Below are 72,089 nucleotides of genomic sequence, written 5' to 3'. Positions count from 1 at the left end.
TATTAACTAAGTTTATAATTAATTATTAATTTTAACATTTTAATGTTTAAGTGAAATGCTTAATTATAATGATATGATGTCAAATTATAAACATGTAATTATAACATTGTAACCTTAATTATAAACATTGAATCATAATGTTAAATATAATGCTTATTAGTATTAGTTAGGCATTTATAATGTAATTAATAAGTTTATTAGTTTATTAAATAATTATTATAACGTGTTATATTTAATTAAATAGTTAATAATTTGTTAATCAATTACTTACTTAACTATTTAATAATTAGTTAGATGTTAATCAGTTCAGAAATGTTCATTTTGGTAAGTGGTTGATTAGTTAATGTTAATTTGTTAATATCAAATATAATTAGTTAATGTAAATATTAAATTTATTATAATTAATTTTTTAATATACTAATAATAAATGTATCACTATTAGTCTTAAGGTGTATAATACTGATTAATAACGTGTGTGTGTGTGTGTGTGTGTGTGTGTGTGCGCGCGCGCGCGCATACGTGCATGCGTACGTGCGTGTGCGTGTGCGTGTGCATGTGCGTGTGCGTGTGCGCAATAATAATAATAGTGTACTTATTATAATGTAATTATGCTATGATGTAAATGTCATAATAATATGTAATATTATAAAGCTATATCATTAATAAGTAAAATGTTAGAGGGAGGTAGAGAGAGGGGGTTGTTGAAATTTTTTTCACTAAAAGGGGGTCGTTGAGAACCCCCTTTCATTTTTTTAAAAAATCAACACCCCTCTCAATGGAGAGAGAGAGAGAGAGAGAGAGAGAGAGAGAGAGAGATGATCCTGCAGAGAGTGCAATCTCTCTCTCTTTCTCTCTCTTTTAGGGGGCTTTGGAAAAAAAAGTCAAAAAGACCCAAAACATTTTTCAAACCCCCCTAATTGATCCTCTCTCTTGTATTGATAGAACTTGAGAAGATAAACAAAATCCTTGTCTAGGTCTCGAAAGCAATCTCCAAGCATTAGATCTCTCTCTCTCTCTCTCTCTCTCTCTCTCTCTCTCTCTCTCTCTCTCTCTCTCTCTCTCTCTCTATTAGAAGGCTTTCAAATCTTTTTCATGCAGAAATTTTTTTTACAAAAAACATTTTGAAAGTCCCCCCCATTGAGAGAGAGAGAGAGGGGAGAAAATGTGCTTAGTGGGGAGCTTTAAACAAATCTTCTTTACTAAAATGTGGGTTGGTGACAACCTCTTTCGGTAAAGAAAATTTTATAAAGCCCTCAAGGGATCCTATCCTCTCCATTTCTCTCTCAATTAGGGGGACTCTCAAAAAAAAATCGCCAAAAATGAGGTTGATAGCAATCCCTTTGTTGGCAAAAAAAAAAAATTGAAGCCTCTGCCCCCATTAGAGAGAGAGAGAGAGAGAGAGAGAGCGCATCTATGGAAAATTCATGTACAAATAGCTAAAAAAGGGAATGCTATAATTTGCCAATGGAATACAAGGACCAAGCAGAATTGGAAGGGGGTAGTGCATGTATGAGGATTAATGGATTGAGCAACAATGGGATGAGGAGGTGTACAAAAGATGCCATAACTTCCTCAACTACCCATATGGAGAATTTCCATCCAATGAGAAAGCATTATCTATAGTTACTTCTAGGCATTTCTCAAACATATATAGCCAAAGGACCTTGCATTGCTTTAGTGCATCGAAAGAAAAGCCAATTGTTGGTGCATACTAGTGATTCTTGCTCTTGGTTGGTATGAATGCAAGGGAATACATACTACGCTCTCATCTCATGAGCTCCACCAAGTACAATGGCAATGAAAGTTAAGAGCCATGTGTTCTCTAGTAAACAATACAATGCATTACATCAAGTCTCAGTGTGACAATCCCACAATGGAAATCTAATCACCCACTGCATGCACTGCATTGTCACTAGGCAAACGAACCACCATGATGTCACATGCAATTTTTGTGCTTTCTTGATCAACCTCAACCAATTTGGTATTGGTTGACATCCTCCAATATCTCCACCAATCTAGAGAAAGATTCACTTGACTGATCACTTTTTAATGCATTTTCGTGTTTCAAAAGTGTCACAAAGGATATTGTGCCACTCCACCTTTGTCATCAATGTTGTTGGGAGGCACGAACCTATGAGCGTGCCCTCACATCAATAGTGGTATGATCCTCCACATACAAAGCTAAATATTAGCCTTTAGATATTGCTATCATGCTCCTCATTCCTTTCCTCTTTGCAACCCTCAAAATATAATTGTTGATTAGATAAGAAAAAAAATTGTGAACTCACACATCATTCGATTGTGGTACATTGAACCTTACGAGCCACATGCTCATGTTCTTGCATTTGAATGAATTGTATGGTTTGTTGCTAGTCTCAATGGCCCTATGTTCCTCCACATCCTAGAGAATATTGCATGAGAGAAAGAGATAGTATGGGAATTTGAATCCCCAACATATGAGAGAGAGAGAGAGAGAGAGAGAGAGAGAGAGAGAGAGAGAGAGAGAGAGAGAGAGAGAGAGAGAGAGAGAGAGAGAGAGAGAGAGAGAGAGAGAGAGAGAGAGAGAGAGAGAGAGAGAGAGAGAGAGAGAGAGAGAGATAGAATTGGGAATATTGGAGCATTAAGACAAGAATTTGAGAGCAAATATTAGAGAAGAGAAAGAGATAGTATGGGAATTTGAATCCCAAACATGAGAGAGAGAGAGATAGTATGTGAGCTTGAATCATTGACATGATAGAGATAAAGAGAGAGAAAGAGAGAGAGAGAGAGAGAGAGAGAGAGAGAGAGAGAGAGAGAGAGAGAGAGAGAGAGAGAGTGTGTGTGTGTGTGTGTGTGTGTGTGTGTGTGCAGGTTGAGGAAAAGAAAAGTATAAGATGAGTGCATATCCCCAATATGAGAGAGAGTGAGTGAGTGAGAGAGAGAGAGGAGGGCCACAAGAATTAGAGAGAGAAACTAGTGAGAAAGAAAGAGAGTAAATGAGAATGTGGATAACCAACATGAGAGAGAAAGAGCAAGTGGAGAGGAGGAAGGAAAATTTGGTGAATGAGAGAGTTGGAGGTAGAAAGAGACAAATAGGTATTAGTATTGTTGGTGGTTTTGGTATTGAGGAGGAAGAGGAGATGCTGGTGGCGATGGTGGTGGTGGAGAAGATGGTGGTGCTAGTAGTAGTGCAAGTGAAGGTTTTCCTTAAAGGGGTGGTTGCAACAAAAAATGGAACAAGTGAACTATGGGAAACAAAAATTGGGAGTTGCCAAGAATAGCTCACTCAAAAACTCACTCCAAAAGCTTGGTTCTTGCATGCATTTGACATTAAGCGATTTTTTCAAGCTATCATATCCAAAGAGATTATGGCTTCTTCAGTGGAATATGGACCCATCACATACCAAGAATAACACTTTTTTCTCTGCAAGGAATTGAGAATCAACTTAATTAATCCTCAATCTATATCATGTGGCATAGAACCAATGTTTTGACAAATAATGAGCATTTTTGCAAACTTCCCAAAGAGATTGGGAAAACTTGGCTAGTCGTTAGTCAATGCCAGGTGACTTCCCACACTTCATGTTAGCATTAATGCAAAGTGAATCTCCTCCTTCAAGAGTGGCCTACCTAGGACAATAGCCACATTATTTGGGATGATTGCTTCATATTCTTCAAAGAAGAAGGACACTTAGTTATTGTAGTCACGGGGCTTATTGAATTTCACGCCCACTATGCTAGCTAGATGGTTTTGGAAAGCTTCTAAAATGGTCATGATCCTTTATGGATTGTACCATCCACATCTTCTACGTAGGCTATAATCTCCCTTTATTTTAACCTTCAAGACATTGCTTTAGAAGGATGATAGAGCATCCCCATTGATCTCCCATTAACTTTTTATTTGAACCTAAGTGGCTTGTAACTCTAGCTGCCTCCTGAACTTTAAGATAAGCTTCAATTTCTTGCAAGAATGGACACAAAATCGAGTCATGAGAAGAAAATCCTACAAAGTAGAGAGAAAAGAACCTCAATTTTGGGCATAGAGATCCACAAATTTTTCGTATTAATGAGCACAAGGTTTGTGAAGTGGGAGGTCATGCCACTCGACCACCAAGACCCATGGAGAACTGCTTATTGTTTCAAGCATTTCAAGTGAGCTCTAATGGCTATCTCTCACCTAGTCAACGCGCTTCCAATCCTACAAGTGTAATAAGCTTACCTTGATGCCCGAACAAGTAGCCTCCTCCCTCAAGCACTCTGGTAGCTCCACGATCCATGATGCGAGCTCAAGTAGACTCAACCCTCTACCTTCAAGCTCCATCCACCATAGCCGCGTGCGCGAGACGAGAAAGAAGAGAATATGTAATGTCCCCATTGCTTAGTTTATTTTAACGTGCATATACATGGTATTGCATGTCCACACATGGAAAAAAATTGCAGAATCTCTATAAGATTTACATGAAGCATGGCTAGTTTACTAGAATAGTCTGAAATCTCTAGTATCATGTTTAGATGGCTTAATTCCCACTTTAGATGGATCCAAATATATACATTGATTTATTTTGAAGGGAATAAGTCGTCCAAGACAAAAGATGGATAAAAATAATGTGATTTACAAAAATCATCATTTTCACCTAATTTTTTATATATTTTCGCAATTCTGTCTGTGTTGGCTTGTCGACCAAATGCGTTCCAATTGTTTTGAGTATGCGAACAACTATATTTGGAGTTCATATGACGAAAGTATGATGCAAACAAGTTGCAAGGCAATAAAAATAAAAATAGTGAAAAAAAGCATAAGCTTTAAAGCTAAGCACTAGAAGAAAGTATTCTCTCTTTGTCATCAATGATGTCATCGAAAATCGCTGAAAAAGTAAGTGTCCTCTCTTCTATCCCCCCCCTTGGAAAAAATATAAATTGAGGGCTTGGAGATGACCAGAAGGAGCGACAAGAGCAATCCTGAGACGGGGCAAGACGCTGATCGAGAAGGAGGAGACTCTATTCCATGAGACAAAGAGATATCATTCCGTTCAACCCAAGGAAGGAGATACATCGAAGGTCTCTCATCCTCTTCTACTCTGATCCGACAAGAGAAGACACGAAAGAACTCTATCATATTCTATCATACCTCTACCCTCATCTCTATTCCATCTTCTAGAGAGAGTGAATTATTGCTCTCCACGAGGTAAGAAGAATCATCCGCGAGGCCTACATCATCCCGCAATATCCATCATCATCATTGAGAGTCTTGCACCCTTGCCAACTGGTATTATTGCCAAGTTCTTCTTCTTCTTCTACGAATCATATTTTTGTTCTGGCCCCTAAGAAAAAGAATTCAAAAGCAAAAATCGTGAATGATCCTACTAACGTGGAAGCAACAGTTGGACTTGCGAGCACGGGAGTCGTTAACAGAGTCATAGGTGCGGATAACAACCCTTTATCGACCGCAATACCATAGGTTTTTCTAAAAAAGTTCTATCCAAATTCAATAGAAATAAGATAAGTCTCTTGAGAAATACTGACTTAGGCCAAGAAACTTGGTTACAAGAACTGGGAAGTTAGAGACCCCAAAATCTAGATGCCCCTAGTTAAATTCCAAGGGGAAGATTTCATTATGTGAAACTCAAGTGTCGATTGCTACTAGATTAATCATCACTTGAAAGTTGCATGATTGATTGAAGTCATAACTACTTGAAGGCATCAATCTTGTTTGTGATTTTCTAGATTAAATCCTGATTGAATTAAGTATTGGAACATATAAAAATTGAGGAGCCCTATATCTCCCCCAAGGATAGGTGTTGAATCCCCATACCAAGAGGGGATGTTTTTACTACTGCGGAAGCATGGACAGGCTCCGATGGCAAGAGGTGTCCCAGCAGGGATCGTATTAAGTAGGAGGTGGATAGGGTGCCAGGGGGGACTCTAGCTAGTAAATCCCTTTTTGCACCTAGAAACTATTTGGTCCCCTGTATGGCCCGAGTTCTACTTGGGACACTTATGAATGCTAGTTATATAGGTGGATTTGATCTTGGTAACGTATAGATGTGTCGAATGAGACAGCACGTGAAATTGTAATTTTTCTCCTGTATGGGTGGGAGAACACACATTATGGAATATAATCAATGAACTTGTTTTATTCTGATTATATGTATGTGAGTAAATTACATAAACGAACAACTATGCATAAAGGGATTTTAATTAATGAAGCTATTTTTATATGTTTCATGTAATGTGGTAGGTAATTAGATAACTAAGAACTTCCATAGAGGGAAGCGAGTGGATGGATTCCCGATGAATCCAGTCCTATGGTAGGGTGGTCTCGGTTAGTCGAGAGGTTTCCCAAAAAAAAAACACTAGAAAAAAACTCTAGGAAGGACCGATTCGCTGACTTACTTAGGGTTTGTCTCAAAACCCGAACTATAAATTATCTTAGGGGGTATGTACGGTGATTGTGCTAGAGCACTGCGAGGGATTTCATAGATACTTAGTGTGCTACTGGAAAAAAGTGTTGTACTCTATGAACCAAGGGTAATGGCAATCACTCCTTCCGAACAAGAAGCCTCTCGAAGGACACCTCCGGATGTGAGTTAGTTGTTGATAGGTGACTGTTAGGTCAATTAGAAACCTTCAAGTCAGTCTTCCATGGGTAACGGCAGGACGCTTCCCTTGTGGGGTAGACCTAGGATTAACTAGCCGGACAAAATCCAATCATTCTAATTAGAGTACGGATAGCGACGGCTAGAAGGTAAACTCTGGGCAACTACTAAAACATTATCCATCAAGAAATCAAGGCGGATACGTTACAGAAGAGAATATAAGAAGAGAGGAGAAGATGGAAAGCTTCTCCACCACAGTCCCTCACCCTCTCACACTCACTCCCTCGCACTCTCACACTCCCTCTCTCAAACATAAGCACAAGCACAAGCAAATGGAAGAGAAGAGAAGAAGAATGGAGTTATTTTTGCCACACACCAAGAATAAGCTTCTCATTCACTTTTTGAGTTTATATACAAGCCCTAAATCATTTAGTCACCCATCCCCTTTTTTTACATGACCGGGCATCTTGCCAAGATCCTCTTTTTCTATTCCCTTCTATTTACCTTGTCCCTTCACCTATGCCTGTCTAGACTTTACAATTTGTATAAGAGGGAGCCTAGCACTCTTTTACAAAATTTAAGGAGGTGTCTTTCATTTAAAAATACATCTTTCGTCTTTTGCATTTTTCTGAGGCTGTGTTGGGGGTAAAGGCACCTCCGCCTAGCCGCCCGTGTATTACTACATTGACAACCACCACCAGTATATACTGCAGGTGGTGGGCGCCCGTCACCGTCACTTTATTCTTTATTCTTTTAGTGACAGTTTGAATAAAGGAAGGCCGGGTCACACATTGTGACTGTTGGAGTTCCCATTTCTTGTCTCTCTCTTTCTTTCTCTTGCTCTCCCGCCATAGCTCTCGAGTGTAAGCTTCAATCCTTCTCTCCTTTCAACTGGTATCAGAGCACGGCTTCCCGACTCTTGAGCTTGGCTCATTGCATTCTCAGCTTCCCATCGACTCCCCACTCGCATTGGGTCTCCTTCTATGCAGCCAAAGCTCATTCTCTTGAGCTCCCGTCACTCCCCGACTTCCCGAACTTCTTCCCGGCCTATTGAGGCACCATCAGGGCATTGACATTGAGGTATTTCTTCATTATTTCAGAGATTTATCTCAGTCCAGAGGTCTAGGTAAATAGGGTTTTCACAGTTTGTGGGCAGCCATAGCTCATACCTCTTAGAGCTTCCTTCACCTGGATCTTACTTCCAACCTATCAAGGCTTGCTAAGGCTTGGTAAAGGCCTTCTTTGGCCCCCATTTGTGCCCCCTTTGGGCCCCATTGTTGACACGTGGGACAACAGACCCCCCCTAGCCAGCTCACGTTTTTTTTTGCGCATCTTTCAAAATCTGGCCCAAAAATCACTCTTTTTGTCATATCTCAGGAATTCGGAACCCGATTCAGCAAGGTAAGAGTCTAAATTGGGGTTTTGGCACGCTCCCGATGCAATGGTGATATCGGATTTGCCAAATTTTGATGAAGAATATTTTGCAACAGATTTCAAGTCTGAGACAGCATGTATTTGTATGCCTATGGCTTATGTGATGCTTCTACTGATGTCTATTGATACCGGATCACTTGTGGATGTTATGCCTCTTATGTAAGACACATTTGGAGCTGATTTAGCTCAGCCATTGACTGTTTTGAACAATCCTATATCTGTCCAAAACAGGGTAGCCACGTGTTACTTCAATTTTATGCTTATAGGTCTTGGCATTTGATGCCCGATTATGCCCGGTTGGTGCCTATACATACGGGAATGTATGCCTGTGATTTGCCTATGGATTTGAGCTTGAATTGAGAACTGCTTTGCTCAATTTACAGAGGTTATATGTTGCTAGAAGCTTCAGGGCTGAAGCTATTTATGCTACAGTTGGATTGTGCCTATTGGTCACTGGGTGCTCCCGACTACTCGGTATGATGTCATGATGTATTTGGACTATGCCAAATATCTTATTTATGCTCCGAAATGCTTTTGAGATGAGATTAGAGCTCGATTTGGGTTTGACTGTCACTTCTTTGTAGCTGGCATTTCATCTATGACATGGTTTATGCCTAGGCTACCCAGTACGGGTTATGATGTCTTAGTGAATGCTTTATGCTTTGGCTGTGGATGGCAGTTGTTTCAGCTCGTCTCGACATTCATTTGAGTATTCCCTTGAGCAATTAGACATTGACTTGGATTTTTACGTTACGACTTGGCTTTTTCCATTAGACCTTGGATGCTATTAAGGCATTGTCTTGGTTACCTGTCTTTGGTACTTTGACTTGGTCTGCTTGAGCTGTTGAGCTTGTTTATCCGCCTTTTGAGCCAGTGGGAGCATCTTGTATGCTTGACCGATATTGAGCACGAGGTTTATGCTATTTGAGCATTTTGCAGATACTTGAGACTTTGGGATCCCTTACACTTACATGTTGCATGGTTCATGCACTGATATCTTGGAATTGCTTTTGACTTGAGCTTGGGCTTTGCACTCTAGTGAGCATACACCTATTGGTGTCAGGTCTTGCAAGTGTTATGTATACTTTGCCCTGTTGTCCAGGGGGTATGCCTACTCACCACTGATGGATGCTTTGTTGACATGTTTGGGTGTTTTCTCAGGGTCTTGATGACTATTTGGTGTTGATTTATGCCCGTTTATGGCTAGTTATATCTTGGCTGTCATTTATTGACTTGGTGCAGTGATTTGGTCAGCAATTGACTCTCACAGTACCCTGCTGTCATTTATTACAGCAAGCATATAACTCCAAACTGACATGGATTTTTCATGCTGAAATATTTTGAAATGCTGTACTTTCACTAGTACTTGTTGGGCAGCAGCTTTGGTTACACTTTTCTTGCCATTTTTTCTCTCGATTTTGGTGATTTTCTTGTCATTTTCTGCAGTAAACAGCAAGCAATTTTAAACTGTCTGCAATCTTCCAACCTGCATTATGGTGAGTTCGTCCACTGATCATGCTATTTTCAACATCACTAAGCTTGATGGTACAAATTAGTCTTATTGGAAGAGCCAGATTTGACAGATGTTGGTGTAAAAATTGCAGATCAAACCTTTGAGGTTGAGCGGGCATCCGCCTGCAACTATGCATGATGATTGGCTTGAGCTTGATGAGTTATGCAAGTCCACTATTTTATTACAGAGTGCATGGCAGTTGTGGAATAAAATCAAGAATCTCTATGACAAGAAAAGTCTAGTGAGTCAGGTGTATTGGCTGAAGCAGCTTATGGATCTACGCATGAAGAAGAATGTAACTTGTTTGCTCACTTGAGCCAGTTCCATGCTATACTCAAGAACTTGACTTCGCAGGACATCACTTTTGTAGAGGATGTCACTCCTCTTTTCTTACTTGGTACTCTTAATGAGTCATGGGATGCATTCCACACTACATTATGTGCCTCTACTGCTACCTTGAAATTATATGATGTTGAGAGTGCTCTTCTGCAGGAAGAGATTAACCGTAAGAATTTGGATATCTCTCGTGTGTCGCATGCTATGATAGTTAGAGGCAAGAATGATGGATATGGAAAGCATGGCAATGGCAGTGGCCATGGACGGGATTCTCGGAAATCTCGGTCCAAGTCTCGTGGGAAGTCATGTAGCAAATCCCGTGGTAGGAATGCAGATGTTACTTGTCACCATTGTGGGAAAAAGGGCCATATTAGGCCACAATGCCATGAATTGTGCAATGAAAGGCGTAAAGATAAGGGGAAAGACAAAGTACAGGATAAGTCTTCTGATCGCAACATAGTGCCTGCAAAGTCTAGTGTTAAAATTGAAGAGATCAATGTTATGCAGCCTGAGGATGTTGATGATGATTATATCCTTGCAGCTTCTTCTAGTGCTTCTCAGATGACAGAGATACACTCTATGTATGCATAGTGTTGGCTCTTGGACTCAAGTGCATCCTTTCATGTGACACCTTGTCGAGAGTGGTTTCATTCATACCGTACTGTTTTGGGTTCTGTGCGCTTGGGTGATGACAGCTCTCTTGATATTGTGGGCATTGGTGATGTTAGACTGCAGTTTCCTTCTAGCAGTAATTTTGTTATGCAGGATGTACGTCATGTACCTGCTTTGACACGCAATCTCATGTCAACTGGACAGCTTGATGATGCAGGTTATCATGTATCTTTTGGAGACTCTGCATGGAAGATCACTCGTGGCAAACTTGTGATTGCGAGAGGTGCCAAGGCTGGCAGCCTCTATCCCTTGATTGTATCTACTTCTTCCCTTGATCATGTTTTGTCTGTGGGTTCTATCCCACGTGTATCTCTTTGGCATGCCCATTTGGGCCATATGTCTTTGAAGGGAATGAAAATGCTTTCTGGTTTGCAGTACTTACCACCCCTTGATTATACATGTTTTGATTCATGTGAGCATTGTCTTTATGGCTGGCAGACTAGGTCTACGCATAAGAAGTCTTGTAGGCCATGCATGAGTGAGCCCTTGGCATTGGTACATTTGGATGTCTGTGAGCCCATGCCTTGTCAGTCTATGGGTGGTGCCAGTATTTTGTTACTTTTATAGATGATTTTTCACAAAAAGTTTGGGCTTATCCCATTAACTTGAAATCCGTCTTGGCTGTGTTTCAGAGATGGCTTGCATTAGTTGAGAACCAGTCTGGGTATAGGCTAAAATGCCTAAGGACAGATAATGGGGGTGAGTATGTCTCATGTGCTTTTGAGCAATTATGTGATGAGAGGAGTATTAAGCATCAGTTGACCGCTCCCTACACCCCCCTAGAATGGTTTGGTTAAGCGGATGAATAGAACCATCCAGGAGCGTGTACGTAGTATGCTTAGCTACGCAGGCCTACCACAGATCTTTTGGGCTGAGGCAGTTAGTATAGTTGTGCATATCATAAATAGATCACCTTCTAGTGGTTTGGATTTCCAAGTTGCGGAGGAGGTATGGACTGGAAAACCTCCCTCTTATGCACATCTCCATGTCTTTGGATGTGAGGCATTTTGCCATGTGCCCAGGGAGGACAAGAGGAGTAATTTGGATCCTAAGAGTGTCAAATGCATTTTCCTTGGTTATGGGGATGCAGACGAGATGGGTTACCGTCTCTGGGATCCGCAGGTGCAGAAAGTCATCCATAGTCATGATGTAGTCTTCCATGAAGACAAGATGCATAGGCAGTCTGAGAGAGTTATTGAGATCCGCACTGTCATATTTCAAGAGGAGCTGAGAGCTCCCGCACAGCCAGTTGGATAACCTACAGCTACAGCAGATGCTCATGGTCAGGGTGTTGGACAGGCAGCTGGGCAGGCAGCAGAGCCTGCTGTGAGATGGTCTACTAGAGATAGACGTCCACCTGATAGATTTCATCCCATGCTTCATATTCTTCAAAGAAGAAGGACACTTAGTTATTGTAGTCACGGGGCTTATTGAATTTCACGCCCACTATGCTAGCTAGATGGTTTTGGAAAGCTTCTAAAATGGCTTCATGATCCTTTATGGATTGTACCATCCACATCTTCTACGTAGGCTATAATCTCCCTTTATTTTAACCTTCAAGACATTGCTTTAGAAGGATGATAGAGCATCCCCATTGATCTCCCATTAACTTTTTATTTGAACCTAAGTGGCTTGTAACTCTAGCTGCCTCCTGAACTTTAAGATAAGCTTCAATTTCTTGCAAGAGTGGACACAAAATCGAGTCATGAGAAGAAAATCCTACAAAGTAGAGAGAAAAGAACCTCAATTTTGGGCATAGAGATCCACAAATTTTTCGTATTACTGAGCACAAGGTTTGTGAAGTGGGAGGTCATGCCACTCGACCACCAAGACCCATGGAGAACCGCTTATTGTTTCAAGCATTTCAAGCGAGCTCTAATGGCTATCTCTCACCTAGTCAACGCGCTTCCAATCCTACAAGTGTAATAAGCTTACCTTGATGCCCAAATAAGTAGCCTCCTCCCTCAAGCACTCTGGTAGCTCCACGATCCATGATGTGAGCTCAAGTAGACTCAACCCTCTACCTTCAAGCTCCATCCACCATAGCCGCATGCGCGAGACGAGAAAGAAGAGAAGATGTAATGTCCCCATTACTTAGTTTATTTTAACGTGCGTATACATGGTGTTGCATGTCCACACATGGAAAAAAATTGCAGAATCTCTACAAGATTTACATGAAGCATGGCTCGTTTACTAGAATAGTCTGAAATCTCTAGTATCATGTTTAGATGGCTTAATTCCCACTTTAGATGGATCCAAATATATACATTGATTTATTTTGAAGGGAATAAGTCGTCCAAGACAAAAGATGGATAAAAATAATGTGATTTACAAAAATCATCATTTTCATCTAATTTTTTATATATTTTCGCAATTCTACTTGTGTTGGCTTGTCGACCAAATGCGTTCCAATTGTTTTGGGTATGCGAACAACTGTATTTGGAGTTCATATGACGAAGTTATGATCCAAACAAGTTGCAAGGCAAAAAAAATAAAAATAGTGAAAAAAAAGCATAAGCTTTAAAGCTAAGCACTAGAAAAAAGTGTTCTCTCTTTGTCATCAATGATGTCATCGAAAATCGCTAAAAAAGTAAGTGTCCTCTCTTCTATCCCCCCTTGGAAAAAATATAAATTGAGGGCTTGGGGATGACCAGAAGGAGCGACAAGAGGACAGGACGAGACGCTGATCGACAAAGAGGAGACTCTATTCCACGAGACAAAGAGATATCATCCCGTTCAACCCAAGGAAGGAGATACATCGAAGGTCTCTCATCCTCTTCTACTCTGATCCGACAAGAGAAGACACCAAAGAACTCTATCATATTCTATCATACCTCTACCCTCATCTCTATTCCATCTTCTAGAGAGAGTGAAGTATTGCTCTCCACGAGGTAAGAAGAATCATCTGCGAGGCCTACACCATCCCGCAATATCCATCATCATCATTGAGAGTCTTGCACCCTTGCCAACTGGTATTATTGCCAAGTTCTTCTTCTTCTTCTACGAATCATATTTTTGTTATGGCCCTAAGAAAAAGAATTCAAAAGCAGAAATCGTGAATGACCCTACTAACATGGAAGCAACAATTGTAGTTGCGAGTACGGGAGTCGTTAACGGAATCCTTCTCTCCTTTCAGGTTGCCATTGTGTCTTTTGCCTTTTCTCCTTCTTGTTGACTTCATTGGGTCTGCATTTCGAATTTTCTTGGATTCAATTTTGCTTTTTTTTTCTTGTCGTGCACTGGGGTTAACATTACCCCCCTCCTAGTCGAAGTGACAATCCCATGGCACTTGCGGTTCTTTGTTGATGAGGGCTCGGTGAGTTGAAGGGTGGTCATGTGGATCAATGATGGGGCCTTATGGGGATTGGTCATGGAAGAGAAGCTTATCGAATGATTGAGGTGGTAGAGGCCAAGGATATGTTGAGTGGACGATGGGGCCTATGAGGTCGATGGTTGGTCACCTTTGTCTTTACCTGAAAGAAAAAAAAAAGTCTGATGCCTAAGGGGTGTGTCTACCTTACCGTGCAATGTAATCTGCTCATACTAGTGGAACTGGGAGCTGGGTCGTAAACCATGGGCAAGCCTAGATGTTGTCCCATACTTGAGGACCCAGTTTGTGCATAAGGAAGGTGTGATGGGTGAAGCTTAGGGAGACAAGTCTAACTGTAGGCACGAGGGTGACCGCCCTAGGTATGTCTTGTCCTTGAGGTGCCCTAAGTGTGAAGTGGGGGAATCAAATAGGGGCTAGGGGGTTAGGAACGGAGCCGGTTGATCGAGGCCATCGGACACACCTAACTTGAGGACCCTCATGTGCAATGACTATGGCACTCATAGAGAGTTTCTTGCTTTTTCTTGTGATTTTCTTCTCCATTTCCTTACTCTTTTCTTTTCCTCTCTTTTTTTTTCTTTTTTTCTTTTTCCTTTATCTTTTCTTTTTTTTTTTGAAAGTAAAGAGGAACTAATCTTCATCATCGTGGTCATGAGAAGAAGTTGGGTGCTTAATGGACTTGCTAAGGAAGCATTGCATATATCCGTTTAGGTTCATCCTAACTTGGAGAGGAGTTGTGGACAAAAATGAGTGGTTGCACCTAGTGAAGCGGTTGTCATTCATGTCCTCTAAGAGAGCCATGCAAAAGAATGGTAAGAGGGCAGCTTGCATCATCAACCTAGCCATGGCACAACTATCTATGCTGGCATTAAGATCAAAAAATAGGGGCGGGAGGCGGTATTCTTGTGGTGTAGGATCATATTTAAGTAGTACCCTAAGTAATCTAAGATATTTACAAATAGTGAGAAAGGCGGGATCTAGGCTATAAGTGAATTCATTAAGAAAATGGACAACCGAGTCTCTAAGTTGTTCTTAGAGAAGGTCAGGGCATCCTCTAGCTTGGTGGCATTTACATTGTACATTTTCAAGAAATCATATCTGCCATGGATGTCAATGTCAAGAATCATGTGGTGGGGAGACTTGCGTGAGATGTTGCACCAAACACACACTGTATACACAAGAGTTCACTCAAGAACACAAGAATAGGGATGGATGCCAAAACGTTTTCTTGCTGATTTTTCTTCTTTTTCCACACACTATACAATGTACACAAAGTATAGATAAGATACAACATAAAGGAAAGTGGCCTACTAAGTCAAACAGTGCATAACCGACTACACTAATCGACTGGCACTATGCCTTTGCCAGCTATAGGTAGGTGTAACAAACTAAATATAATAAGTGATAATTCAATGGCCATGTGAGTATCATAATGACCACCAACGTGCTAAGTGTAGACGTGCGGATCCATCTAGCCAGGCGGTCCATCATCAATGTCCACACGTGTTGAGCTTGCCATCTCAACACTCCCCCTCAAGCTCAATTCTATCTCTGCAACTCCAAGTAAGCTTCAGAACTTTCGAAGCTTCTCTGCACCCAATGCCTTTGTGAAAATGTCAGCTATCTGACCCTGTGTGTTGACATATATCAAGTCAATCTCTACTGCAAGTACCTTCTCTCTCACAAAGTGGTAGTGCACCTCAATGTGTTTTGTTCTAGCATGGAACACTAGATTCCTAGCTAGCTATATGCTGCTCATGTTGTCACAATGAATAACAACTGGACCATCTCCTTGCACGTCCAAATCACCTAATAACTTTTGCAGCCATACCACCTCACATGCTACCATAGCAGCACCTCTATACTTAGCCTTTGTACTCGATAAAGCAACTGTAGGTTGCTTTTTGCTGCTCTATGTAACTGCTGCACTACCAAGGGAAAACATGAATCCACTTGTAGATCTTCTGTCTGATATGCTACCAGCCCAATCTGCATCTCTGTATTCAAAGACTTGTACATCCTTACCTGCCTCATAAAAATTTCCATAATGTAAAGTTGACTTCACATACCTCAATATACGTCTAACTGCATCAAAATGAGGCTTTCTAGGCATCTGCATAAATTTACTGACAAGACCAACAGCATAGCTCAAGTCTGGCCTTGTGATAGTCATGTAAATCAAACTCCCTACTATCCTCCTGAACATAGTAGGGTCTTCTATCTCATCCCAACATTAGCACTCAACTTCACATTTTTCTCCAATGGTACTGAAAGAGGCTTACATGCTGTCATACCATACTTGGATAACATATCCAAGCCATACTACCTTTGGGACAGCCATATACCATCATCACATCTTATCACCTCAATACCAAGAAAGTATCTCGGCTCACCCAAATCTTTCATCTCAAACTTCTTCTTTAAGAAGTCCTTAACTTCAACAATTCCATTGTCACTGTCACTTATAATAATCAAGTCACCCACATAGATGACTATGATGACCAAACCTGCATCTCCCTTTCTCATATAAAGTGAGTGATCAGCATCAAAAATACAAAATCCAATATTGACAAGATACTCTCCAATCTTGTCAGACCATGCTCTAGGTGCTTGCTTCAGCCCATAGAGCGCTCTTTTTAACATGCACACATATGTGGGATGCTCTAGATCCTCATAACTTGCTGGCTGCTCCATATACACTTCTTCTTGCAATTCACTATGCAAGAAGGCATTCTTAACATCCATTTGCTGCAAACTCCAACCTTTGGCTGTTGCCAAGGCAATCACACACCTAACAATTGCCATCCTAGCAACTGAACTGAATGTCTCTTCATAATCTATGCCATATGTTTGAGCATAGCCTTTTGCAACCAGCCTAGCGTTATACATGCTAACTGAACCATTTGCATTATGCTTGACTTTGTAAACCCACTTATAGCCAATAGCTTTATTACCTTTAGGTAAAGGTACCAAATCCCAAGTCTTATTGGCTTCTAATGCAGCCATCTCCTCATCCATTGCTGCATCCCAATGAGCATGACCAATAGCATCCTCAAAACAAGTGGGCTTAACATCCTCAACTAGTTTCACTATATAAGCATAATGGTGAGCTGCATAACCTTCAAAACCAAATCTTGTAACAAGTTATCTAACCCTGCTAGATTTGCGTACCACCGGATCACTCAATGGAGCCTTTACATTACTATGAGCTCTCTGTACATGTGGTGCCCTAACTGAAGGAATGCCAAGCTTATCATCCAAACTCTTTGAACCACTAGAATCTCCATCAAATCCCAAATGACTGGTAAATGCATCATTACCATCCAGCACTTTCTTCTTTCCTTTGTCCTTCCCCTGTAACACTTATAGATCCACCTAAAGGTGTGGGGCTACTTCTTAGTCTCCCAGACCAAGGGCTCACTGTAGGTGGTAGGACCAAATGATGTTTCTGGTCCACTAAGACTCCGTGATTCTTGTTTATCTTTCTGCACATAGCTGTCCTGATCATTACCATCATCCAAAGCATCACTAATAGGTGTATACCAACTTCTCATCTCATCAAAGATAACATCCCTGCTCACTCTAAACTCACCTGTGAGACAGGGTTATAACATCAATACTCTTTCTGCTCTAAAGAGTATCCAATAAAAACACATTTTTCTACCTTTGGATCAAGCTTCTTCCGTAGCTCATCTGGCACATGAACATATGCAACACAGCCAAATACCTTCAAGTGCGATACATCAGGCCTCTTGCCAATAAAGCATTCTTCAGGAGTCATCCCATGAACTGTAGTTGTGGGAGTTCTGTTCATAATGTAGACAGCAGTATGGACAGCCTCAGACCAAAAATATTTGGGTATATTCTTTTCAGCCATTAATGCCCGTGCAATTTTTACAATATGCTTGTTTTTTCTTTTTGCAACACCATTTTGCTGTGGGATATACCTGCAACAAGTAAATTGCCTATTTATCCCATGAGTCCTCAAGAAACCACTGAACTCATTAGAGAGGTACTCTCCCCCTCCATCAGATCTCAAGCACTTTACTTTTAAGCATGTTTCCGTTTCAACAGATACCTTAAAAGATTTGAAGTGCTCAAACACATCACTTTTTTCCTTCATAAAGTATACCCATAACTTCCTTGAACAGTCATCAATAAATGTGACAAAGTATTTGTTGCCACCAAGAGATACATTCTGTGTAGGCCCCCAAACATCTGTATACACTACATCAAGTATTTTTCTACTCACTTCTCTATCATGCGAGAAGGGTTGTCTTGTCTGCTTACCAAACTGGAATGCTTCACAGACTTTATGCAATTCTGCAACTCTAATCCTCTGGATTGTATTAATTTCAGCCTTTGCACATTTGCATGTCCAATACATTTATGCCATATTTCAATATCTGCAACTACTCCTTTTTCTTTAGCATACATAGCAGCATCCATTGCAAGAATTCCAGCATCTAAAGTGAACATTCGGCCAACTCTACTTCCTTTTGTGACCAACCTGCACTTATCATTAAAGTCTTCTACAAAATAACCTTTTGCATTGAATCAGACTTGCAACCCCTCCTCTACCATTTGGCCAACAGATACTAGATTCTTTGGCACATGTAATACATCTGTCAAACTCTTTGTCTGGCCATCATACAAGGACAAGGGAACCTTTCCAATGTGTGAAATTAGGTGGCATGAATCATCACCCGTCTACACATAACTTGGATTTTATAACTCCTGCATATCTCCAAACCATTCAACATGACTGGTCATATGATTAGATGTACCTGAATCGACATACCATACATCATCATATGTCCCCTTTCCTATAATTGCATTCATCATATGCTACATAATAAACAAATGCTCATTTTTGTCTTCATTCTGTCGTGAAGACGATGCATAGTTTCCTTGCTGCAATTTACCACTACGAATATCATCCTTCTTTGCATAACAATGGGCTAGAATATGGCCTATTTTGCCACAATAGTGGCAAACAATAGCAGAATTTCCAAAACCTTTATTCTGCCATCCACCTCTTCTTCTAGAGCTTCCCCTGCCTCTAAAGTTTCCCCTGCCTCCAAAAACTTGCATTTCACCAAACTGTTGATTGAACTTGTTTTGCTGGTTATCGCCAGCGCATCCCATACCACAGCCTCTCAAAGAGAATCTACCACCGTCCCCTTCCTGAACTTCTTTCTTCAGTCGAGCTACCTTTTTTCTGCCTTTGCCCTGTGTCTTTTTTATTTTCTTTTGCTTTCTTCGTGTTGGGGTTAACACAAGAAGACAGGGCATATCACTAGTAAATGCCCCAACACTCCTGATGTACCCAAAGAATTGGTGGCCAACTATGCCTCCAATCCATCTGAAGATCGACTATTTTGACTCTTTAAATCATCTACCTAAAACACTCTTGTAAGCCTGATTTATAAAGCTGCATGTGAAGTTTGTGCATTCCTGATATGTCCCAACATCGTATTATCAATGACTGCAGATAACGAGTACATCACCTTTTTGTCTTTCGCATTCCATTCTTTCCATGCTTTTAATTCGTCTGCAATCGGAGGGATATCCAGCTCTGGCTCCTTTTCTTCACCTGAAACAAATTCATAAAGGCCCTTTCCAATGAGAAAGTTCGTCACACAGAACTTCCATGAAGGGTAGTTATTCTTATCGAGCTTCTCAATAATGGGATTTCCACTATTCTCTGCCATTATCACAAACAAGGATACAACACAACAAGCTAGTCTTGTGCAATCTTTCACAACACATGCACAGCAATACACCAAGCAACCCTTTTCAATAGTACATGTAATCTGCAACTTGTTTCCAGATAAACCTTATGTTTGCTTCCTGCAAACACTTAAAAAATTACAGATTCGCAATCTATAACCTGTGCATCCACTTTCGGTCAATTTAGCAGAAATCACAGCGTACCCTAAAATTGTTGTCCGCAACCTTGCGGCTCTAAAACGAGGCTTGAAACGGCCTCAGATGTCCAAAAAAACTGTGGCAATCCCTAAGGGGCTTATATGCAAAATATATAGTGATTTGCTCGCACACCAAATCTCACAGCAATTTGAGATTTTTGCTCGGCCCTGCTTCCAGTGCCTCCACAGGCACTATCCACCAAGAGAGAGAGTGGAAGAATGGGAGAGCTTCTTACCCGTTGCTTGCTTACTCAAACCTTGCTTCTTCTCCTTCACTTCAGCCTTCAAAATCATCCTCTCTCAATGGCGCAGCTCTGATACCATGTCAAGAATCGTGTGGTGGGGAGACTTGCTTGAGCTGCTGTACTAAACACAAACTGTATACACAAGAGGAAGCTCACTCAAGAACATAAGAAGAGGGATGGATGCCAAAACGTTTTCTTGCTGATTTTTATTCTTATTCCACACACTATACAATGTACACGAAGTATAGATAAGACACAACATAAAGGAAAGTAGCCTACTAAGTCAAACGGTGCATAACCGACTACACTAATCGACTGGTGCTATGTCTTTGCCAGTTGTAGATAGGTGTAACAAACTAAATATAATAAGTGATAAGTCAGTGGCCATGTGAGTATCATAATGTGCACCAACGTGCTAAGTGTAGACGTGCGGACCCATCTAGCTAGGTGGTCCATCATCAATGTCCGCACGTGTTGAGCTTGCCATCTCAACAGTCAGGGTTGAAGTATACCCCTATCATTCTTGAATATGGCATATATGTGGGGTTGTTTCTCTCAAACGATAGTCTGTTGTAAAATGATATCCAGGCATCCATGTTGCCATCCCAGATTCACCTCCTCCACTTTGGTTGGGACTCGTATCCTTTCACTATCCTAGGCATCTCCATGACTTTGTTTTCCCAATAATTAGGTGCTTCCATTCCCCATTGTGTTGGATTCTTCTCCCTCTCTTATTTCCACCTATCGCTGAGCCTTCCTCCCATGCTTATCATATCCTCCACCACTTTGGTTAATAGTACTCTGTATAGTGTAGAGTGGAATTTGAAGTGAAGTCAAAGGGTTGGTGGCCATTCTCTTTCTGTTCCCACACTCCGCATTACAATTCACTGGTAAACAATCTTCTCGTGGTGGCAGAAGGGGCACTTCTGGGGCTACTATGGGTTGGGCTTTTAATCTCCTCCTTGCCTACTCCAACATCCTCATTTTCTTCTTCTTGATTTTTGTTTTTCTCTTGGTAGTGGCATCCACCTCTTGCTGTGTTTCTAGTCGAGAAGAGGGAGGTTGCCAAACTAGCTCCTCCTATGGCTGCCCCATTTCCAATTCTAGCCTTGCTTCTAGAAAAGTGGCCTCTGCATTTCATCTTCTCTCCTGGTCTCTTGTGGTTCTCCTTTCTTGAAGCCTAGCAAGTCCACATCTTAGACCGTTAGCCCTACCCTTTTTAGCAAATAATTTCTTTGATCTTTTTGGCTTAGGCTGGTCTCTTCTCCTTGCGGCTAAGCACACAGCCCATGCCTTATGGCTCTGCGGGAAATCTTCAACTTTTTCTTTAGTGTCTCAATGTCCTCCTCCTCTTCTGATTGTGTGACATCCAAGATAGTGCTGAGGAAGGCATGTTGTTAGGCATCCAATCTTGTCTATGTGGCCTCTGTTAGCCTTGCTTTTTGCTAACATTCTGTTCCCTTCTGCAAGGGCTAGGTGCCTCGCCATGTCTTTCACTCTTTGTTACCCATTCTTTGACTCTCTGTTTCATTTCCTCTAAACTTTCATTTTTTCTTTGAGCTAAGGCCACTATTGTAGGTTCTTGCTCTTTCCACCTTTCGGTTGTTTCATCCTGCTTCTTCAAGGATTCAATCTCTCTCTCTAATCTCCCTTGCTCTTTCATCTCCATCAACAGCCTACCTATCATTTCATATATCTATCTTTGATGCTTTTCTCCTTCTGGAGCTTTCTCTACTTCTTCTGTTGCAAGCTGATCCATGGCTTCTTGGATTCTACCCATCCACCTTGTCAGCTCTTCATTCTACACAATAAGGAGTTTGTAACTTTATTGACCAATCGATTCCTAATGCTCTTCTTCAAGTCCTTTTCGCCACTTATCTTCTTCTCCTTCTTTTTCCTTGAGATCTGCCTTCATCTCACTTATCTCTTTTTGATAGCCCGCCACTTGGCATGTTCTCTTGAGTTGGTAGGTTGCTAGTGTCTCCTTCTCAACCTCCAACTTGGCTACTGCTATCTTCTTATCCTCCTTTATTTTTTATAACCATGAGAGAAGCTCTTTGATGTATTCAGTGTAGCCTATGGAAGGCGGCATGGCGGTGGGGATGGAAGTGATAGAGGCCTTTATCTTTTGCCTTTTGGGGTATTGTCTTGACTCGGCATCTATAGTTGCTAGTCTCTTAAGTCCAATCACTTGGGTTCTTGCACTCACATCTAGGGATGTCTCCTATGCCCTATCCACCAAGAACTACACCTAGGCCATGAGATTGCTAGTATCTATCTTGGGTGTAGTGCTCTAGGTAGTTGTGGTAGCTAGGGTAGTCGGCACAAGAGTGGGTGAGATTGGATGAAGCAAGCCCTTGCCCTTGCCTTCTGTCATCATTGGGGGTGGTATGACGTCTGGCACTTGGGCACTAGTTCCTGGGCCTTCTTCTCTAAAAGGGCTCATGGTAGCCAACTCCTCCTCCCTGGAGCGCTACTCTACCGACATGTGGATGGCCTTAGCCATGTCCTCATCTTCTTTCCTTCTAAGCTCTTCAACCTCTTCATCTACCTTTCTTTTTCTCTCCTCTTCAGCCTTCTTGGACTCCTTTTGCATGTTGAGCAAGTTGGCTTTTTCTTTCTTCCTTCTCTCTTCTTCAGCCTTCTTTTGGGGAGTCTTTTTCTTCTACTTCTTAGCCCCTCATTGGCTAGACTATGTCTCCTACTCTCCTTCCTCACTCACTGTTCTCTTGCTAGATTGTTCCTGCTCATGGAAAGGTGACCTGTCAGGTGTCTCTCCAACTTATTCTTTGCCTTGCACCTCTCCTACTGCCTCTTGGATGATATCTATCAATACCCCACCAAATCCTATGGTTGAGGCCTTGGAGGATGACTTCTTTCTTGCCTTGGAGGCCGAGGACTCTCACGTGCTGGTCTTCCACCTGTGGCCAGTGCTTGTGTTGAGGTTTTGATCATTTTTCACACAAATCCATTCAGGTTCACTTCATCTAAGGATTTGGCTGCAATGCTTTCCAGCATTGGTATGTTGATCTGGCTCATTAGCGCGTTATACCTATGATTGGAGAACAAGGCATGCACCATCTTCACTTGCAACTGGACTTCTAGATCTAGGATGTTGGCAAGGCTAATGCCATCATTGGTATGGACCAAAATCTTGTCCATTGCTAGCATATTATACATATCCCTTTTGGGCCTTCTCTCAACTTTGTTGGCCAAGCCCAATGCTCTCTCCACCAAGTGGGGGCTCAGCTCAACCTTCACCAACTTGGGGCTCAGCTCAACCTCCACCTAGCAGGTTTGCTCTTCTTACCACACAGTTACAGTACTATGGTTCTTGTTAAAGGTTCAAAGGAATTCTGCGCACTTTTCGTAGTCCACCGACTTTCTCCACATACTTCCGCTGATTAAATTGTTCCACAATCTATTCACGGCATGTTCTTCCATGGCTACATCTTCCAAGGACGTGCCTGAGCTGGTCAAAGGCCCTTGTCTCTACTGATAGCATGTACTTTGCTTGTTCCTCTTCCAATAACATAAGTTTGTTGCTTTTCTCTTGACCTACCATTGTGGGTCCTTGTCATAATACCATAGCTCACCATTAGTTTTCTTAAGATAATTCCTTGCAGGAAGATGAGTAGAGAATGATTGTGTGCTTATAAAAACATGAAATGCTTAAGTACAGAAATAGAATTTTTCTTCAAGCACTCCGCACAATCCAATAAAAATCCATAAAAATGTTCTTAAAGTATGTTTTTTTCACCTTACCCCCTCCTCCATGGAAATGAGAAGAATCCTTCCTAGGATTAGAGGGTGAAGGGTTAAGGGCAGTTAGCATGCATTCACAGTGCTTTACTTCTGCATAAGCCAAGTGTAGAATTGTAGGTTGTATTCCAAGTAGGAGTGGTAGTCCATGTTAAAAGGTCGAATGCCGATGCGTGTTGTGTATGTCAGGACATCCATTAGAAAGTCACCAGAGGCAATCCCACTAGCAATATGTAGTTTCTCCTTAGTTAGGACGCGGTCTAGGTAGGGATGGGCAAGTTCATGACCTGGTTGCAAGTGATGTCTAAGACTCTGAATGAGGTAGGAGCCATGTAAGTTGAATCATACTTTGAGGTTTTGATTCATGTCTTTGCTTGGTGTTGGTCATGATGCAGTAGCCCTCTTGTGCCCATTTGGAGTCGGAGAGCATACCATTTAGGCAAGAGTGTAGACTCAGTGTTGGTTAGGGCCTTTAACGCTTCAATTTCCTGAGTCATGGCAGAGATCATGCGCATGTCATAAGATGTGATGATTCATCGTTTACGTGCTTGCTCGCGAGAGATTTCGTTGTCGATTAACTCTTCAGCTCTCATAGGAGCCTTAATGAATATGAATTCAGATTCCTCCCAAGACTAAGGTAGCATACGCACTTCAGCTGCAAAAGGCTCTTCTAAAAGACCTAAGTCTAATTGGTCATAGCTTTAGGAAGCATGGAGAATGTAGTATCTAAGTATCAAATGCAAGTGACCAAGTCATTCCCCGTATTCTTAGCTAAGTCTGAGGCCAAGGTATAGACCGTCGCTCGTAAGAGGGTTTAAGGCCTACAACATAGGAGGTTGGGGTTTGACTGGTGGGCTAGATAGCTCAGCAACTAATGCGTGCAACTTCTGTGGGTTTGGAGGGGTTGGTTTAGATTTTAGTGCAATAGGCATGGTTTGTGATTTTGTTCTTGTGTTGTTAGATGCTTCTGAGGCTCTTAGAATGCTAGCAGTGCTAGGATAAGGTGGTTTGGGAGTAGCGGCTGCGTGTTCAGTTGGTAGACTTGTTGAGGCTCTGCAAGCTTAATGGGTTGGGGCTCTATGGGCTTCACAGCTTGAGTCTTATGTGGTTTCGGCTCCTTAAGTGTTGTGTTGTCCTATTTAGGCAAGTTTGAGGGTTGCACTTGAGTAATGCCTTTGGTAGTCTTGGCATTAGTCCCCCATATCCAAGTATTGTCCTCATAATAGCCTTGTGCTTGCAATAGGGTTTTGGGAACCCACTGTGGCTTAACTATGTATTGATGCCTATAGTGCCTTTTTTGCCTCCTAGATCTTGAGTATGAGTATTTAGCATTGTGAGATCATGTTTCTTATTTCTAGGTGGCGGTCCTCGGTGTTTGGGTACCCATTTGAACTTGGGCTCACTGGCTTTAGGTGCACTCTCGATTGCATACTGGTGTTGAGGCTTGGTGAGTTATGACAAGTCACAACCCCCCTCCTTAGACTCGATTGTAGGTTTCTCTATCGATGGCTTTGCAGCCTTTGGTGTGGCTGTGCTACCCTTGCTAAAAGCTGTCACTATGCATGCATTGCCAATGGCAAGGTGAATATGATGTGACTCATAATCGACATTGCAATGTGTTTGCTTCTTAAATGCACATCCTAACAACGATTCCTTACCATCATCCTTTGTGTTTGGCAACACATAAAAGACCATGGGTATGCTCTCAGACTCAATAGAGACTACAACTTTGTACTTTCCCAAAAGGGCTTATGATTGACCCCAAATGGGCTGAGTTTAGCTTTTGTGGGTTGTAGTTGGAGTTGACCAATTCGATTCCAATGATCGTGAGTTAAGATATTAAGATTGGCTCCCTCATCGATCAAGGCATCGAAGGTATGCATCTATTGGGCAGTGATTGTTATGCATACGTAAGCAGGTGCTACCCCTTCTTCATCTTCGTCCTCAATCTTTGTGATTGTGGTAACTCATATGTTCACAAGGGACTCTAGAATCGGAGGCTCGTGTGATGGATGTGTGGGAGGGTAGTGCTTCTTTATGTGGGAGGATAGTACTATTTATCCTAACCTATAGAGTTGACTGGCTATCAACTAATATATCTTGAGGATAAGTTGCCTAAGCTGGGCCTTCTCAATAGGTCTTTTGAGTAGTCCATGCTCTAGTACTTGGACTATGTCATCTGCCCTGTATGGTGTCAAGTCGGCTCTAAACATGTCCTTTTTGCTGGACAAGTTGAAAATATGTACATCTAGTAAGTCATCTACTATACCTTGTCCAGCGACTTCTCCTGTGGGTATGCGAGACATGTGATTAGCCATGTAGTGCTGCTTATGTTTGCGTACAACCACGGAGAGGTCAAATTTTAATAGCAAAAGTAACCATCGAGCAATGAGTCCTATAGCGCAAGGTTTTCTCACAAGATAAAGCAAGGCTTAATAGTCAACAAAAAATGTAAAAGGCGTTGCCAGAAGATAATGTCAAAATTTCTTTATGGCAAACACCATGGCCAAACCCTCTCTCTCAGTCATGGAATAGTTCACCTCGGTATCCATGAGGTGTTTGCTAGCAAAACTCGTAGGATAGTCTAAGTTGTGTTCTCCAAGTTGACACAAAACAGTCCCCACAGCAAACTTTGAGGCGTCAATGTGTCCGTGGAAGGTGATGGTATAGTCTGGGGCTTGTAAGATGGGTGCAGTTGTCAAAGCCTTTTTCAACTCTTTATATGCGCATTGACATTCCTTGATACATTCGAATATTATTAACAGTTTGTAGAGTGGCCTAGCAATTAATGCATAGTTCAACACAAATCGCCAATAGGATCATGTATGTCCTAGGAAGCACTAAAGTCCCTTGTAGCTGGTTGGTGATGGAAGGTTGACAATAACCTTGACTTTCGAGAAGTTAGTGACCAATGCCATTCTTGGACACCACATGGCCTAGGATGTATCCATGTTTCACCCAGAATTGGCACTTAAGGGTGTTCAACGAGGGATGATACAATCTACATCATTCAAAGACTATGCAAAGTTTGTCTAGGTATTCCCTCCAACTTGAGTGAACACATAGATCATCAATGAATACTTCTAACTCTTGCCTAAGCATTCTTGAATATAGCACACATAAATCATTCCACGATAAATTCTGTAAGGTTTTTCGGTGGATTTCGTAAAACTATATATATTTGACAGGGCTCACACAAGGTGGATTCCTTGTGCAAGAAGTTAACGGGGACGCCTGTACTTTTCGGGTGTCAGATTAATTTTATGTGCATGTGGGTGATTCCACAACGGGTGATTCTGCAAAATACATATCAAAATAATGGATGTTTATGAGTTTAGAGTGTGCACTTGAATTACATTAAGGTTAGGACAATGTTCCAACCTATTTTAATTATTTGTAGCTAAAGACTGCTATGTATTCACTATTGTTTGTTTATTTTATTTATAAACAATTGTGAATGCTTCAGTTGATATGTAGAGCAGGTAGCGGTGGCTTTGGGTAACACTGGGCGTTAGCGTAAGTCCAAGCGGAAATTTCATAATTATGATTAGTTATCTTAAGTATAATATATAATATTATGTATTTATATGATATTATATTATTAAAATTATTATTCTATTTATAAGTTATAAATTTAAATATTTTTAGTAATAATTAGATCATTATCCTTAGTGCTATTAATTTATTTATTTTTAATATAGATTATTTTAGAATAAGATATTTAAGATATGCTTTTATTGAAAGAAGCTTTGTTTATAGAATACCTTGCTATTTTCTTAATGTGGTTAAAGTTTTAGAAGGCTTTTCTAGCTTTCTTTATAAAAGCAACAAGATTGCGCGCAAAACAGAATAACATGGTGAATTTTGAGTTTTTTTGTTTCTCTCTCATCCGGCATTGGAATTCAGAGCTTCAAGAGTCGTTTTGGGGATTTTTACATGCTTCGGACGCGATGGTGATGTCCAAACGTCAAGATTCAGATCACATAATTTTCTACATCAACTACAGCATGTTACAAGATACCTCTTGACTCTTAAAACTCTGTATTTCAATTGATGTTTTTGTAATTATATGTAAGATATGAATGTAAATATCCATATAAAACTACAATATATAATTAAGGATGGCAAACCATGGCTTTTGCCATGGGGGAGGTTGAGCCCAATCGTGTGTTTTTCCTCTTGTCTTTCTCAATCTATTGAGTTATTCAAATCCTCTTATGTATTATAATGTTGTTTATATTTAATAGTTGAGATGTTTGATTTGTTATATTTTTTCACTAAGTTCTTTATTTATGATTGAGATTTGATTTGCTGGATTTGCCACGTGTTCTGCTTTGTAACATTGGTATCAGAGCCTAGCTACGCTCCGAGTTTTCAATTGTATGATATTAGTATATAAATGGAACAATTGCAATCTACAAGACAAGTCACTACAAATGAATATTGCAGCTACATTTCTCGTGTATTTTATATCCTTATATCCACAATTGATTGGCTCGAATTGATCTAATTTGTTCTTCTCTAAATTTGGATTATATCATGGACTTGGCTATGCAAACAGGATATTATAGCCAAAAAGCCTTTGAAGTTTATTCCATAGTAAATCAAAGCTTTGTTTTATTTTATAAAAGTTTTAAGTTTAAGCATATTAAGTATTTATTTATGTAACAGGTTATATAAAAGAGGCACTTGGAAGTAGTCTAGCTATTGCATGTCTCACCATAAAAATCCTCTCGAACAACTATTTTTTAGGTAATGTAACTTTTTACTGGTTCATATTTTGAGGATGGTATTTTTTTAAACAAATTAGCCCTTTAAAAAATCTAAAATTGTTATTAGATACATATTTTACAAATTTTGAACATTTAATGAGTTATTTGAGTCCTAAAGTGACCCTCAATACAAATTTCACAACAGTATGCAAAAAACTGTGTAGTAGCCAACTTTGAGCCCTATTTTTATGACCTTACCTTCAGATTTGGTAATTCATTATAGAGACATGAATTTTAGACCTTTTTTCTATCTATAACTCTCTAGTTATTATCATGACCTGATTCTATCCACAAAGAAAGTTATTTATCTTGAAAGTAGGTCTCGCATGAGTTAACCTAGACAATGGAATTTGTAAATTTCAACCTATACAGACATCTAATTCCCTAATAGGATAGCTTTTAATCCATTTGGAATTTGAGTACTCCCAAAGAAATTTTTTTAGCTTGTACAAAGATCTAAAACTTATATTAGACACGGTTTTGTCTAAGTATGCATATATTAAAAGATAATCATATTTAAATATGCCATAAAACTTGAATATTACCAAGAGACTAGTATTTTTTCCAACTTTAGCATTACCTTTAATATGTTTCTTTTTAAATTTTGGTCTTAGTCATAAGTAAATATTTTGTAAATTTTCTTATAAGCTCCAACTTTCTAATTATAGACTAACTTGATTCACAAGAAGATATAAGTTGTTTTTTTATTCAAAGTAGGCCTTCAATATGATTCTCACTCTAATTTTTGACGATTATAGTATGCCTTTAATATTGTTATCTTTTGATTTGATAAATACTGAGACTAACCAATTTTTCTTAAAAGTACTTTGGAAAACTATTCAACTTCCTAATTTTGTTACGAAGTCACGCTTTCAAGTAAATGTAGAGATCTCCAATCAAGGTAAGATAGGTAAGTCTTTTGCTTTTCTTTTTTTTCTTAGAATTCTTAGTTAAATTTTTACTTACTACTAAACTAGAATAATAATTTTATTTGTTATTGTCGATGCTTTGAGTATAAGACCTAGCATTCATAATATTTATGTCTTATCTTTTGACTCTCTTACTCCCATGAAAAACATCTATAGTGCTAACATTAGTTTTTAATCTTATTAAAATCAATTGTTTGCTAATAATTAGACTCTGATTTGATTCATTGTCCTATACTAGATACTTGGTTCAGTTGAAGAAATGCAACAAATGACCGCCCGCGCCCTTAGTGCTTACCCTACACTAGTAGCTCCACATTGAGTAGCTAATAGCAATTGAGGACAATTGCTATCCCACCCCGGGGGTATGATACCAGGAGGCAGATTCCACGGTGGATTCCGTGAGGTTTTTCGATAGATTCCGTAAAACTATATATATTTGTCGGGGCTCATACACAAGGTGGATTCCTTATGCGAGAAGTTGATAGGGATGCATGTCCTTTTCGTGTGTCGGATTAATTTAATGTGCACGTGGGTGATTCCACAGTGGGTGATTCTGCAAAATACATATCAAATTAATGGATGTTTATGAGTTTAAAGTGGGCACTCAAATTAAATTAAGGTTAGGATAATGTTTCAACCTATTTTAATTATTTGTAGCTGAAGATTGTTAGGTATTCACTATTGTTTGTTTATTTTATTTATAAACAATTGTGAATGCTTCAATTGATATATAGAGTAGGTAGCGGTGGCTTTGGGTAGCATTGGGCATTACGTAAGTCCAAGCATAAATTATAATAATTATGAGTAGTTATCTTAAGTATAATATATAATATTATATACTTATATGATATTATATTACTAAAATTATTGCTCTATTTGTAAGCTATAAGTTTAAACTTTTTTAGTAATAATTAGATCATTATCCTAAGTACTATTAATTTATTTATTTTTAATATAGATTATTTTAAAATATAAGATTTACGATATGCTTTTATTGAAATAAGCTTTGTTTATGAAATACCTTATTATTCTCTTAATGTGGTTAAAGTTTTAGAAGACTTTTCTAGCTTTCTTTATAAAAGCAATAAGATTGCGAGCAAAACAGGAGAACTGGATGAAAACTGAGTTTTTTCGTTTCTCTCTCATCCGGAATTGGAATTCAGAGCTTTAAGGGTCGTTTTGGAGGTTTTGGCACGCTCCGGATGCGATGGTGATGTGCAAACGTCAAGATTCAAATCACAAAATTTTCTGTAGCAACTGCAACATGTTACATGATACCTCTTGACTCTTAAAAGTCTGTATTTCAATTTATGTTTTTACTTTTTTTGTAATTATATGTAAGATATGAATGCAAATATCCATGTAAAACTATAATATATAATTAAGGATGGCAAACCATGGCTTTTGCCATGGGAAAGGTTCGGCCCAACCGTGTGTTTTTCTCTTATCTTTCTCAATCTATTGAGTTATTTAAATCCTCTTATGTATTATAATATTGTTTGTATTTAATAGTTTAGATGTTTGATTTGTTAGATTTTTTTCACTAAGTTCTTTGTTTATGATTGAGATTTGATTTGCTAGATTTGCCATGTGTTCCGCTTCGTAACAAGTCATTGAAATATGGCTAGTGCATTTGTTAGCCCAAAAGGCATGACTATCTAGGCAAAGACATCCCATTCGATAGTGAATGCAATCTTATCCCCGTCATCGAGGTGGGACTTGCACCTAATTGTAACCTAAGAAGCTGTCCAAGAAACTGTAGGCTTCTTTGCCAACCACTCTCTCGAGCATATGCTTAGTGTACGAAAATGGATAGTTATCTATCTTCGTAGCAACGTTGACTTTCTTATAATTAATGCACACCCTGATTTTTCTGTTCTTCTTTAGGACGATTACAATGGGTGAAACCCAATCCATGTGCTCAATTTCATAAATGAATCCCACTCTTAACAACTTTTCTATCTCCTCCTTCACTCCATAAGCATGCTTGGGATTCATAAGGTATGGTTGCTACTTGATCAACGTTGCTTATGGTGTCATAGGAATTTTATGAGTCACTACACTCTAATCTACTCCTTTCAGCTTGACCAAGTAAACACGTCTATGTACTCTCGTAGCAATGCAATGAGATCTACTTCTTTCTGCTTGGTTAAGTCGTCAGCTAGGAAGATAGATTGAGGCTTCTCCCCTTCTCCACTAGGTTGACCTCCTTGACCTTGGTAGGCCCTTCCACAAGTTCGTTTGCTTGTCCTTGCCTCTTGGCACCCAGCAAGATCACTACTCTATCACATTTCTTAAATTTCTTTAATCACTTTGGTAGATCTTGCGATTTTTTGGCGCTTCGGGTTAGGGTATTCCCCAACCTTAGCACTCCCTTTTTCTACAAACTTCAGAGCGGATGTTTCTGCCTCTACATCTATGACCCTTTTTCCTATGGGTAGTGTCGTGACACTCTCCACCTTAAGCATGACCTTTGCCTCACGTATCATCTTCCTTCGCCTACGGCTCTTTTTTCCTATATTGAGGCTACATCCAGGTTACTAGGCCCTAGCAATGTTATACTGGCTTGCTTCATCTATACTCAGGTCATAACATGCAACGAGATGGGTGTAGCCTCTCCGTCGAGTGTTTCAACTCCGAAAAGTCCCAATGGCACTGACGGCATGATTGTTGAAATAGAGTATGGTTTTCTTCTAGGGAAATTAGCAAATAGATGGGTGATTCTGCACTCTGGGCATCTAAGGTCAGCCTTCTCTCTATTGGCTTGCTCCTTCTCAGGACAACGCGAAGAAATGTGCCTTGAGTGACCACAAGTCCATTGGATTATCTATTGGTTTTGCCCTTCCAAGACTCTACCTCTACCTCTGCATAACACCATCATTGGCTCTAGTCAATAGTTCATGAGGATGGGGTTGCCCTCTTTGTCATATGAGACGTAAAGGTTTATGTATGCCTTCTCATCATTTGGATCCTCCACATAATGGACTAGAGCATCGCTTGGTGGGTGGGTTACAAAAGGTCTAGGTGGCCTAAGGATGCATGTGGGATTAATCTTCATTCTAGGTATGGTCGGTTTCACGCCATTAGGTGCTAGAAGAGCCAATAGGGCTCCCCTTCCAAAGAAGTTTGGTGGTCTATTTCCTATGTATGGTTGGTTGTACGGGTGCAAGTATGGAAGCCTCCTTGATAGCCTGCAATGCATGGCATCATGGCTGAACCTACTGCAATTGGCGCAAGATCAAGACCTAGGGTCCTGGCATTCCACTAGAAGATGATTTCTGCCACAATGCAAGCACTCGACATGTGGGCGCATAGGTCTCCTCACTGTCTCTTACAACCTTGCTAGCTCCATCTTCATCTTTGCTAGCTCTTGGCTTTGGTCAATGCTGCTCCCTTTATCTTGGATGTTCAAGACTCGAGACTGACTGTTCGCTAGATGTCGTGGCTCTCTCTGAGGATGTGGAGTTAGAATCGTCTCGGTTTGAGTTCCTAGATCTTCTCTCTTTGAGCTATCGTCCACTCATATGGCTTCTTTGAAGACCCTAGCTAGCATGTCTCTCAACAAGCTTGAGTTGCTTGCCAAGGCCTTGTAGAGTTCCTCGCTACGAATTCCATTTGTAAAGACTATGGAGACCGCTCTCTCAATGGGTCATTCGTTAGTTGGGATTCTCTTAAAGAGACTCTGCATGTGGGTAACGTAATCCCTAATGTCCTCCTTGTCCTTCTGCTTGGCATTCATCAGCCTAGCTATGAGATTGTCAGAATACCCGACCTTAGAAGAACCTCTTCGTAAAGAGATTCTTGAGGTTGTTGTGCTCCATCGTGTCTAAGCTGGTGTACCATGTCCTACCCTTGTCACCTAGGCCAGAGTCCGAAGGCTTGCGAGTGTTGGGCAAGATCCGTGAGGCTATTAGCCTCTAGCACTCTCTCTCTTTCCACTAAATATATCCACGTTAGGTATCCTGTACAATTCCTATTGGCTAGAGCTAAAACACGATGGACTTTCCACATCTCAATGTCTTGCAATATCTTCCTAGTTCGCTGCTCATGATTGTATGCTATTATCTTCTGTAGCGCTTGCCATGCTAATCTCCTCTCCTCCTTGAGGTCTGCTATGATGTCTTCAAATGGCCTACCATGGTGGTCCATCGTGGTTTGTAAGTCGTATTTGTTCACTGTCTGTTGGATGCCGACTGGGAAATCTCCCAAGTCGAGCTCATTGTTCTTGTGGTTGGAGCTAGATCATGATATGTCTACGGCTTCTTGCTCCAGTAGGCGATTGATGAGGCCAATTAGGTCGGGCAGTGTTGCACCTCCAATGGTGTCAGTCATGCGATGCCTTTGGCATTCTGTGTTGGCTCTTTGTTGGTCCTAACTGGCCGGGGTTCTCGCTCATTCATCTAAGTATGAGGGTCATCTCCTATTAGTGGGTCTGTTCCACTTGTTATGTCTAAGTGTGTTTCTTCTTATTACAAACAACCCTCAACTTACATTCACTCAAGGTGTGCATGGTGATCCTTTCGTGCATAGTGCGAAATCTGGCTTTCAGTTTTCAAGTGCACTTCAAGTGACAAACAATGTGGGGTGCGAATGTAGGATGATGAATGCAAGTCTCGCTCTCTCCTTGTTCCATTTTCGGCCAAATATGGCTCTAAGTGCAATTGTTGTCCGATCTTATGGGTTCAATAGAACCTCTACTGTGTCTCTTAACTTAGTCAAGGTGTAATCGGGGTCTATGGGTCAATTTGGGGCTATAAATGGGTAGTGTTGCCCCGTTCATACTCTTGCCTTGTCAATGGATTTCAATCCCTTTTTTCCCTTGTTTTTACCTTGTTTTGGGCATGTTTACTATAGCAACCCTAAAGCGATTCACTTTGATTTCTTGGTCCTATCCTACTCTAAATGTAGCAAAAATCAAAACTCAAGTACTAAAATGATTTATCCTACTTGCCTAATCATTAAAAACTCAAAATATTTACTTGCATCAAAGATTAAACTCCCAAATCTCCTACCTACATCAAGCACCGGTTTGGGGGTGAAACCCTACTTCCATGCTTGATTTGAAGCGTGCAAGTACTCAAGCTTGAATGCGTTGGTCCCCGCAATGGAACCAAAATAAAGTGGGAGCTCATGCTTGACCACCAAGACCCACAAACTGCTTATTGTTTCAAGCATTTCAAGCGAGCTCTAATGACTATCTCTCACCTAGCCAACGCACTTCCGATCCTACGAGTGTAGTGAGCTTACCTTGATGCCTGAATGAGTAGCCTCCTCCCTCAAGCACTCCGGTAGCTCCACGATCCATGATGCGAGCTCAAGCAAGCTCAACCTCTACCTTCAAGCTCCATCCACCCTAGCCACGTGCACGAGACCAGAGAGAAGAGAAGAGAAGAGAAGAGAAGAAGATGGAGAGCTTCTCCACCGCAGTCCCTCACCCTCACACACTCACTCCATCACACTCTCACACTTCCTCTCTCAAACACAAGCACAAGCACAAGCAAGCGGAAGAGAAGAGAAGAAGAAGAGAGCTACTTTTGCCACACACCAAGAATGGGTTTCTCATTCACTTTTTGAGTTTATATACAAGCCCTAAACCTTTGGACACCCATTCCCTTTTTTACATGACCCGGCATCTTGCCAAGGTTCTCTTTTCCTATTGCCTTCTATTTACCTTATCCCTTCACCTATACCACGTCTAGATTTTACAATTTGCATAGGAGGGAGCTTGGTGCTCTTTTACAAAATTTTAGGGATGTCTTTCATCTAAAAATGTGCCTTCCATCTTTTGCATTTTTCTAAGGTTGCCTTTGCACTTTTTGTCTTTTCTCCTTCTTGTTGCCACATTCCATAATTTTCTTGAATTTATTTTTGTTTTTCTTTTTTCTTGTCCTACACTAGGGTTAACAGTTTGCCATGCTTTTCAATCTCTATAGCAGCCTAATAAAGCTTACCCACTTTTCTACATGGTTAGACCCAAACCTACAGGTGTCTTTCCATGTAGGTTTAATGTTTCTTAAAAAGTAGGGTCCTTCAACAGTGACATATTCAAACAAAATGGAGGCATTTATTTCCTAGATCTTGCACATGTAAGTGATCTAAAGGTACATTCAATGGGGTAGTGGTTAGATGCCATCATTTATGAAATTGCCCTCACTTTACCATTTGCAACCAGCCACCAAGCTTGATTATTAGCATGCATCCTATCCAATTGTGCTTCTCTCCAAGAATCATCATATTGTGGATTATGTCATGTGTACTATGAGTATTTATGCTCATTGAAAAGGATGGGTGTGTCTTGTAGGTTGATGTCCAACCTACAATGCATTCCACCTATCCTTCTCGTCAACAACAATCTCCTTTGCCCTCTATAGTCACATTTTGGTCTTCTTATGAATAAGGTTGGTTCCACACTCTCGTGTTTGTGAATGTTCATGTTAAATTCAGTCAAATATATTTCGTAGAATACACAAATTTTATGTACATATTGTTGAAGAGGCACATAGATGCTCATTCATGGACAAGTTTTTGTCACCATAGAAGTTGGATTTCAAGACTAGCAAAGTTTCAACCCAAAGATTAAGGTTAATGCCATGTCCCAAAACGTAATTAGACTTTTGATAGTCTTAACAAGTAAAGTTAGTCATGTTTACTGTAAGTAAGGATGTAAAAGAACATGCCACTCTTAGTAAGGCTTAGTTCACACTTGTACACCCATAATTTTATTGGGAAACAATGCATCCAATGATCTTCATGAAATCATCATTTTTGGTTTTAGACTTAGTAAGACAATTTGTGTACAAAAGTTGACATGGAATGCTAACCTTTCCATTCCCACCACAAAAAGATGTATTATGGCAACAAAACAATCATAGTTATTGCTTTATTATTATGTTGATGTAGTAGGTTTTGAACCATCATCTGCTAGTTAATGCACACATGATTTCCATCTCATTCATTCAAACAAGTCCAAGTATCATATGGTTGAACCTTCCATAAAAATAACAAAATAAGTTATTTGAATACCCACTCTTCCATAGAATGAGTGTGATATAAGGTAGGATCATTTGGCATCCAGCATGCACACACACACACACACACACACTCTCTCTCTCTCTCTCTCTCTCTCTCTCTACACACACACACACACACACACACACACACACACACACACACACACACACACACACACACACACACACACACACACACACACACATATATATATTGCCATGAAAAAGGATAGATCTACTTCAAGGAAGGAGAGCTTTGGACTGGATGGTTTCGGGATAGATAAGGCAGACTACTTGAAAGGAAGGAGATGAGAGTGGGTGGAGAATTATGTTGTTCTCAAACTTTTCTTCTTCACCTTATGAGGGGGTTTTGAAATGGTACATGAAAGCAAAGGGGGGAATTATCTTTCCAGGTCACCTTATACTGAGGTAGATTTGAATGGGGATTAAAGTTCTTTTCTTGAAGTGGCTTCAAAGCTGGAAATGTGCAGAGGTTTTGGAAGCAACTAAGTATCCAATAGAGCTACAAAGACAGGTTTATTCTCTTGGTATCAATAATAGTAATATGCATGAAAGCTCTCTATGTTGTGATATCAATGTCTCAACCAAGAGGAGGGGTGAGTATGAGGGAGTTATAGGCATTGAGACTCATGTGTAACTTTCAACTACTACAAAGGCATTTTGCTTGTGTCCTCCTTCACAATATGGTGAAAAGCCCAACTCGAATGTCTGTCCCATTTGTATGAGGTCTTGTGGATGCTTGCTAGTTGCGAATGCCAACATGCTAAATTCTACCATCAAGTCGGGCCTTGCATTATTCACTGACTATGAGATAATTGCAATTAGCTTACCAAAATCCTTTCGATGTCAAGGCTAAGATGCAAAACAAGTGTGTGAATTACCGAAATTTAGTAGTTCACATCAAAGTGGATTGAATTGGCTCTAAGGTGAATTATCGAGATAGAATTGATGTGAAAGAGGAGCATTTGTTTACAAGTGAATTGGAAAATAATGGCAATTTGATGGCTAGAGACTAAGGTCATATTACAAGAAGAGAAGGTAAAAAATCAAATTAACACTTTAGTAATGGACATGGTGATGGAAGGGGTTTATCAAATCTATTTTAATAATGATCAAAGAATAGGTATTGATCAATTTGAAGGTTGTGGCTGCATTGCAACTGTTGCACATCTAACTTCCCTTAGGCAATTGCTTCGATAAGCACTTTCACTCACCTAATCCTCGTTTTCTTTTTCTCATGCACAATAGCATGTACTTGCAAATGGAGTTGTGGAAAAACTGTATCACATCTAGAACCCTGGAAATAATGTTCCCTAGCTTCGTTGTACTATAAATGAAGCTTCTACTACTATTTCCTTGCCACTATAACTACATTTGTGATGCTCTAGTATGGCTATTATGTTTGTAAGGCTAATATCCTACCCATAGCAATGTCATATTTCTTCAAGAAAGCTAAATCAATAATATGGTTCTCTCATCATCTATGCTTCTATTGATTTCTCCACCCTCAACATGGTGCTCCAAGGTGAAGAGGGTGAGCAAGAGGAGGAGGATCTTCGATTTCTTATTTCCCTTATTTCAAGCTATGAGTTCAATTTAAAGAAGGAAGAAGATCTCCCAATATCCTTCACTATGCAAGTATTTTCTATGAGCACATAATTCTCACACTTTGAAATAATGAAGATGATAATTCAAATGTCAATGCTCTACAATTCATAATTAGATTTGTAGTGCACCCTCCTAAAATCAATAGTAGAAAGCCTCTCCTTAAGGATGATCACTTTGCTTTGCATTGGATCTTGTAGCAAAAGGAGCAACCAAATAGGGAAAAGGGATGCCCATGACAAGGTCAAACACTTGATAGTTGCTCAATCACATGACTCGATGGAGATATATATCAACAGTGATGAACTTTGAAAAGCACAAATTGGATGAGCTTCTAACACTAGGTGTAGTCACTAAAGGCCAACCTCACTTGATAGATCATTGCCAATGAAAAAGCAATCATATGGTATGTAGGGGCATTGGTAGAACAAAGTTTTATATGAAGATGATTTATATACTTGAAACCTATTATGTTCATACTCCTGATAAGGTGCTCCCTTCTTAGATTTGTAATGCTAGATTCATCAATTTGCAAATAATGGGGTGAATTGTTCAAGTGTTTTTTTTTCCATGAGAGTCTCATTTACATTCTAGAAATGTGCAAGTTCATAACTTCTATGATCAATTAATTGCATGAATCCTTATACTTTTAAGTTGTCAACCCTACCCCAAACATTAACAACCTTAATTACATATCTATTTGGAACTCAAGGGCAAAGGTAGAAATAAGCATATGCATAATGGTATTCCCTCCAATGACCAAGTGACATTACACATTCACGCTCTATGGAAACCTTGACAAGTCTAACCCAAAGCACTATATTGCAAGACATAAACTTTTAGTGTTTTGGTTGCTCTCTCTAACATTTGTTGTGCTATTTTGAGAGAGAGAGAGAGAGAGAGAGAGAGAGAGAGAGAGAGAGAGAGAGAGAGAGAGAGAGAGAGAGAGAGAGAGAGAGAGAGAGAGAGAGAGAGAGAGAGAGAGAGAGAGAGAGAGAGAGAGAGAGAGAGAGAGAGAGTAAATTGGCCCTACTAATCTCCCTTTCAAATTTAAGGAAATTGAACTACATAGCACTTCATGCTAGTACTTGTGCAAGTAGGAGTGCTCCTTATCCTAGCACTTTGACATGCACAAGAGTGGGTCTCAAGGGAGCTAGTAACATGATGCTATTTCAACTCCCCTCCTCCTCCTCCTCTCTCTCTCTCTCTCTCTCTCTCTCTCTCTCTCTCTCTGTGAAAGTATGACATCAATTATCCATAGTAGGAAAATCACATATTTTTTCTCATTTTTATACATTAGGCATTGAGTGAGCAAGGAAGCCAAAAAAGAAAAAGTGAGATAATGTGCTTAATGGATGTCAAACTAAATGGAGGCAAACCACACATAAATTTACCATTTTTCTATGAGATAAAGTCTTTGATGAGCATCAAGTTTTTGGTCCTTAAGGAAAGAAAGGGAAATCACATAAGTTTTACCATTTTTCCCTTGTATTCTATTCCATCTAAACTTTGTAGTAACCATCAACTTTTTGGTCCTCAAGAGAATTGGAAAGAATGGGAGATCATGTCTCCTTTCCTATGTGAATTCAATAAAAACATTGGATACAACTTGTACAATTTGCATCTCAAACATTCAATGTATGTGCATGTGCATGTGCATGTGTGTGTGTGTGTGTGTGTGTGTGCGTGCGTGCGTGCGTGCGTGTTGCGTGCGTGTTGCGTGCGTGGGTGCGTGCGTGTGTGTGTGCACATACATATAATGACCCATGCTCTGTGCTAAGAACCATGCAAACATGGGTCATTAGGACACTTGTAAAGCAAGGGTGTTTAACCCTTCCCCCCCCCCCCCCCCCCCCCCCCTCTCTCTCTCTCTCTCTCTCTCTCTCTCTCTCTCTCTCTCTCCATTAACAATTACCCAAACCCTAAACTTATGTTTTGCAAGATATGAAGCAACACAACACTTGTAGGGTGCTTGTGTATCAAGGATGTTTAACCCCCTCCCATCCTCTCTCTCTCTCTCTCTCTCTCTCTCTCTCTCTCTCTCTCTCTCTCTCTCTCTCTCTCTCTCTCTCTCTCTCTCTCTCTCTCTCCAAATCCAAGTAATAAATATTAAATCTAGCCTCATGCTATACTCTAAAGTCTCTCAAAACACATAAATAAAAAGTCTCTAAAACTTTCCAACCACAATCAATATTTCAAAAGTGAAAACCCATAAAATTCCAAGCTCAAAACACTAAGCACTATAATAAACACTCATTTTTTAAACATTCTCAATAGTCTTCCAACATATAAATCTATGTTTCTTAAAATACATTGTGTGCAAACATAGCAATAGGGCTTTGTGTTTCCACAATTCACAATTGCAAAAGGAAGATAGGGACTTGAATCTAGACATAATAAACATGTACATTTTCCTCTACATGATGGATCTTATACGTAGTGAAATCAAGAAACTTTCAAGGAACTTTAAAATGGTTCAACTTCTAACTTTCCATCACATCAAGGATATACATGCAAGTATTGTGAGACCCCAAGGTGTTCCATTTCTAGAACATCCTTTCTCTTGCCAATCAAAACCCAAGGGGTTGCAATCTCTCTCTCTCTCTCTCTCTCTCTCTCTCTCTCTATAAGGAAACGTTGATCAAATGACCTGCTTTGGTGCGCTTACCCAAATGGACTTTCCCTTGTCCATAGAGAGAGAGAGAGAGAGAGAGAGAGAGAGAGATGCCTGCTTTTGCTTTGTAAGCCCTTGAATACCTTGCTGAGAAGATGGAGGCGGATGTGTAAATTTGCAGATGGAATGTAAACAAAATGGGGGGATACAAACGCATAGAGGACACCTACGCCACCGCTGATTGCTCAACACGTGAGAGCCCATCATAGTGTGAGAGAGAGAAGTGTTATCTTTTTTAGATTTCAAGTTTTACAAAAAAAATTAAACTCTTTGTAATTTTTGAGCTCCCACAAAAATTGTACATCTTCCATGTCAACAATGTTGGGTCTAAGGATAGGTTTGTAAATCTAAAAAAGATAACCCTTGGAGGTCTCCCCCCCTCTCTCTCTCTCTCTCTCTCTCTCTCTCTATCTCTCTCTCAGACTTCAGCTCCCCGAACAGTGGTCTCGTTAATATATCTTCCTCCCTTGTCTTGCTAGCTAGTGTAGTACTCTGTTCGTTGCTCCTCATGGCTCCAGCTCATATGCAAATGCAGGTATTCGATGATGCACTGGTTGTACCAAGCAGGAACATGTGCGTAGTGATTCTCTCTCTCTCTCTGTGCTTTAGGCAAAAAATGGCTCCCCAAATAAAACCCTCACACCCCGCTAGTCCCCCCTTCATCTTCCTTGCGGCTTCTTCCATCTCTTGTGTCCAGGCGCTATTGCATCTTGGCAGACGGTGTAATGGACGGTAGGTTGCACCTATGCAAGAGGTCGATGATGCCGTCTTCTTCTTGTAGAGACCATTACGTCTCTTCTAGGTACTATATGCACCGTCACATGAGTGGTGGAGAGAGTTGAGGGGCTGAAGGGCGACGTGAATGGTTGCAAGAGATGGAGATGGCGATGTTGAAGCTTTGGAGGGAGGCAGTCCAGGCCCCGCAGGAAGTTTCTGGTGGCTGCTCTCAGGGAAGCAAGAGGAGAGACTGGTTGCATGAAGGTGCTTGAGACGGTGCTGCCTCGATCACTCTCTCAAGCTCATCATCCCATGGCCACAATCACATCCACCTTGGTGGAAAGAAAAGCAAGCACCGGCTAAAGAAATGAATGTAGCAATAGGGAAGGGGGATGTTAGTGGTGACAACACTCTTCCTGAAGGTACTACACAAAAGGGTTTATAAGGGAGGAGATCATGATAAAAGATGGATAGGTCTAAGGCAAAGTTGGTATCATTACAAGTTGTAGTAGCCATGGTGAAAGGCGTGGCCAATGTGGTTTGTATGGAGACAATCCAGCTAATCGCATTACAAGTATAGGTGGGTCAATTTCTCGATTTTTGCGATACTTTAAGCAAGAGACACAGAAGCATCAATGCACAAAAGATCGTACATTTGTGAGAGAGAGAGAGGCCATATAGACTCTGGCTTAATTAGTTATAAAGATAAATACCCTCCCATATCTTTTTCTAAGATATTGTTCTATTAGAGAGAGGGATGATGCCAATCATACTTTGAACTCTTGAGTCATCCATCTCTCTCTCTCTCTCTACAAATATCTTTTGCTTTTTGTTACTTTTTATGTACACTCCTTGGTAGACACCCATGTCTCTTTTGTTTTCGAGGTAAACTACTTCGTAAACACAACATGGGGCAATCTCCTTGGTAGACATACATGTAACATCTCTATTCACACGTAGGTTTTATACCAATAAAGGAACTAAATCTTGTATCAAGGTGCTAAATGATTATGTATTTAGCCCAAGTACGCATGTGAAGTGCAACATCATGTCATGTGAAGCACTCCATCATCACTTTTAAGTGGCAAATGAGAACATCTATGCTACCCAAAAAACATGAAGCCATGGAAGTACACTCTCATGAACGTCATAATGGCACATTGACTTGGATAATGAGGAGGCAATAGCTTTTTTGAACATTTTATGAAAACCAAGGTTCAAAAAAATATCATATGAATCAATTGCTTGACTCACAAAACGCCTATATTTAATACTTAAGAATTTGTGTCATAGTTTCAAGTCTGAAAAAGGAATTCTTATGCATGGAGAAGTGAGTGAGCTTGAGGCTTAGACTCTTAGTCTTGTGAGGTTGAGAATGATACAACATACCATTAATCCTCAAACAAAGCAGAGGGCTAGGTATGCCACCGAGTAGCTAGTACCAGCAGGCCATGAAGATGAGGTGTGAAACCAGCAGAAGTAATGGGCACACCATGAAAATGATGTGTCACGATGGCAGTTATTTTGGGGCGATTCGCTTTTCTGCACTCATCTTTCTTTCTCTCTGTGTTACTAGTTTTGCTTTCCCAAGAAAATCTTGCACCTTTTTAGCTTCTCCAGGCTCTCCCTCTCTCTCTCTCTCTCTCTCTGTGTCTCGACTCTCTGTGCTATCTCCCGAGTCCCGACTCCCCATGTTATGTTTGCCCTTTCCATCACCCCGAATTAGTCACTTTTCTCCTGCCATCTGCCACCCTTTGGCAACACCAAGTTGACCCCTTTGATCTCTCTCTCTCTCTTTGTGCCTGTCAAACACATAGGAGTCGCATTACTCAGCTCCAATTTCATGTTGCTAGCCCAGTTGTGAATCCCAAGGTAAACCTTGGCATTCCTTATCTCTCACACCACACGATTTCTACCTTTACTTGGAAGCCCTAAACCTTTTCAGAAGATCAGCACTGTTCAGTTTAGTAGGCCTCTGCAGCTAGCTCTTACTGAACTGTGTCCGTCTGCTGATAGATATACTCTTCACACTTTTTTTGATCCACAAATTCACAGAAGGGGCAGCAGCAGCACCATCACCAGGAGAAGACCTGAAGAAGGGGAGGACGAGGAAGAGGAACAGGAACAGGAACAGAAGCAGGAGCCGGATTAAGAAGAGGACCAAGAATAAGATTTAAGCAGGGGAAGGACAGACATTTGTTCCCCTCCTGTACAATGCCAGGCGATAGCAGCAGTCCTGCTCGGAGGCCCGGCTTCACTCCCCCCGGCGGTCCTTCCACCTTTGATCTCTTCAGCTGGTCAGAGGGGCCTGACGCTCGCGCGCCCATCCGTACCTCTGCCACCAACGAGAGCAATGCCTTCGCCTCTGCTGATGACCAAAGATCTAATGGCAGCCCAGTTGGGCGGCCCACCATTCGCATGCACCAGGTTAGCACGGTGTTGTCGACCGTTCTTAGATAGCTCTTTTGTACATTGAAGTTTCTAAATGCGCGATCTTTGGGATTTCTTTGCTACTCCACAATCACATCATGGATAGGAATGCATCCAGTGGCCTAAATTGCTAGTCAGACCAACAAAGCTAATACAAGCTTCACGAACAATGTAGACATTTTGGGATATGTGTTTGGGCTCCTATGTTGGTGGTGGATCTGGCTTCGGGTCTCAGGCTACTGAGATATCGATAGAACCTCTGTCCTTAATGCTATTTGTAGTGGATATAATACTCCAAATAACTACCTGGTTGATGTGGGCAGTAAACTGAAGAAGTAAAACTGTTAGATAAACCCCCTACTGATTAGAGTTACTAGCTGGTGTAGGACAACCCTTCTGATCATTATCGTTAGCTGGTGGATGAACGAGAGATTCAAGTTGTACCATGTTAATACAAACTCAGTGCTTGATTCATATGTTGACCTTACAGAGCATGTGCCTGTTATAGAAATGTGATTTTATCCTGCCCCAGCTTGTATTAACATAAACAGGCATCAGTTGTTCATGTTGTAATTGATGGGGCACTTTTCTGCATCATTGTAGGTGAGGACGTTTGTCCCAGGTTTTCCTGACTATGCGGGTTGATATTTGATGGCTATGTTCATGCACTAAATTTGTTTGTATTTGAAATGCAGCCAGCTGGGGGGGTGAGTACCATCACATTTGGTGAGCAGTTGACTCCAGAGGAAACAGAGGCTTTGCTCAAAAGGTTGATTTCTTTTTCCAGGAACAGAATCCGCTTCAGCTTTTTTTAGACATAGCCGGGGCATCATGTTGTCCAAACAAAGAGTTATTTTTCAAGCAGTGATAGCATACTTGGTTAGGTGTAAAGTTTGTCAACTTCTTTGTTCTGACTATCAGGAGTTCAAATATATTAGTGTCTTCTTGATGCTATAATAAGATGTTTGGGTACTCATTTTTTATTAGATAAGGACCTCTACATGTGTCTGGGCATCTTAAGGAGGGAGGGAAGTCAACTTTGTGCAAGGATGCCTATGGTGGGATGAATTCTGTGGTAACAACATTGTGTGATGGTTGATGCTTCAGGAGACCAGGCTCTGACACCAAAAGACGTGAGATGACTGGCAGTGGGATTTTTCAAAGTGAATCACTAGGCGAAGGTGTTGACTCCGAACATAATGTTCTCACTCCAGATCGACCAAGTGTCCGAGTTCATCAGGTACTTAGTCCAAGTCACAACTTTGCTCCAGTGAGCATTCAAGATGGCAGCTGAGGTCATTATGAATAGACTGCTTCAGCTATGGAGGTTAGTGGGATGGAAAGCTCCATCTGCAGGAGCTTGTTGTGGTATTGAAAAAGGATGTGATAGATCGTTGCTATGGTTCCAAAACAAGTATGTAAACATGACAGAAGTTGCAGCGATTTAAAATGACATCTAGATAGTGAAAGAGGATTCAAATCAGCAATAGAGTTGTTAGTAAATATTTGAAGTGGTAGCTGAATATTGCATCAGGACTGGTGTTTTCTTCACTTGTAGCTTTTGTGCTGTTCTGCAGCCTCGCTTGATATTCACATACAATGTTATGGCAGCCTGCAGGTGGTGTGAGTCAAATTTCATTCGGTGTGGATGGTAGCCTCTCCCCCAAGAAACCCATCTCTTTGCCTGAAGTAGCAAAACAGCGTGAGCTTAGTGGTAGTCATGAGACCGTTGCAGACATGCATGTGAGGAGACAATTCTCAACAGCAAAATCAAAGGAGCTGGTAGGCAGTGACATATTTGGGCCACCACCTGATGTGCCACCACGGTCACTGAATCGCAGCCTCGAAGCACGAGAAGAGGTGAAAGAAGCAAAGGAGCCTGCAGAGCCTGTGGTGCCCAGGAATGTGCGCACTTCTGTAAAAGTCTCCAATGTGAGTCACTTTGCATTTGATCTTGGTATTGATAACAGTGCTGAGACATGTTCTTCTTTCTCCTTGATGATACAAATAGTATGTTTGTTCTCTTTACAGACCACGCTGTATTGCAAAGTTCTAGTTGACTCTGGTGCAGTCAAGATGTACATGAATTACATTTTTGTGTATTGCATTTAATTATGGAATTTGGAGTAGCTGTAACTTGTTGATCTCTTGATTCGTTTTATGAAATTGTGACATTTTTTAAAGTTTAATGTGCACCAGTATGTCCCTGCCTCCTGCATTGTGATCTTAAGACATGCCAGAGATTTTATGCATAGGTAGAAAGAGAAAAACCACCTCCACCTCATTGGCGTGTGTTTGTGCATTGTGCATGTACATGTGTGTGTGGATTGAAAGTATTTTGAAGTCTCATTCCATTTTTTGTTATGTTTGTTTATGTCTGCAGCCTGCAGGAGGACGAAGCCAGATTTCATTTGGGCAAGACAACACAGAGCTGACTGCACGAAAGGTGCATGACCAGAAGGTGGCAGAACTGACAGGAAACAACATATTTAAAGGGGATATGCGACTCGGTGCATCGGAGAAGGCAGTGAGCATGGCGAAGCTGAGGGAAATGAGTGGCAGTGACATCTTTGCTGATGAAAAGCCTGCAGGCAGGGACTGCGTGGGAGGCATAAGGAAGCCACCAGGGGGTGAAAGTAGTGTTGCTCTGGTCTAGTTTGGAGCTGCCCTCTCCATGTGAGATGCAACCCCATTTATCCATGAGAATACTAATCCTCCCTGTTCTGCAAAATAGAGGACTGTTCTTCAATGGGGTGCATCATATCATCCCAATAATTATCCTTTTTACAGGGTTCTTTTTGGGTCTGCTTGATAAATTTGCCAGTACAAAATTTGGAGTTGTAGGTTTCTAATAGATCCTGGCATCTTAGTCAGGAAGAGCGTTGATTGAGATCTTTCCTGTGGTTTTACAAACATGCATGCAAATGAGAATCATCTAGGAGCCCTGAAGTGAGAAGGCTTATCCTTGTTAAGCATGAGAATGTGATTTCAGTTACCATAGGTGAACTTGGAGGACATCTTGTTGCATGTCTGTAGCGAAAGAACACGAAAGCTCCAGCGACGAACTTTGTGTGGAATATCCCAGATGATAAATCTTCACCTATAGCCAGCTCTGACATTAGCCTGTACGCAGTGTTATCTATGATCACTTTTGAGTGTACAGGTGCATTAGGAAATGGTCTAACCAAGAAGGATCTGGCTTACCTTTTGGCAAGACTTTGTGATGCATGTGTTTCCTGTGGGTGAATTTCTGATGCCCTATCCTAGTTTATCATTTTTTAGAAATGCGTCCATTTTGAAATGTTCATGTTTGTGATTGGACTTTCTTCCATTACAGAGCTGCTCAGTTGCAGGTAATGGACTTTGATCTCACATTTCTCATGCAGCCATCCTGCCAACTGAGCTGCCCCTTGTTGATTAGTTTATCATTACTGTCATCGATCTTACTCTGGCTGTCGTATCCAACACATTTTGCTAATTGTAACTGTTTTATAAACTTGAGAATGACAGTAATCCAAGTAATGTGTCTAATTGCTTAAAAATTTGTCCACTCCCTTATCAACCGTGAAACTATTCACCTTGGGCACTTGGATGGTTATAATCGGGTTATAGCATGTCTATCTTGCAAAGTGTGGCCAATAAAATCTCAACAGAACAGTGCACAATGGTCGTTTTCGAAGATGCACAATCAAACAATGATGACTTTAAATGCCACAGGCTGGATTGGGAATTTTGAAAAAAAGCGTGCTTCAGTGAGGATTATATTAATAATAATGGTATATTTACAGTCTTTGTCCACTCCCTTATCAACCCTGAAGCTTCTATTTTAGTTTATTTTTCTCCTTGCCTCTATTTTAGTGAGGATTATATTAATAATAATGGTATGTTTTCCTCTTTCCTTGCCTTCTATTTTAGTTTATTTTTCTCCTTGCTTCTCTTCTCTTCTTTTTATTCTCCCCCTCTCTCCTCTCTTTTCTTTCTCTCCCTCTTTTTTCCTTTCTTTTTCTTTTTTCATTCTCTTTTTAAAATTTCTCATTTTCTTCTCTCTACACCTTTCTTCTCTCTTCTTTCAATATCCCAAAGATACAAGGTCTGATCATCAAATGTGCCTTTATCTCTAAACAACACCACTTTACTATCCAGAAATTCAGTGAAGCCTGCTTTCCTCACCCATAGTTGAAGAAGCCTCCATACCAACCTCACTTCTCTACACTCCCAATAAAGGTGTCTTATAGATTCTGCTTCCCTCTTGCAGAAAACATAGATGGCAGTGACGTGCAATACCTTAACCACTTCCGTGTGGGAAACTTGTTCATGCAGACTTTCCATAGCATAAAATTTAGTTTTCTTGAAGGGAGCACATAGAAACTATCTTCTCCAATACTCTATTGCCTTCAATAGGAATTTCATTCCCCTTGGGAAAAAATCCCATTGTTTTTTGCATTGCGATAATGTCTTGCTCAACTGAGCCTTCAAATATCTAATGATATTACATTTCGCTGTAATACTAGAAGGCGGCCAGTATTCTTTGGCTTTTTCCAAAGCATTACACATAAACTCAGCTTCTTTATCAGTCAAGCCAGATTGCTCTATAATCACCTGCATAGGTTTAAAGGGAAGATGAGTGATCCCAAATATCCTCCCATAAACCGATCCCCTTCTTCATTAACCTTTTTGCTAGTTTGGGTTTTGCAATCCAGGCTTGTTTGGAGGATCATAAGCAAGCTTAAAATACCAGAATGCTTGCTTCAGTGAGAAATCACCCCTCGTCCTTAGATCCTATCCAAGAGGCATTATCCGGAATCTCCTGCCAAGCCAGCACCAGTTTTTCAGCAATCTGAGAATGGCGAATCCCGATCCTGCAACCAGATCACCAAATCAGTTTTGGCAGCACTAACAACGGACGTAGAAAGCTCACAAAACCTATCAAAAACATCAAGCAAAAAGCAAGGGGGCCAAAAGGCAGCTGTACCTAATGAATCTTCTGATTTCAAAGGAGTTTGAAAGAACTCCATTCACTTGTAAAATAGTAGATGCATTCTGAAACATAGCTCTTACCATTTTGATGAAGCCTGAGCCAAAACCCATTGCATCCAGCACCTCTAGAATGAATTGCCAGCTAGTCTTATCATAAGCTTTGTTGAAACTCCATGTTAACTAGGACCAACTCCGATTTGGAAGATATGGCATGATCCATTGACAATATTAAGTTCAAGATAGCATCGTGAATTATTGTACCTTGCACAAAACCATGTTGTTGGGAATGTAAAATTCTACAAAGACTGAATTTGATTCTGTTGGTTAAAGCCTTAGCATAAATCTTGTACACAACGCTAAGCATGGTAAGAGGTCTCCAACTGCTCATCTTGACCTTTTCCAAAAACTTGGGGATAAGTTTGATAAGGCCTTAGTTCTGCAGAAAACATTCCCACACACCTAATATGATTGAAGAGCCGACACATACCATTAGAGCATTCATTCTACAAGAGTTGGAAGACTTCTTGTATCCCGTCAATTTCAGGAGACTTCCCCTTGCCATTTTATTCACTACAAATTTCACTTCTTCAAGAGAGAATGGCCCTGCTCATAAGAGAACTTTCAGCATTGCTAATGAGATTTCTTCCTTCTTTCAGGAACTCATTTAACTTTCTATGGTAGTCCTTAGGCTGCTCAAGTTGAACCCCCACAATGCCAGAAAAGTGTTTAGTGAAGGCTCTTGCAATGTCCATTTCATCTCTCAAGATTTGCTCCTTTCCATCTTCTATCATAGAAATTTTCTTTTTATTCCTCTTAATTCTCAAGGCCTTGAGGAAAACACTATTAGTTGCGTCCCTTACTAAATACCAGGAACCCCTCAATTGCATTTTGGCTGCCTCTATCTGGTATTGGTAAAGTCCTTCCATATAGGACTCAATGTCCTTCAATAGCTGGTGAATGAACTCATCCCGAGGGGTAGCTCTAAAGTCTGTAGAACAGCTTCTTTACAGGCTTTGGATGCATCTAATTTGTCCCTTCTAACTTGAGCTTGAGAATGACCATATTGTTTTGCCACATCCACTAAAGAATTCATACATTTCCGCTAGTTACTAACAGGGTGCCCCAACACATTTCTGCAGCTGGTCCAGGCCTCCTTCAGCATAACACAAAAACTCTCCCTTTTCAGGAATGACTAGTTAAATCTAAACAGAGGTGGGCCAATGATAGTGTCACAAACCTCATTTAGCCTGAGAGTGCACATCACAGGAACATGATCCGAAACAGGAACCTCTGAAAGGTATGAGATACTAACCTCAGGGCTTATCCACTAGAGGCACCCTGATTCAGGTATATCCTATCAAAATGAGCAGCCCTCCAATAATCCCCCACTACTCAGGGAGGTTGTCACAGCCGAATGCCATTGCCAAGTCCACTAGCTCTTGGGACACTTCTAAATCATGCCATTTATCTCTCTCCAAGCAAAGCATAGAACATGTATATCATGAGATGTCAAAAGCTCGCAAGGTCATGTTCCAGTCCCCTAGCAAAATAGCATTATCCTCAAGATTAAGTACTTGGATCTCTGCCCAGAGGGCTGCTCTGTCAGCTGATGAGTTAGGCCCGTACACTGACACGATGGTGCGTTTCTCTCTGCCACACTCCACCCAAGCTGCAACCAGGCTACCATCTCCTTTGTTGAAGAGCAAACAAAGATTCAAGGATTCCTTATTTATTGGCATAGTGCCCCTTCTTCCCTGCCTGCAAAAGTCTCCCAGAGTCACATAACCATTACAAACAAAGTCTCTAGCTTCTTCCCTTCCAAGCTTAACCTCCTGGAGCGTAAGGACATTGTTGGGGGTAAAAGGCGCCTCCGCCTAATTGCCCGTGTATTACTACACTGACAGTACCCGCCACTGCACACTGCAGGTGACGGGCGCCCGTCACAGTCACTTATTCTTTATTCTTTTAGTGACAGTTTGAATAAAAGAAGGCCCGGCCACACATTGTGGTTGTTGGAGTTCCCACTTTGAGTTTCACTTTCTCTCTTGGTCTTGCTCTCCATCCGCCATAGCTCTCACCGCCAAGCTTCTTCCTCCTGGGTTCCACTTCCCTTTCAACTGGTATCAGAGCAAAGGCATTGGAGCTTGCCTCGCATTCTCTTCAGCCCAGATTTGAAGAGCTTCAATGGCAACTATGGCACCTTCATTTGCAAGTATGTTTTGATCTCCCGCCTCCTCCCTGAGCTTCCGGACCTTCATTGGCTTCTTCCAAGGCTGCATTGGAGCCCCCTCAACATTGCCAAGTGCCCTCGAGCACTATTGAAGAACCCCCAGTCCCCAAGAACAGCCAGCGCCAATTGCGGCGCATTTTTAGGGGACTGAGCTAACCTGCTCCTAGCATTTCCCTGCTCTTCCTCGGCTTCCTAGCACTCTTGGCAACCTTCCCGATCATTGTTAGACTCCCCGGTATTAGTGCTTGCCTCCCGGTGATCGATTCGAGTGCTTCCCCTTTCAGCTCTTGCTGTATATACAACCCCAGGACTGTCAAAACAAGGCAGCACTTGACATTTACTGTTTGATGCTTCTTGGCATTGCTTGTTTGATGTCTATTGATGCCCGATGATGCCAAGATGTTATGGGATGCTATGTCTATGCTTTGGGACTGATTTGGAGCAGATTTGGGCACCGTTTGAGCTTCATTTAACAATAAATATGCTGCTGTAATACAGTGGGCTGAAGCTCATTTACTCGGTGTATGCATTAGTTCTTGCATACGGGGTGCTTACTGCAGGTTTGAATGATCATACCGATGTATTTGGAGATTGTCAAATGCTTCTTTTTGGTTCCGGAATGCTTTTGAGCTTAGATTAGGCTCCGACTTGGTCGTCCTTCACTAGCATTTGGCTTCACTTGGCATGCTTTGGACCGGTTTATGCCTATTGTCACTGCTTGACATTTAGACTTCTTGTATCTATGCTTTGGTCAGATATGGATGCCACTTGGTTTGCCCATGCTTGACAGTTACTTAGAGCTTCGTCTTCAGATGTATTTGGGCATTTTGGACCTACTGGGCATTACATTTGGTTGTCAGTTACATGCTCTTTGAATGCTTTCAAGCTTATGCTTTACGTGTCTGAGATAGCTTGGAATTTATGCTCCGAATGTACCCTTCTGGAATTTGGCATGTCCAATGCTATGTATTCGATGTATTAGAGCGTTGCTTGCTCTCTTTGCATTTGACTTCACTTCCAGTGGAAGCCTCTTGGTATATTTGGATGTACACAAAGTCTTATTTACACTTGAGCTTGAGCTTGTGGAACAGTTATATGCATTTGCTCTCTTGAGAGCTTTATGTCTGCAATTAGTCTGTAGTGGGCTGATTTGATACGCCTATTGGGGCAGGCACCTATCTCTGTCACAGGTTTGACAATTTTGTATGCATCTTGGATGGTTATGCATTGAGCTTCTTACTCTATCAGTTGTGCTTGTGCTTGGTCTCTTCTCTTATCCCGAGACCCATTACATGCATAACTTCTAGACCTATGTGTCAGAAGTGGTGCAGCAATGGAAGCGTGAAGAATATGCTGAAATAAATGTTGAAACACAAGACAGAAGAAAGAATGAACACAGTAGATAGATGAGAACTCAGATGTATGCTCGGGAAATAGAATCCATATCGAACACGAGACAGCAGCATACAACGGTGAGTCACTGGCTGCGTGGGCTCCTCAGCACCGGCTCCTCTCTCCCAGAAGGATCTCCACTGATGGCTGAAGTACCAAAGACTGTGGAGGAGGAGCCCTATAAATAGCCACAAAAAGTGGGGAGCATAAAATGTAGTCGGCCAGCAACAAATGCTAAATAATACATCATAAATGGCCACTAAAATGTGCCATAAAATACTGCATAAAATGCTACCTAAAATGCCCAGCCTCTGCACACAGACTCACACCATGAGCTGACTAATATCTGCTAACACCCTCTCTCAGATCATGTGTGATCGGATACAATGAAATAGTACAATGATGGAGAATCATAAACTACACAACAAATAAACACCAGAAGGACCATGGATGTCCAAGCGGTGAGTGGCCAACCCACCACCAAGATGCCTCGGAGAGTATCTGATGTCGATGTCGATCATACCAACAACACCTGAAAATAGAGAAGACTCATAGCAGCTCTCTGTGTAATGTCACCTATGTCACTCAGGACATACAAAGCCAATCTGCCAAACATGTCTCTGAACATGTGACCATGGAGTTCCCGCCTTTGGCCAAACCACCAAAGTGTCCCCTCATGTGAGCTCCAGACGAAAGCCTCTCGCTCTCTGTCAAGAAGAACAGCTCATCATGAACCCAGAAATCAACACCAGTCTCTAGGATTTCACTGCCAGATACCGTCGATGCGTCAGGGACATCCCTCTCTGGATCCTGTGCACCTGTATCAAAATATAGATGAGGCACGGCAGCCCCACCAACACCCGCTCACACTCCCTCTCTGGCACAAGAGAGTCGTGAGGGATGACCTCATCACCACCACTAGAAAGCAGCCGAGGAAGGGGCCACCAAGCCCTTCCCGCGATCCGAAGAAGAGGATCCCTTCCGCGCCTTGGACTTCTCCTTGGTCGGAGGATCGGAGTCGGAGTCGGATGAAGGAGAGGACTCATCGGTAGAGTCACCATCCCGCTTCGTCTTCTGCTCCTCCTTCCTGGAAGTCGCTAACTTCTTGCAGTCCTTCCGCAAATGTCCCTTCTTGCCACAGTGGTAACACTGGGCCTTCGACTTCTTCTTCCTGTCACCCCTCTCTGAAGCTACATAAGCCTCACCTCCATAATGTGCCGGAAGCCGCCGCTGTAATCTCAAGGATGCCTCATGCTCAAGAAGCATCGAGGTCATATGTATAAAACTGACAGGAGACGATGATGTCTGCGCCCGCAAAGCATTGGCCACTCCATCAAACTCCGGGGGGAGCTTGTAGGAAGTGCACGGAGGAGCCATATGGAGAGGATAAGAAGAGAAGTAGAAGAAAAGAGGGTCATTGAGAGAGTGAGCACAGCCAAAACGCAACCAAAAACACCAAAAATAGTGAGTTCACATGCAATATAACCCAAAGGCGGACCAAAATAAGCCAAAATCTGCTGCAGAAAGTCAAAAAATCAGTCATAAACTGCCAAAAACAGCAAAAACGGCCTGAATAATCAGAAAAACAGGCAAAAATAATGCTGTAAACAGCAAAACGCAGGCTGCAAACTGAAGAAACAGGGTCTAAAGACTGTTGCCAACAGGTTGATGAAGGAAACACGAGCAGCAAAGAGTGGAACAGCAGTAAACGCAAATCTGTCCAGAAAAACGCAAAACGCAAATGCTGAACCACTGTCGCCAGCAGCAAATCAGCAGTCGCCAGCAGGAAGGACAGCTGCCTAATCAGCAAGAAGGGTGTAAATCCTGAAATCAGCAAGAAAACACAGCACAAATAGGTTGCAGCCTGAAATCTGATACCATGTCAGAAGTGGTGCAGCAATGGAAGCGTGAAGAATATGCTGAAATAAATGCTGAAACACAAGACAGAAGAAAGAATGAACACAGTAGACAGATGAGAACTCAGATGTATGCTCGGGAAATAGAATCCATATCGAACACGAGACAGCAGCATACAACGGTGAGTCACTGGCTGCGTGGGCTCCTCAGCACCGGCTCCTCTCTCCCAGAAGGATCTCCACTGATGGCTGAAGTACCAAAGACTGTGGAGGAGGAGCCCTATAAATAGCCACAAAAAGTGGGGAGCATAAAATGCAGTCGGCCAGCAACAAATGCTAAATAATACATCATAAATGGCCACTAAAATGTGCCATAAAATACTGCATAAAATGCTACCTAAAATGCCCAGCCTCTGCACACAGACTCACACCATGAGCTGACTAATATCTGCTAACACTATGAGATGTCTCTTGCCTGATAGGTTATTGGTTTGACAGTTCTTGGTACCTTCTTGCCCCTTGACACGCGCTGTTGAATGTATCTTGCTACCTGGTAGTTGCAGTGACATATGTATCAATGACTGCTTCACTTTGGGACTGTTTTACATACTGCTGTCATTTTTTACAGCAAGCTGAAATCTGCAGATTTTGAGCACTTCTATGAGAGTAATGCTTACTATTTGATGTTATCTTGGTCATATTTGGTGGATAGGTGTTTCTTTTGGTGATATCCACTCTTTCAACCAGTTTTAGCAGTGGTTTTAGTGCATTTTCTACTGATTACAGCAACCTGCAATTTTGCTTTTTTGCATTGATTTGGGATAGTATGGTTGGTCATCTGAAAGACACAACTCTTTTTAACATTGCCAAGTTGGATGGTGTCAACTATGGGTATTGGAAGTCCCAAATATGGCAAGTTTTGGTGCAGAAGTTGCAGATTAAACCCTTGCGTTTCAAGGGTGTCAAACCTGAGGATATGGATGATGATGTTTGGATGGAAGTTGATGAGCTATGCAAGTCTACCATTATTTTGTCACTCTCAGAAGAGATCCATCATAATGTTGTTGAAGATGAGAATCATAGTGCATGGGATTTATGATAGAAGATTCAGGAGCTCTATGCGCAACACAAGTCCTGCGTCACAAATATATTGGCTGAAGCAGTTAATGAACCTTCGCATAAAGGAGGGGACCTCCCTCTCATCTCATTTCAATCAGTTTCATGCTATCATGAAGAGTCTGTTGTTACAGGATATTGAGTTCAAAGACAACTTACATCCGTTGTTTCTGCTTGACACCTTACCTGAATCATGGGATGTCTTTCGTACTGTCATATGCACGAACAAGCTTGATGGGCTGAAAATCAAAAATATTGAGAGTGCTTTATTGACTGAGGAAATCAACAGGAGAAACAATGATGCTTCCCACTTTTCACATACATTGACCGTTAGAGATGGCAGGCATAATAATGATCATCAGGGCAAGAACTCTTAAAAGTCTAAGTCACGTGGTTGCAGTAAGTCCCGTGGACGGAAGTCTGATCTTATCTGTCATTATTGTGGAAAAGCAAGACATATTAGGCCGCAGTGCCATAAGATGCGCGATGATAAGCGCAAGGAAAAGGGAAAAGAGAAAGTGCAAGAAAAGTCTTATGAACGCAGTATTGTATTTGCAAAGTCTAGTGTAAAGATAAAAGAGGTTAATGTTATGCAGACCACTGATTCAAATGACGATTACATACTTGTAGCTTCTTCATGCGATGCCTTACAAGCTTCTGAGATACATTCTATATATGCGCAGTGCTGGCTTTTGGATTCGGGTGCGTCATTTCATGTGACACCTTGTAGAGATTGATTTCATACCTATCGTACCATCTCTGATTCTATGCGTCTTGGTGATGACATGTCTCTTGACATTGTGGGCATTGGAGATGTTAGGCTGCAGTTTCCTTCACGCAGTTTTTTTGTTTTGCATGATGTACGCCATGTACTTGTGTTGACTCGCAGTCTTATGTCAGCTAGACAACTTGATGATGCAGGATATTTTGTCTTTTGGAGACTCTGCATAGAAAATTACTCGTGCCAAGCTTATGCTTGCAAGAGATGCCAAGTTTGATAGTCTCTATCGCTTACTTGTATCTGGAGCTACATTGAATCATGTTTTGTCTGTGGGTTCTATCCCCCATGTATCCCTTTGGCATACTCGTTTGGGACACATCTCTTAAAGGAATAAAAATGCTCTGTGCTTTGCAGTATCTTCCGCCTTTTGACTCTTTGCATTTTGATTCTTGTGATCATTGTTTGTAAGGCAGGCAGACTAGAAATACACATAAAAAGTCTGGTAAGAAACGCATGGGTGAGCCCTTGGCTCTTGTCCACTCAGATGTATGTGGACCCATGCCCTATCAGTTACTTAGAGGAGCAAAGTACTTTGTTACTTTCATAGATGATTTACTCACGTAAGGTTTGGGCTTATCCCATAAAGAGAAAATCGATGTCTTAGACACATTTCAGCGTTGGCTTACATTGGCAAAGAATCAGTCTGGAAAATGCTAAAATGCCTAAGGTCAGATAATGGGGGTGAGTATGTATCACGTACTTTTAAGCAGTTTTGTGATAAGCGGGGTATTAAGCATCAGTTGACCGCCCCTTACACCCCTCCCCAGAATGGTATGACTGAACGCATGAATAGGACCATTCAAGAAAGGGTCCGTAGCATGCTTAGCCAAACTGGCTTACCGCAGCACTTTTGGATTGAGGCAGTTACTACTGCAATGCATCTCATTAGCAGGTCGCCTAGCAATGGCATTGACTTTCAAGCTACAGAGGAGGTATGGGCAAGCAAGCCCCCCTCTTATGATTATTTGAGTATTTTTGAATGTGAGGCATTCTGTCATGTGCCCAAGGACAAACGCAATAAGCTAGATCCTAAAAGTGTCAAATGCATTTTTATTGGCTATGGAGATACAAGAGAGATGGACAGTGTTATCTCCATACGTAATACGGACTGATCTGTACGGTACGGTACGTATCCGTACGATTTAGTACGAAAAAATGTATACTTTTCGGCCACTCTACTTTAAGTCTACAACTTTCTTTTTTTCTTTTTTATTTCTTATTTCTCCCCCAAGTCTCTCTCTCTTTCTCTAGTTGCACTAGTACCACGTATGAAAGGTTTGATACTATACCATACTTTAGGTACCGTACCTTACATATTAGTACCATAAGGTACCAACTTAATGGATGCATCTTTCCCATTCGAACTGCACTTTGGAATGAGCTAAATGCTCCTTATATTAATATGATTCACCCATGAGATTAGGTTATTTGAGATTCAAACAATTTCTCTCAACCTTCTTTCTCTCAAGCCCACACTTTTCTTATTTGTATGATCATGCATGTATGATGTATCCACCCCCATCTATGTAGTTATAAGTTGTAGGTAGCAGTAGCACATGCTACGCATTCCGCATTAGGTTTTGGCATGTTACCCTCAAATACTCATCTTATATGCTCTAATAGCATTGCTATTTAGACTTGAAATATCTATTCTATTATCTTTTGTCTAAAATAATCAAGTTATTTTTTTGTCGTACTAATATCATACCGTACCTTGAAAAAATCTTAAGGTACCATTTAATACCATATTTTATCGTACCGTACCGTATCATACATTTCGTACCTGACAACTATGAAGATGGGTTACCATCTATAGGATCCGCAGGCGTGGAAAGTGATCCGCAACCATGATGTCATCTTTCATGAGGACAAAATGCATATGCAGCCTGAGAAAGTGGTTGAGGTACGCAGAGTTATCTTTCAAGAGGAGCCACCTGCTCTTGTTCAGCCCGCTCCACAGCCAACTAGACAACGCGCAGCATCACTTGATACTCATGGCCTAGATGTTAGACATGCTGATGTTAGACAGGATGTCGATCAGGTAGCAGAGCCTAAGTTGAGACGTTCTACTAGAGACAGACGACCTCCTGACCGTTTTGCGCCCTCTATGGATTATGTACTGTATACAAATGTAGGAGAGCCTTCACTTATCATGAGGCTATACACAGGGGTGATTGCCACTCTTGGGAAAGGGCTATGCAGTCTGAGCTTGACTCATTGCATAAGAATCAGACTTGGGATTTGGTTTACTTGCCTCAGGGTAAAAGACTTTGCCATGCAAGTGGGTATACAAGCTAAAAAGTATCCCTGGACACCCCAAGCCGACATACAAGGCTCGATTGGTTGCTAAGGATTTTAAGCAGGAGCATGGTGTTGACTTTGATAAAGTCTTTTCTCCTGTGGTCAAGATGACCACCCTACGCTTAGTCTTGGCCTTGGTTGCACAGCTTGACCTGGACTTGTACCAGATGGATGTCAAGATGGTTTTTTTACATGGAGACTTGCATGATGAGATTTACATGGAGCAGCCCAAGGGCTTTGCAAACCTTGACAGGGAACACCTAGTATGCAACTTAAAAAAGAGTCTATATGGCTTGAAGCGGGTACCTAGAGAATGGTACCATAAGTTTGATGCATTCATGCAGTCACAGGGCTACAGCCGCAGTGCTATGGATCTGTGCTTGTATACGAAGAAAGCCCGTGACGGTTCTTTACTGATTTTAGTACTCTCTGTGGATGACATGATTTTAGCAGGGACAGCTCATGAGGAGCTAGATGCTCTTAAAGCTCAGCTCAAGAAGAGCTTTGAGATGAAAGATCTGGGACAGGCCTCTCATATACTTGGTATGCGCATTACACACGACAAATCTTAAGGACTACTCTATCTGTCACAGAGGGAGTATATTCATAAAGTCCTTGAGCGCTTCCGTATGCAAGATGTTAAGCCTATTGACTGTCCATTACCTTCTCATGTGAAGGTTTCACAGGCCGATCGTCCACAAACAGATGAGCAGAGGACCGATATGGCCAAGATTCCCTATGCATCAGCCGTGGGCAGTCTTATGTATGCCATGATAGCCACCTATCCAGATATTGCTTTTGCAGTTGGGGTTGTAGCACGTTATATGGCTACACCTGACAAGAAACATTGGGATGTCGTAAAGAGTACCATGCGGTACCTGAATGGCACAGCAGATATGTGTATTTGCTATGACAGCCAGAATACAGGAGTCATGGGATACACTGACTCTCATTATGCAGACATGCAGATAGTAAAAAGTCCACTTCTGGCTATGTGTTCACTTATGCTAGAGGGGCTATCTCTTGGATATCTAAGACGCAGAAGTGTACGGCCCTTTCTACTACAGAGGCCGAGTATATTGCAACCACAGAGGCTTGCAAGGAGGCTATCTGGTTAGGCCATTTGATTGCAGACCTTGGTATGACAGATGCTATGCCTACACTGCATTCGAATTCTATGAGTGCCATTCAGTTGGCCAAGAATCTGGTCTTTCATGCGAAGACGAAACATATTGAGGTGAGATATCACTTCATTCGCGACGTCGTTGAGGACAGGTCTGTTGACCTTGTCAAAATTTCGATTGAGCAGAATCCTACAGACTTGCTCACGAAAAGCCTCACTACAGAGCGCTTTGCCTTCCTCAGGAGATTGATAGGCATTGGATGAGATGGCGTCTTTTTCCTCATCCTGTTGTACATGTGTACATGTTGTACTGTCTTTTCTTTTTCTCTCACTGTGACAGATTCGCATTTAAGTGGAAGGTTGTTGAGGATAAAGACGCCTCCGCCTAGCCACCCGTGTATTACTACACTGACAGTACCCACCACTATACACTGCAGATGGTGGGTGTCCGTCACAATCACTTATTCTTTATTCTTTTAGTGACAGTTTGAATAAAGAAAGGCCAGGCCACACATTGTGGTTATTGGAGTTCCCACTTTGAGTTTCACACTCTCTCTCTTGCTCTTGCTCTCCATCCGCCATAGCTCTCACCGCCAAGCTTCTTCCTCCTGGGTTCCACTTCCCTTTCAGACATTGGGCTTTCTCCTTTTCAACAAAGAGCAACATGAATCCTTCTTGATTGGGGCACCCAATCCACGAACATTCAACAATATCAGAATGAGCCTCTGTAACCCCATATCAACTAATGTTAATAGCAACATCCTCAATTTCCTTGCTTCCTTGTAGAATAGCATAGATATTCTTATCAACCAGAGGCTTGCGCGCCAAGTTCTTGAGAGACTCTCTCTTTTTCTTAAGATTGTTCCCCCTATGAACCTACAGGTGAGTAATTTTCTTTGTCAAGCAACACCTCCTTGTTTGCACTTGCAGCCTTGGTAGAAAGTTCTGCATGTGAGCTCTTTTGTGACTCTGCATTCCTAGCTTCGGGATTCTTATCAGTGGGACCATTGTAATTCTCAGGGGGCGATTGGCTTAGCCTTGCCTTTCTCTGACCCAACAACAGCGTTAATCTGCTTTCCTCCTTGTTTTGCATTGAGCTGTGCTGATTCATTGGCTAGCAAAGGAGAACCATCGACCTGTGCTTTCTTCCCCTCCACCATATCCTGAGCAGGACAGTTCTTCGCAAAGTGTTTGAGCCCTCTATAGATGAAGCAGCTTGGGAATGACAAAAACTTGACATCAACCACTAATTCCAGCCCTTTTTTGCCTGTCCCACAGAATACAAGCACGCTTCTTAGCCTTAATAGCTCTGTTCCCAGGGCCACTGATGGGACATACAACGTTCGGCCAAGAGTACCCATGAGAGTAGTGATTTCCCCATCAAGCCAGGCTCGGAGACTGGGAAAGCTAACCCACACCGGGCATTCTGAGCGAAGGACTTCTTCAGTGTTTAAATCTGCCTTCTAAAGGCATTGAGTATACCAGGTTTCCCTTAAAGCTGACTGCAGAGCCCAGCACAAAGTCCCTATTCGTCCTGGACGAGATGATGGCAAGGAAAAACCCTCGGCCGACGAATTTGTACTGCTTGAGCTCCAATCTGGAGCCGAATGTGGCCTAGAACCATCTTGCAAACTCCTCTTCCAGGGGAGCTTTACCCATAAAGAACAAATAAATTTCACACAGAGAGTATTCAGCATACCTCTGACGAACACGCTCAATGGAAAACACAACTGAAGCCCTAAGCACATTCTTCCCATCTTCAATGGAAGCCTTCCACTTCTGGTTGTAGAGCTTCTAGTCTTCACGCATTGATTCTCCATGTCAGTAACTTCCACACAATCACAAAACAACAGAAGAGTATTCCATGTCCATCTTTTCTTTATACCTTTGCTGCTTCAGAGCCTGCTCACTCTCGCCATGTCCGTCTGGTGGGCGTTTGAACCCCTGCATGCAAGCGAGGGGCCTCTGGATCACGGACGCGGGCGTAGGACGGAGACAGGCGACAACTCGAAGATGAAGACGAAGGTCTATTATGTCCCGCTAATGTCTTTGATATTTGCGGATTGTGCGTCGATTAGACATAGATTAAGAAACAGTGAGTTCTCATGCAGTTTTGATGATAGAATCAACAAAAATACTTTCTTTGATGTAGTTTTGATGAAGTAGTTAAAAAGAACCAAATCCTAGTCCTCGCCCCCATCATCTAATGGTAGGCCATAAACCGTGCCAGTAAGACATTGGTTGCGGAGGCAACTTGGCAAGGCTTAAACCTTCTCAACAAGATATTAGTTAGAGCAGCTGAATTTTGATGTACAGCACATGCTATACCAACATTGCTAGACTTTTATAAGAGGAAATTTGTAGGTTGAGGTGTACAGGAGAGAGAAATATTTAAAAGGTTTAGGATATCTTTCAACTCCTTCGGTTTGCCATCATTAACTTGTAGGAAGCTCCATGGAGCGTAGAGGTCTACTAAAACAACCCTCTCATCAAGTCAATGACTTGCGTTGAGTGAGAAAAGGAAATGGTGAGTGCTATCCATTGAACAAAGAGTGACAAGTACAACCTCTTGCTACTTAAGCTAGAGCATGAAACATCTTTGATTGGCCACACAATTTCTCCGTTATTTACAAGGTTGCTTGGTTTCGGGGTCGTCTCACAGGTTTCCTTGCTACTTGGCTGCTCTCTTCCTAGACCTTGTGGGTTGATTGTCGGTATAGTTAGTGGAGTATTCTGGGCTTTACGCTCTTGGCGATGAGGCGATAGGGGCAAGGTACTGGGGGTCCAAGTGTAGCGGTTAATTGATTCTCGAGAACCTACCCAAACAGTTGCAGAGTGGCCAGTAACTCCTCAATCAAACACTAAATCATCATTACAATTCCAGGAAGCTAACTGTTTGGTAGAAGTTGTAGCCAACTTTTTCTTAATGCATTGACATTTTGTTACTTTATTAGCACAAGCTCTCCTCCCCTTAGGCTTATTGAGAGTACTCCATTAGCACCCATGAGTAGAGCCGAGGAGTTTACACACCTTCATTGGATGGATTTTACTATCTTTGTGAAAGACCATGGGACCCTTGTTGCAGGGCAAACTGTCTTGTTCAGGTCAGATATTGGGGTTTCCTACCTTGGAATCCTCAACAACTATGCATCAACAAAGGTCACAATCCAAGTTATTTTTTGGTTTGAGGTGGTTGGATTTCCCGAGGTGAATTCTTTGATCGTGGAGAAGACTTTATAGCCTAGAGACACTAGAGGATCAGCACAGCAGTAACACAAATTTTTATTATTCTAGATAGTGAACAAGAGGTTTAGGAGGCTTTTCTTGTAGTAATTGGTGCTAGAGATGTCTAGAGAGATTTGACCTTTTGTAGGGGCAATGGATCATTGATTTCTCCTAGGGCTACAAGTGATTGGGAGGTAGTGTATTAGAGTGGCTTGTGTGTGTGTGTGTGGTGGGGGGGGGGGGGGGGGGGGGGGGGGGGATAGGTTAGGTAGCTTGTAATGAGCACACCCTCAAATCACACCTGTGTCCTCTTATTTTTGGATGCACCCACCTTGACCATGGACCCATGCTCATCTTGGATCACAGGCTCCATATATTGAGTGTGAGAGGTGCACAAATAGATTAGATAGCTTTGAGCTAGAGATTCAATGTAGAGTGGAGGGATTGTAGAGGAGGTGGCATAGGTCCTTAGAGTCACGTAGGGTTTGCTAGGAGGAGGCTATTCGAGTAAGGTAATAGTGTTGGGAGGAGGAGAGGGCTTTGTAGTGTGACTTGGGGGCCATTTAATGGCTTCTACAAGACTCTAGGTGGTCATAGCCATAAAACCCAAGAGGTTGTAGGTGTGAGCTACCTTAGCAAGCATAGAGGGTAGAAGGAAAATATTTGCTTTTTATAGATTTGATGATGTTTGGGGGCACAAAAAGGCACAACACTATCTATAGAGAGTTATTCCAAGTGCACAATAGAGACTAAATTTGCTATTTTTGAGATCAATGTGGGAGAATTAGGTTTTGTCCAAAGGAGGTGATATGGCTAGTCACTAAGTATGATATACTTCTTTTTTGCTTTAAGTGCTTTGTCGTAGTTTTGTCTTAAGTGGTTGGTTAGATAAGACATTGCTTGACTCCATACATTTTTTTTAAAAATGAAAGTGTTAAATTATATTGCAAAAAGGATTTGTAAAAATATTTACATCATAGTGGGGAAAGAACCCTTGTAGATTAGTTGGCCTATCATCTATAGCTAGACAAAAGGGCTTACAAACATTTCTTAGTTTATAGAGATGCTTAATCGGGGAGTTGAACTAGTGTGGGGCAATAATTAAATTTACTGATTAATCTTATGCTTGACATTGATGCACATGTAATCAAACAAGCCCACATCCTTGCCAAGAATGAAGCCAAATTAACGACGACCAGCTCAAAAGAATGACTCTTAGGGGAAGATCGAGAGAATCTTCAATGGCAAAAGCAGATAGAAATCTAGAGTGTGATCAAGGCTATGTCGGGGGGTCCTACCCCTCTCTCTAGCCCCCTGCCCAACTGAAGCAAAGTAACAAGGGCCTAGAGGCCCCTATGAACTCAATGGAAACAAGTGAAGAGGATTCAATCACCTTCATAGAATTCAAGGTCCATGAAGAGCATCGGCTCCGGATGGAGAGAAGGGAAGCCATTTAAAATGAAATTTGGGACTTGCCCTGCAATATGGAAAACCCCCACCCCAGAACTAGGGTGCTACTCTGATCTCCCCCACAACTTCATTTTTGAGATCTAGACCATCCAAAAGAAAGTTCCTCTAATACATCTCAAAAAGGTAGAGGGGAGCTCATTGGCATCTCCAAGGAGTTCTCTCCATGATATAAAGTAGGGGTGGATGGGTAGGATGGTCAAATGGTGCCACACTAGTTGAGGAATAAGTGGGAAGAGGTTTCTTTCTCCTTATTGCAACTTCTTCAAACTCCTAATCTCACTCTCAATCTCTTAGCTCTTTCTTGAGTCTAGACAGCTTTGTGTAGAATTAACGAGAGAAGAGAAACCGTGGGGCAGAGGGGAGAGCTCTAGACTTGTTTGAACATGTATTCCCATTGACTGCTATTCTAGTTCAAGTTCAAGCTTTTGTTAAGTATGGTGATTAAAGTGGAACTATCTGTGGATAGGATTGGGAGAGGAAGTAATTTGCTCCTCTTGGCCCACCCAAAGTCTACCAATCTAACCTTATTCCCTACACTATATTAGCCTTGGGTTTAGGTCAGCCCATACCTCTTTTCTATTTTGTATGAAGGTGAGGTCCTCCTTATTTAGTCTGAAGGCTCTTCCTAGTTCACGCTCACCTATCCACGTGTTCCCAATGTAGCCTTAGATGTCAACCCAAACCCAGATTTCCTTTTATGCAGTTTGGTTGCCTTGCTTGTTGCGAAAGTCTTCTCTTGTTATCGAGGAAATGCTCAACTAGATTGAGTCCACACCCGCCTAATGGAGGGCTTTCTTCATGTTTTTTAGGGATAGCTAGTCTTTGAGTGTCTGCCATGCTTCCCATTGTCTTTTGATTAGAGGGGAAGCTCCCATGGCCTTGAACTTGCAAGATGACAAAATTGCAGTGTGAATGGAAATGTTTTTGAAACTAGGGCAACCTTCAATTTTGAGCCTTTTATACTCTTAGCAAGGAGTGCATTCCACTACTCATGTGGGTTTTTAAGGCTTCCAATCACCCATTTGCTTGCAAGTCTATCCACCATTTCACAAATGTCAATCACTCCTAGAGCCCCTTGTTTTTTGGAGAGTGTGTTGGTTTTCCATGACATTTTGGGTATTTTGAACTCATTGCGGTCTCCTCCCCAAAGAAAGTTTTTTGTACAAAGCTTCTAGATGTCCAAGGGTGCCTTTAGGGGGTCTCCAACAAGCCAAGAAGTACACATATGTGGGTATCAATATGTGGTTCAGTATTACACATCTAGAGGCTAGATACTATTGCAATCCAATCCATCTATCTAGTTTCATCCTGATTCTTTCAAGAACCCATTTCCACCTCTATTTTAAGGTAACACCAAATCCCATTTGAATGCCGAATGACTTGAGTATTTTTCCCTCATGGATCACCTAGCATTCTGTCTCAAGAATCCCCTCAGAAGGGTCCTTGACCAATGTTTTTATACCAATTCTGGTATGGTTAATCATTGACCCAAATGCTAGACAAAATGTTTCTAAGCAATCTCAAAATGTAGTGATGGCTAGATCATTGTTAAGAGCTTTAGGATTATTTCCTTGTTGTTAGGAAGGTGAATCCCTCCAATTTTCCCTTTCTACACTTGGTCTTGGACAAGCCAACCCAATCTGTATGCAATAATGGCAAAGAGTGGGGGGGGGGGGGCAGGGGACATTCTTATCTAATGGATATCCTTAGAGGGAGAGTCCCAATTAATTCTCCATTTAGTGCTATTCTGGTGGAAGTATTTCCAAATAGGATTGATACATATATGATGAATCTTCTACTTAGTCCCATGTCTAGTAAGGAGACTACAAAATGAAGTCCCATTTTAGCCTATCATAGGCTTTGTCAAAATCAATTTTGAGAAAGAAAAAGTCTTGCTTTTTCTTTTGGGTGTACTCAAGTTCCTCCCACATGTACATGATAGTATTTAGGATATATCTACCTTTGATGAAGCCTATTTTCTCCATTCTCACCCATTTGTTGAGGTAGGTCGTAAGCCTTTTGGCTAGTACATTGTCATAAATTTTACCTAGAAGTGCCCTCTCTTCTTTTTTGTGAATTAATCATACCACTCCTTCATTATTTGTCAAAAGGAGGGCTCCATAGTGCACAGCTTCCCTCCACACTTCCATTAATGGGACAAAAGTATCTCCTTGTAGTGTTGATAAAATTCATTGAGGAGGCCGTCGAGGCCCAAGGATTTACCTTTGGCCAAGGTGTCTATTTCTATTTGTTGTAAATAAGGTGAAATCAGCCTCTAGGATAGGGACAACTTTGATGGGACTATCCACATTGGAAAGGTAGAAATTTAGAGTTCAATAAAGTGTTTAATGGAACAAATACAGTAACATAGGTGTTGATCCAACATGTTTATATGCACAAACAAATCTTTGTACACGACAAGAACTACATTGCAAATTATAAACAAACCAGTAAGTTTTTAAAATTTACCATTGTTTATTCTTTTGCATCATAGTTGTTTTAGAAATCTTTATAGTGTTCTAATTTAATCTCGTTTTACTGACAGCTCTATATCCATCAACTTTGCATGAATGGCAGAATGCGGAATGTTTAAGCGGCAAGATACATGTTTGGCATGAAGATATAGGTTCTTTGATCTATAATAATAACTCTGCAAGTCAACTTGCAACTCAATGTATATATATTTATAATTCATTGTATGTAGTAGAAAGCTAGAGATTGCAGCATGTCCCATTGCCACCACTATCTAGTGGTGAATGGTTAATTGGTAGCTTGGAGTTGTCAGGAGCATGTAAGTCCAAGATAAAACCTGACATCAATAGTGCTATGAAACCCACCACAAGTTCCAAAGATGTGCATCTTAGTTGGTTTATTCCATTCTCATTGTTTGCACATTTGTTTGGTTCATGTGATGTTCTGAAGAAAACAAAGATTACTTATCCATGCAAGTGTCCATCCAAGGAATGGATGAGTTAGCTATTGGGTGATTCTTGGCGAGTCAAAAGAACACATTTTAATGAGAAGATTGAGTGCAGGGTCAACTGATCTGATCTCACATTCAGGTAAATCTTTTTGACTACTTTGAATGCCTTGATTTAATTGAGATAGTCTTGCTTAGATGAATTGCTATGTTATTCGCATTTACTTACCATTATTTTTATTTTTATTACAGGTATTTCATCGCTAGACAAACTCTGTGCATTCGCTTTCGATATAGAAGATAACGACTTTTGCAAGGGGAGTGGATCAGCTTGGATCAAGATACCCGAGATGAGACACATACAGCTCTCATAGATGTGGTTATCTTGTGGAATGGTCATAATCCTTTTGTGGTCAGCGCAGAGAGCCATTGTCCCATTTCTTTTCTGAGACAAGAAATCCAATAAATGTCTACTGAGCCCCTTTTCAACTTCTATTTCAAGTTAGATAATAGAAAAGTCAGGATTCGGTGTGAGCAATTCATGACATGTAAACAATGTGCTTCTCCACATATCCTTGAGATAGTGGAATCATTGTATATTTTTTAAATAAAGAATAAATATAAACTTTTTTAAAACTTTTGAGTACTTTCAATTTAGATAATCTTAGTTTATTGTGATCCAGGTTGGAGTTCTATAATCAATGTAATATTATCTTTGCATAATGATATATTGTAGCTCATCTCTTCTACTTATTTCTTAAAATTAAATATTAAATTGGATCCAAGGGATTTTAAAGGTCTTTTAGATTTCTTTTCTTAAAAATTTTCTATATTTTCTATAGTTGGACTTGAATATACTCAGTGATCCAAGTATATTCGAGGATATAATAATGTAGAACAAAGCATTTGTCTGTACGAGTAATTTTAATGGTTAATTTAAAGTATTGAAATAAAGAAACTAAGGTAAGAGATTTCATTTGAAACTTTAGGGTTAAAAAAGAACTTTTATTTAAAACCCCTAGATACATAAAAGTTATAACTCCAAACTCATTTTCACTTTCATTCTTATATATACATAAAAGTTATAACTCCATAGATACATAAAAGTTATAACTCCAAACTTTTATGTCTCCAAAAAATTTTGGAGTAATAACTTTTATGTATCTATGGACCCAAATCTTATATAGTTTGGAGTTATAAGAAATCTATGGGGACCCATCTGAGAGCAGAGTCTCATGAGAGGGCCTGAATCTACAGTGGGGGCTTGAATTTGCAAGCGGGGGACGTGAATCAGCACCCTGAATCTACAATGACGGGCTTGAATCTGCAAGCAGGGGACGTGAATCTGCACCCTGAATCTACAGTGGGGGCCTGAATTTGCAGTGGAGCACAGGTCTCCCACTACAGATTCCACTGCAGATTCAAGCCCAAGGTCCCCCACTGCAGATTCAGGCCCCCGCTGCAGCACATGCCCCCACTGCAGATTCACAAGCCCCCATTGCAGATTCAAGCCCCCACTACAGATTTAGGCCCCCACTATAGATTCAGGTCCCCAGACGCAAGCCTCCGGCCAGGGCTCCTCTGGGGGAATTCGATCCCAACAAAATTTTTTGTGCATACTCCCAATGCCCTAGAGACCCTATTGGTAAATTTTTACACGAGTCTGACATTGAACTTGTGTGATGCATGACATTGTCTATATAGATGAATTTCATCTAGACAAGGTGGTCGATCTGGTAGCCAAGGAAGGGTGCAAGACTCAGCATTGAAGGAGTATATTGACCAACTTGTGAGCGACATTATTATATTCCATAAGACGTGCTCTCTGACTTTTGCTGAGAACTTCTTGAAGTTGAGGGCACTAACAAAGACTGTGGGCCCTTCAAGACCATCCCAATGAACTCTAGCTTGGAGAAAGTATTGCTTCAACGTTCCAAGCTTCTACTTATTCTCTAGTACTAGGTCTGCGTCACTTTTTTCCATGGTGGCCCATGGCATGGTTGTTGGTGTTGAAGACCCCAATGTCATTAGGCAAGAACTACTAGGGAAAAATGTGTTGCTGCCTATGATCAAGAATAGCTATGATTGTAGGGAGTGTAGCTCAAAGAAGCCTAGGAGAGAGTAGATGTACTTAGTGCCAAATGATATCTCATTACCAATGTAATGTAATTTGTAATCTTCTCTTGAAGTAATGAAATCGATATTTGTTGGATTTGCGTGCAATGTAGTTTGTCATATGCATCGTTTATTATTGCTTTTTACTTGAATGTTACGTTTATTTATCGGATTTATACACAATACGATTCGTACCCTAAATTTAATACATAGTGCTTTATCGAGTCCATGCGCAACATGCATTCGTTCAAATGCATGTAACAATAACTCAAAGACATAAATAAAACAAATAACAAGTGATTTTTAAAAAAAAAAGATGCACAAAAAAATTTGTATTCATATTCATAACATTTCACATGGGATCCATTACAACTAGGGTTTTACAAAATCTCTTTGGAAGCTACATTCCGTATATGTTTTGGTAGTACACCCCTATCGTTGTTGATCTCCACAAGGACTATCCTTCCATTGCCGAAAGAACCTCACTATCCACAAATCCCTATCAGTGATGGTGACTCTCCTTGCATGTACTGTTGCATAGACCGAGTCTCCAAACAAGTCGATGAGGTAAGCTTCGGTAGCTTCCTGTAGTGCAAGGAGGGCTTGGGTAGTCGAGCGATTGGGTTGTTGCAAGTGTGGTCCATCTGGGAAGTGCCTCCTGCTGTTCTTAATGAGTATGCCATCCATAATCTCATGCACTAGTTTCTGGAATGGAGACTTTGGTATCAGGAGGTGCGTGGTCTGCTAGTAATGGTGGATCTCATGAAGAGCCACTATGTCTGGCTTCCATCGACGCTTGCGATGCTGGCGTCATGGTGGTGGTGGTGGAATTGGGGGAGGTGGCCTGTGCATAGTATTTCTAGGGGGTGTCTTTGGGCTGCTTGCTTGGTGCGTGCCATGTCTTCTAGGAGAGAAAACTCAAAACTCAAAAGTGAAATGTGTAGAATAAGATGAAATTTTAAACTTATAGCAAAACTTTCAAAAAACCCTTAAACTTGAATTAATGTATAAAAGCTTTGGAAAAATATGACTGGTGATCCGATTGACGTGAAATTTTACATGTGGACTCCTCTAGGGTACATCAACTACCGAAAAAAATTTTGGCCTCATCAGAAGTCTCTGGGACACTTGTTTGAAGTCTGGCGTCTGGGGTCTTGAATCCCTAGATTCAAGGGCCCAAACGTGAGCCTCCGGATAGGTGAGCCTCTGGATAGGTGTCCCAAAGACTTTTGATAGGGCAAATTTTTTTAATATACATGAGTTTTTATGATGCTCAGTATATGGGTGAAGTTTCACCAGATTTCGATTTATAAAAGTGACGGTTCAATCATTTTTTGAAAATGCATTAACTGGATTATATTTCATTGATAATAGAAAAACTCACCACCACACTGAGTGTGCGCAACTACATATTAAATGTGTTGTCAACCAAACTACGTTGTCAAGCGTTTTTTTGAAAACTGAAAACCTCTAGTCAAACTAGGTTTGATTTCTGCTAGCTTAGTTGTTTGTGTGACAGTTTGTTTTGACGTTTCGTAATTGGATTTCTTGTGTTTGTCTAGCTTAGGATTTGTTTCTGTCATTTTGTTTGGTTTGTTATGTGTGGAAACTTGATAGCCTTGGTCGAGCTTGGTATTTTTTTGGATAGGTTGAAGCTAGAGTTTGTCAAAAGATGCCAAACATTATGGAACAAAGTATGTTTTCTCATTGAGACTCTTGCATATCACGAGAATTATGGGTTCACAAGCACTTCACATTGCACTTGTTTGATGCACTGCACTTGGGAGTCGTCTCCTGTTCTTATCAAATACTTCCATGCCATGGGTCAAGATAAAGCACATTTTGCACCATCGTTGAGCACTAGCACGGCATGAGGCCCATTGCAACTATATACAATAAATCCTAGTTGCATGTGCACATGAGAGAGCACCTATCATTGAGCATGCACATTTCTTACACACACGATATTTGGGATGCTCATCACAAAGTTAGGAAGCATTGGATGAGTGTGTAAGGTGATTGTTTTGAGTACTCGAATGACTATATTCGGAGTTCATATGACGAAGTTATGATCCGAACAAGTTGCAAACATGCATAGGGCAGAAAAAACAAAAATAGTGAAAAGCAATAAAAAAGAAAAAAGCCAAAAGCAGAAAGCATGTGAGTGTAGAAGAAAACTATATAAGGATGAGGAAGAGAAGAGCAAAGGGCCTTTCCCCTCAATTCCAATTGTATCTTGTGAGAGAGGTGAGAGGAGGGTCGCATGCAAGAGCAAACTCTTGTTGCGCTAACTTGTGAAGTCTAAGAACTTGGAAGTTGAAGCGCCGAGTATCGGCCAAGGGTTATCAGGGTATGAGATTTTTCATGTTGTTGGATTTATCTTCAAGGATTGTTTTTTGAACGTTGTGTTGGGCTTGTGTGATGCTCTACCTGCATTTGGGTTTTAAGTTGATTTGAGCTACAAGAGACATTGTTTGGCATTTGTTTCGTGTGTGGCTTGTGGTGTTCAGTTGAATTTTTAAATTTTTTTGTGCGGTGTTGTGCATCCGACAAAGTTAATTTTCCCAACCGACACTCCTTAACGTCTCGTTATTAGGTTGAGAGTGTGACTTGCTCTTGATCACCGCTCG

The 72,089-nt window shown here is 41.1% G+C and overlaps 2 protein-coding genes across 9 annotated transcripts; one reads left to right on the top strand and one right to left on the bottom strand.

The window, feature by feature from the left end:
• The first annotated feature begins 42,966 nt into the window (after positions 1 to 42,966).
• LOC148032121 (hematological/neurological-like protein) lies at positions 42,967 to 47,260 on the top strand. 2 transcript variants are annotated; one of them, XM_087682743.1, is made up of 6 exons: positions 42,967 to 43,395; positions 43,579 to 43,950; positions 44,649 to 44,722; positions 45,061 to 45,193; positions 45,565 to 45,885; positions 46,337 to 47,260. In XM_087682743.1, exons 2-6 carry the CDS (start codon positions 43,738 to 43,740, stop codon positions 46,607 to 46,609), a joined length of 1,014 nt encoding a protein of 337 aa, XP_087538869.1. In that variant the 5' UTR covers positions 42,967 to 43,395; positions 43,579 to 43,737; the 3' UTR covers positions 46,610 to 47,260. The 2 variants fall into 2 exon arrangements, with proteins under 2 accessions (XP_087538869.1, XP_087538868.1); XM_087682742.1 differs by having other exon boundaries at positions 42,967 to 43,950.
• Positions 47,261 to 48,234: 974 nt separating this feature from the next.
• LOC148032120 (uncharacterized) lies at positions 48,235 to 61,761 on the bottom strand. Of its 7 annotated transcripts, none has more exons than XR_015691573.1 (3): positions 61,615 to 61,761; positions 61,429 to 61,528; positions 48,235 to 48,812 (listed from the first exon to the last, which is right to left on the bottom strand). XR_015691573.1 is itself a non-coding variant. In XM_087682747.1 (3 exons), exons 1-2 carry the CDS (start codon positions 61,677 to 61,679, stop codon positions 48,713 to 48,715), a joined length of 165 nt encoding a protein of 54 aa, XP_087538873.1. In that variant the 5' UTR covers positions 61,680 to 61,761; the 3' UTR covers positions 48,235 to 48,552; positions 48,689 to 48,712. The 7 variants fall into 7 exon arrangements, 4 of the variants coding, with proteins under 4 accessions (XP_087538873.1, XP_087538871.1, XP_087538872.1 ...); XR_015691572.1 differs by lacking the exons at positions 61,429 to 61,528; positions 61,615 to 61,761 and adding an exon at positions 49,012 to 54,059 and having other exon boundaries at positions 48,235 to 48,552; positions 48,689 to 48,812; XM_087682747.1 differs by lacking the exon at positions 61,429 to 61,528 and having other exon boundaries at positions 48,235 to 48,552; positions 48,689 to 48,812.
• Between the last annotated feature and the right edge of the window lie 10,328 nt (positions 61,762 to 72,089).

The sequence above is a fragment of the Lygodium microphyllum genome, chromosome 8 (assembly GCF_053477565.2).
Source record: "Lygodium microphyllum isolate KBCC chromosome 8, Lygodium_microphyllum_v1.1.10, whole genome shotgun sequence".
NCBI classification, from domain to species: domain Eukaryota; kingdom Viridiplantae; phylum Streptophyta; class Polypodiopsida; order Schizaeales; family Lygodiaceae; genus Lygodium; species Lygodium microphyllum.
The sequence above is the reverse complement of the archived record's forward strand: the minus strand, read 5'-3'. Positions and strand labels throughout refer to the sequence as shown.

Bases quoted from the DNA above. Each gene is read 5' to 3' on its own strand.
- LOC148032120 (XM_087682744.1), bottom strand. From the start codon at position 61,549: ATGGAGAATCAATGCGTGAAGACTAGAAGCTCTACAACCAGAAGTGGA. The intron at 48,813-61,428 runs GTATGCTGAATA...ATCTGGTTGCAG, and splicing joins ATTGAGCGTGTTCGTCAGAG to GATCGGGATTCGCCATTCTC.
- LOC148032121 (XM_087682743.1), top strand. From the start codon at position 43,738: ATGCCAGGCGATAGCAGCAGTCCTGCTCGGAGGCCCGGCTTCACTCCC. The intron at 44,723-45,060 runs GTTGATTTCTTT...TTGATGCTTCAG, and splicing joins ACAGAGGCTTTGCTCAAAAG to GAGACCAGGCTCTGACACCA. The intron at 45,886-46,336 runs GTGAGTCACTTT...TTATGTCTGCAG, and splicing joins CTTCTGTAAAAGTCTCCAAT to CCTGCAGGAGGACGAAGCCA.